The following is a 72,089-nucleotide window of genomic DNA, read 5'->3' on the forward strand; positions in this document are numbered from 1 at the left end:
GACAAAGTGCAACTTGAATTAGCCAGAATTAAGTTGAGGGAACTTGAAGTGCAAGCCAAAATGAGAGAAATAGAATTACAGGCTCAAATGAGACAAAAGGAAATGGATCACGAATTCAGATTGAAACATCCTGGTTTACCTAGAGCTGATAGTTCATCTGCCAAGGAATCTTTTTATGTTGCTAGGAACAATAAGCTAGTACCTCCCTTTAATGAGCAAAGATGTCACCAAGTATTTCCATATGTTTGAAAAGGTAGCAGGTCGTCTCTTGTGGCCAAAAGACTCTTGGACAGTACTGCTGCAGTGTTTTGAAAGGAAAGACTTAAGAGGCTTATATTTCTTTATCTGTTGATCAAAGTGCCAACTATGACTGTTTAAAAGATGCCATTCTCAAAGCATATGAACTCGTGCCAGAGGCATATAGGCTTAAATTTAGATCCACCTTTAAACAGAGAGATCAGACTCAAGTGGAATATGCTAGAGTACTCACAGACTTATTTGATCAATTGTTGCATTCTAAGAAAATTGATGATTTCTGTAAACTTAAAGAATTAATGATCTTGGAGAAATTCACTGATAAGATAGATAGGGATGTGGCTACATACCTAGTGGAAAAAGATTTAGATACCCTAGCTGAGGCTGCTGTTGTAGCAGATAACTACTGTATAGTATAATTCACAAGCATGAACGTAAGCCTCAGTTATTTGTTAAGGGTAGGAGAGTGAACCAACCAGTTTTTGTGAACCCTTCTACTGGTAGAGGAAAGTTAATGTCAAGTGACACTAGTGGGAACACTGCAACCCCAGAGCATGTTAGTTCTACGAAACTAAGTGAGGACAGTGTTGCCAGAGGGTCAAGAAAAAGTGTCAGGTTTTGCCAGTATTGCCAGAAAACGGTGCACTTGGAGGATTGGTGCTGGAAAAAACGAGGGAAAAGTCCCTTGGTGAAGCCTATTACATTGGTAAACTCTTGGGGATCTTTTGACACCATCAGAGAGCAGCCACCCACAGATATTGTTAGCGGAAGTCAGACACAACCCCAGCAGGTGCATATTGTTGATAAGGCCAGAGTGGAACTGTCAGTGGTGGATGGACAGACTCCTGTAAAGCCAGTGTTAGACACTAGTAAGACTGGGGCAGTAAAGCCATCAGGTTCAGGTGAGAGTGGTAATAAGACTCCATTGGAGTGTCCCCCCCCAGGCAGTACTCAAAGTGACTCCTTCCCAGGTCATTTATTTGCTAACCTTATTTCTAAGGGGTTAGTTTCAGTTGATGGAAAAGGTGGTAAGGAAGTCACTATACTTAGAGACACAGGAGCTTCACAGTCACTAATGTTGAAGGGGATTGTTGATGTAGCTGACCCTAATGAATGTGTCTTGCTACAGGGTATAGCTGAGTTTGTATCTGTTCCCCTAGTTGAGGTGAAACTCCAGTCAGAGTTAGTTATTGGTTCAGTGTGTGTGGGTGTTGTTGACCAGCTTCCTGTACAAGGGGTCACTTTCCTTTTAGGTAATGACCTGGCGGAAGGTCAGGTGAGCGCTGTTCCCTGCGTGTCAAAAACTCCCGTGAGTGAGAATAGGACTAAAGAGTTGGAAGATACATGTCCTAAATTGTTTCCTGCATGTGCTGTAACTAGAACTATGACGGCAAAAGCCAGCCATGAGAATGTTGACAGTAATGGCACTGGCAATGCCAATGATGATATTGGGCTTGGTCATACCTTTTCTGCCCAGTTAAATGACTCAGAGGTTGATGATTCTCCCTAGACTAATGAAAATGGAAAGTTAGCTGATATGCATCCCTGCCTGTCATACGAGGCGACTAAAAGGGTTGGTGGTAGGTTAGTGCCCCACCCCGTAAAAAGAACTAAGTAAAAAAGCGAATAAAGCGCCTCGGACCAGGACGGACCATACGTTGACGACTAAGGAACGGACAAAGGATATTCTGAGGGTGGGAACATGCAATGTGAGAGGAGTGAATGATGAAGTGAAAGAGAGAGAGATTGTTGAGGATGCAAGAGTGGATATATGTGGATTGAATGAAACTAAATGGAAACGTGAAAGGGTGAGAGAATGGGAATATGGTTTAGGTATATGTGCAGGAGTTAATGAGAATGAGAGGGCAAGAGAGGTAGTATGTCTGATGATAAGGAAGAAGTGGAAGAAGAATATAAGAGAATATGGAACACTGGGTGCCAGGATTGTATGGGTGAGGATGAAAGTAGGTATACAAGCGTGGGCGATTGTACAGTATGTGTGTATGCTCTGACAGAGGACCAAGAGGCAAGAGTGAAAGATGAGTTTTGGGCGAGAGTAGAAGCATGTATGGACAAATTTGAGAGGAGTGAGAGAGTGCTTTTGATTGGAGACATGAATGGCAAAGTTGGGAATGTACGAGTGGATGGAGTGGTTGGTCAGTGGGGTGTGCCAGCTGAAAGTAATCCCTCTAATATCCGAACGCCCAATATCCGAACATCCTCACTAGCCAGACATAATCTTCCCGGGATCCAATATTCCCAAAATGGTCCGAAAACTGCGAAAATATCGAAAAAAATATAAAAAAAATTTCCCGCCTCTCCAATCCTCCAGGACTCTACCTTCCTCTCAGGCCAATCTGCAAATCTTCCACATCCATTCTACTACCATCTCTCCCCAATGCTTCAGCATTTCACCACACACTCCATCAAATCCTGGGGCTTTCCCCAATTTTACTTTCTTCATTCCTTCCACAACTTCTATCCTACCGATTTCTTCCTGTCTTCTCAACTCCCTCCGTCTCCCAGCCATTCCCCAGCCACTTATACTCGCATTATTTCCATCCTCTATGTTCAACAATTCCTTAACCCGCCGGTGCCAGTGCCATTTTAAAACGGTCTGACTTAACTCCGCGTCCAGTGCCAGCGCCATTTTAAAACGGTCTAAAATAAAAACATTCACCGAGACCGCATTCTTCAAGATTCGCGGGTATAAATTGGCAGGCATGTAAGGTAACTGCTCCTCTACCATTCCCCAGGCTGTCAAGGCCATACACTCACTCGCTCCCCCCCTCACACTCGCTCTGCCTTACTCAGCCTATGTGCCTCACCCAGTGCTGTACATAGTGAAGGCATTTTGTAAATATTTTCATGTAAGTGTCACTTGCAAATATTTTCTTATAAGTATAAGGAATATATAATGAAGTCAAGTTGTAATTACATTCTTGTAAGTGCCAGGACTATACGTAATGAAGTCAGGTTGTACCTATCTTCAAGTAAGTGTAAGATAATGCATTCACAGTGAGAAAGACACGGAAATTGTGACATGCTGAAGTAATAAGTAAACCGAAAAGTGTACTGAACATTGCTATACCTTCTCAGCATAAATAACTGAGTATACCTTACATAGAAAATGGCTTTCACATACGTGGTTAGCGAGAGAGTGGCTATACCTGTATACGAGTATGCCAGACTGAATAAAACCCATTTCCAAGAGTTGGTGAGCATTTTAACGGCGAAATTCATTGTTTCCACATCAAAATCTATCATTTTAGACAAAAAAAAAAAAAAAAAAAAGGTGGGGGGTGCGGGGGGGTTCAAAAAATGGCCAGCATTGGGGTCACCCATAGGGCTAAAAATAGCCGGCACGTGGCAGGTTAAAGTGTTCTCTCCATCTGCTCACTTTTTCTCCCTTCTCCACTAGTAATCTACCATTTATATCTTCACTCCCCTGCTAACTTCACTGCCACCCTATCTTACTCTTTTCACCTCTTTCCAGAACATTTTCTTCCAGTCCCTCCACTATACACTCAAATTCCTTCCAAATTCCTCATCCACTCTCTTCTTACTCTCTCTTACTAATCTTTTCACTTCTCTCTTCCTTTCTACATATAACTCTCTTCCACCTCTCAACTTCTTCCATGCCCCTATTTCTCATCCATTCATTGTATGCTTTCTTCTTTTGTGCCACACCCTGTCTCACCTCTTCATTCCACCACACTGTTCATTGCACCCCCCTCTGTCTTCTCTTCACTCCACACACCACATAACATGCTGCACATATTTCTTCTATGGATATCCTGCACACACCTTCCACGTCCCCCATCTGCTCCAATTCATATTTACCCAATCATTATAAACATTTATTGTTATTAGTTATAATAACACACTACATATACATAATTAATTATAACTAGGCTTAAGTAGCCTAGGCTACCATAGAGTAGGCCTATCAGGCGAACTTTAAGTTGATGGCATCCATCATTATTACACTACTGTATTTCACTGTTGGTACTGTATGTTGGTCGGGGGACTCCCATGGCACGAGTACATGGCAGGGTAGTTTTGTGTGTGTGTGTGTGTGTGTGTGTGTGTGTGTGTGTTCTTACCTAATTGTATCTTTACAGGAATGAGTCAAGCTCGTACTGTCCCGTGTCTTAAACCGTATTTATCGTACATATCCTTAAATTTGTGAATTGTTTTGGCACACACTATTTCATTCGGTAGTGCATTCCATTGATCAATTGCTCTGTTTGGGAAACTGAATTTCCTTACGTCTTTATCACCTCTCTTCTTATGCAGTTTTTTGCAGTGTCCTCTTGCTGATGCTTCTCCATATGTTAAGTAATCATTTATGTCTATTTTCTCCTTTCCTGATATGCACTTATATAGCATTATCATGTCACCTCTTTTCCTTCTCTCCTGTAGTGTTGGTACATTCAGTTTATTTAGTCTTTCTTCTTAGCTTAGGTCCCTTAAGCTTGGTATCCATCTTGTAGCGGCCCTTTGAACTTTTTCAATCTTGTCTATATGCTTTTTGAGATGAGGACTCCAGACTACTGATGCATATTCCAGGGTTGGTCTAATGAATGATGTTATTATCCTTCTTAGCATGTCTTCATTTATATATGTGAATGCTATTCTCATATTTGCAAGCAGTATATACATGTTCCGTACCTTCTCGCTGATGTGGTCAGCCGGAGATAGTCTGTTATTGATAATCACACCAAGGTCTTTCTCTCTTTCTGATGTGTATAGGGTTTTATTTCCTAACTTATGATCCCAATCAGGTCTTCTTCCACTTTTACCAAACTTGATTACATGATACTTGTCCACATTGAATTCCATTTGCCATGTACTACTCCATTCATGAAGTTTATTTAATTCTTCTTGTAGCTCCCTACAGGAGTCTGTGCTAGTAATTCTCCTTTGTATTTTTGCATCATCTGCAAACATATTCAGATAGCTCTCATTTCCAGTGTTACTGTTTATATCATTTATATACACTAAAAAAACGATTGGTGCCAGCACCGAACCCTGTGGTACTCCACTAGTCACTTCTTTCCATGATGAGTAGTTTCCTCTTAGTACAGTCCTCATTTCTCTTTTTATGAGAAAGTCTTGCATCCAACAAAACAGTTTGCCTCGAATTCCTCCTTGATGGTACAGTTTCCATAGAAGTCTTTGGTGTGGTACTGTGTCAAAAGCTTTCTTGAAATCTAAATAGATACTGTCCACCCATCCTTCCCTTTCCTGTATTGTGTTTGTTACTCTGTCATAGTAGCTCAACAGATTAGTAACACATGATTTTCCTTTTCTGAAACCAAACTGTCTTTCTGTTATCATACTGTGTTCTTCTAGATGATTTACCCATGTTTTTCTTATAAGTTTTTCTAATACCTTCCTTACAACACTGGTCAGTGATACTGGTTGGTAGTTGAGAGGATTTTGTCTATTTCCTTTCTTGAAGAAGGGGACTATATTTGCTTTTTTCCAAATATCAGGTAGTTTCCCTTGACTCAAGGATTTCTTGAAAATTAAAAATAATAGTTTACTTAACTCCTTTGCACATTCTCGTAACACCCAACATGAAATTTCATCAGGACCACTTGATTTTCCTCTGTCTAATCTACTTAGCTCCTCCTGTATTACTTTTTCTGCTATTTGTATATCTGGTAGTATGTGTGGACATGCGTGTTCCACATAGTCCCTCTCAAAATTTTTTTCTTCTGTAAAAACTAATTGGAAATTCTTATTTAGTGCTTCACAAATACAGTAATCACTCCAATATCCGGATCAATAGAGCCATCGGTAGGTTCGGATATTGGTTTTGTCCGGATATTGGGCCCCAGCTTATGGACTTGTACTTACGGACCCTAACACAGAGAAACACCTATACAACTCCCTCCGGACATGCATAGCACCTATTTAACACCCAAATCACACCAATAAGGCACATAAATGACTGAAATAAATGCAATAGACACATAAAATGTGGGTTTAGAAGTATGTTCATACATTAATAAACATTCTGGTACTTATGGACTCTAACCGAACCTAACCTAACCGAACCTAACCGAACTCTGAAAAACACATTCCTACTGCACATGCATGAGGTAAGTTTAGTATGGAAAGAAGTACAGTATGACACTTTCTGGTAAGTATAGTATGGAAAAAATACAATATGAAACATTCTGGTAAATATAGTATGGAAAATAGTACAACATGAAACATTTTGGCTACTTACAGCAAGTCCCTGGCCACCTCGATGAATAACCGCCTCCTCTCGGACTCTGACAGTAAAAACGATTTCCTGAAGCACTTGCACTACACTCTTCCTGAAGTCTTGCACTGAACTTAGTCACTAACACACAGAAGTCCGTTCTTTTCACAGTGTTCACTTTAGTCCAAATAATGTTCCATTAAATTTAAGTGTTGCACATTAACTTTTCCCAAGTTTTTTTAAGTTTCCAAAGCCAAAACAAAGAAGGTTAGTTACGTTAAATTTCTTTTCTACTTAGTCTTTTCTCCCAACTTGAAAACCTTAACACAACACACCGTTTTTTTCACTGCACAACACTCAAAATTCCCGTGTGGTCTAGTGGAAAAGTTCTTGCTGTTTATTCACTGTCAGAGCCCGAGAGTATCACTGGCAGGCGTCCAAGGGGTGCATCGGTGGTAGTGGTGATGGCGTACCGACTACAGAAGACTCTGAAGACAGCCGCAAACTCACGTCGAGCGGTGACTCCACTGTAGCTGATGTGCTGGGCTGTGGCTCGGAGCATGAGGGCCTGTCTTGGGGAGGCAACGGAGTGGAACCAGGGCTTGGCACAGCGGGGGTCACGGGCCTGAAAACTGTCAATCGTTGACTGACGCAAGGACCGATGATTCTGGCGATTGATGATGCGCTGCCGGAAAGCACGCACTTCCTCCACGAGTCCCAAGGGCCCCATCTCCCTGTCGCAGTCCGGGTGTTCCAGGTAGTCTAGGACGAACTCTAGATGTTCCCGGAGTGCGCTCAGCTTGGGGATGGCTGGAGTAGTGTCCTGCTGGGCGGAGTCTGCATCATCATCGCCTTCGTCGTCGGAATCTTCAAGTTCGGGACTGACACCAGCAACCGAAGACGCGATTCCCGATATCAGACAACGTCTGATACCCAGGATCGCCCTCGTCGTCGTCCAACCACTCACGAACATCGTCCACATCAACATCGTCGCCGTGCGTACGCCAGCCGTGCATGGAAGTCATCCACGTCAAACCCTAGGAAATCGTACTCCACATCTGTTCCGAGAAGCAGACGAGACCAACCATTTTCAAGAGTTTTCACAGGGACTTCCTTCCATGCACTAGCCCAGTTGTACAGCGCAGACTTGATGTTGTAGCGGCGAAGGTTTTCCAAAGTCCGCTTGCCTCGAGTGTCACGTCCTTCCCTGCGCTCGTCCTCGTCCTCGAGAACCACCATCACCTCGTCCAGGAACTTCCGACGGTACAGGCGCTTTGTTGCCACGATCACTCCCTTGGTCCATTGGTTGAATGAGAGCAGTCGTATTAGGTGGCAGAAACATGCACCTAATACGGCCATTCTCAGCAACCAAGTCCTTGTCGCACGGGTGGGCAGGTGCATTGTCGAGGAGAAGGAGAGCCTTTACCTGGTCGCGAGGAATTCCCAGTGTCTTCGTCTGGTAATGTATGACCTCCTTGACGAAGTGATGGTGAAACCAGTCTTTTGAAAATCACAGCTGTGAACCATGCTTTCAAAGAATGGTACCATACGACAGGAAGGACATCCATCACCCCACGAAGGCACCGAGGCTGCTTTGCACGGCCAACAATAACGGGCTTAAGCCGGTGCATGCCGTTAGCATTGGCACAACACAAAGCAGATATCCATTCCTTAGAAAGCTTGCGGCCAGGTACACGCTTCTCCGTCTCATCGGCGAGAGTGTTCGTTGGCACCGAGCGATAGAATAGGCCAGTTTCGTCAGCGTTATAGACTTGACCGAGAGTGAGGCCCTCCCTGTCGATCAAGCCTTTCACCTTGTGCCGAAACTCGTCCACTCCATCCTCGTTAGCGTCCAATGCTTCGCCATGTGCTTTACGGTTAGTAAGGCCATGTCGCAACTTGAACGCGAAGAGCCAACCCTCGGATGCCTTGAAGTCTAGGGCGTCGTGAAGCCTTGCAAACTTCTCAGCAGCAGCCTTCAGCTCCGTTCCACGTACCATCACACCAGCTGCACGTTGCTGTCGATACCAAATCAACGTGGAGCGGTCGATCTCTGCATACTTGGGAGTAAACATAACCTTCCTCTCCACGTTGCGTTTGCTTCTCGACGAGAAGTCAGCCGTGTACTGCATGAGCTTGTCTCGGGAACGCTTGATATCAAACAAAGTCGACCGGGCCAGGTTGAACTCGCGGAGAATGCGAGAGGAAGACCAACCCGCATCAACCTTCTCCAATATCTCCGTTTCTTCTTCAGAGTCAACACCACTCTCTTCCTTTTCTCAGGAGGCGGGGCCATCATCACACACACTAAGAGTAGGGCAGAGAGCAGCAGGAGGCCTTGCAGCAAGTACGGCACCACCACAAAAGCGAGCACGTGGGCAGCCATTACGAAGAGCGCAGGTCCAGTCGCGGTGAGAGACAGGCGGGAAGTGGGGAGGATGCAGCGGCGCTCTATCGGACGTCGGAGGAATGACGAACCAAAACAATGCTCTCACGCGGCGCGCGCGGCAAGTTCAAATTACGGACGGCAAAAAATCGGTTTTTTTTCCAATTTTTTTGGATTTTCGGACCATTTTGGGAATGTTTGATCCCAGGACGATAAGGTTCGGTTAGTGGGGATGTTCGGTTATTGGGCGTCCGGATATTAGAGTGATTACTGTATCTTTCTCTTGTGTATAAGTGATTCCCTCGTCCGTAATAGATTGTATTATATCTTTTACTTTGGTTTTGCTTCTGATATAGCTGTAAAACAGCTTTGGTTGATCACTACTTTTATTTATTATATCCTCCTCAAACTGTTTTTGGGCTTCCCTCCTTATTCTTGTATAGTCGTTTCTTGCCTGTTTGTAATTATTATACGCCCTTTCACTATTGTGTCTTCTGTATCTATTCCACAACAAATCTCTTCTTTCTTTTGATTTTTTACATTCTGTATTGAACCATTTCTGTATTTTCTTATCTGCTTCTTTGTGCTGTGGGATGTACTTCTGGACCCCTATTTCATAAAATTCACAAAAATTTTTATATACAACATTGAAATCTTGTCCTCTAAGCTCATTTTCCCAATCAACTTCTAAGAAATACTTCTTTAGGTCTTGATAATTTCCCTTTTTATAGTTTAGGCTCTTTTTGTAACTGTCATTGCTGTTTACTATGTCATATGCTATCCTGAAGTTATAATTTAGTACTGCATGATCGCTTTTGCCGAGTGGAGGGTGATATATTAAACTGTCAATGTCATTTTCTTGCCTAGTAAATATTAGATCTAGAACTGAAGGTACATCAAGTCCTCTTTTTCTGGTGGTTTCCTTCACATGTTGCATTAAGAAAAACTCTTGTACGAGATCCAGGAGCTTTTGGTCCCAACAGCTTTCTTGGCTATTTATATCTAGAGTATTCCAATTTATATTTGTATTGAAGTCCCCAGTTAGTATAATTCTTTCCGATTTCTCTTCCATTTCATGTAGCAATGATCTTATACTCTGAACTGTACTCTCTGCCAGGTCCTCATATTCGTCTCTTTCCCATCTGTTTGATCTGGGTGGCATATATAAATTGGTTACAATTACTTTACCTTCAGATGTGTCGATCTCTACTGCAATCAGTTCTACTTGTGATGGTATATCTAGGTTTATTTCCTTGACCTTTAGATTTTTCTTAGTTAATATTATAATTCCTCCTCCTTTTTTTAAATTTGTCTCTTCTCCATATATTGTATTCCTCTAAGTTTAGTATGTCATTGGATATCCTTGGTGTTAATTTTGTCTCAGTTAGGCATATTATTTGTGGTTCATTTTCTCTGACATAATCATTCATCTCTAGTAATTTAGATACCATTCCATCCACATTTCAGTACATCAACTTTATCATCTTGTTTATATACTTGTCATGACATGGTTCTACTAACTTCCTCCTTTTTCTTCCATCCTGTTTGTGTACCACTTTCGTACCTGCAATCCTATTACTGTCCTTTGTAAAAAAAATTCTTCTTCTCCTCTTCTGATCTTCCCTCATTTTTTGTTTTTGCTTCCTCCCTTTTCTCTTTCAGTAATTCCAGTTCCTCTTGTGTTAGGCATCTTTTTATCCATACATTTTGAACTCCTCTTTTTCCATAAGATTCTTTGCATTTTTTAGTATCTCTTCCACAGTGTTTACACTCTGGAAAGTCACCTTTAGAGGTCTTGTCTTGCTTTTCTCGTATTTCCCTAACCTTTTGTGTTCCTCTATGTCTTTACTACAGATTTCCTCTGATACTTCTTTCAGTAAGCTCATTACATTTGTCATCTCCTTTTTGTCTCTAGTGATCTTGTTTTTAACCTCTTCCTCTTCTATACCAGTGATTACTATTGATTTATTTATCTCTACTGAATCTTTGACTAACTTTGGATTGTTTTGGATTATTCTTTTCACTTCCTTTTTAATCCTTTTTTCCTCCACCCTTGTTTCTAAGTCTTTCTTTACTTTCACCATTTCAGCATACGTGGTTCCTACATCATTTTTGTAACTTTGCACAGCTTCATTCACCTGTGTTATCTTCTCCTCAATATCACTGCTCTGGTCCATAAGACTGCTTGCTTGCCTAATTGTCTCTGTGTTATTTTTGAACTCTTCCATAACACTCTCGTGATTGACTACTGTACTTGCCATTTCACTCACTTTCTTCCTAAACGTACTCAATTCCACTGTTAGTTCACTGATGGTCGTGTCTTTCTTATTGGCCTCCCTTCCTAGTTTTTCTATCTCTTCCTTTTGCAAGTGCATTTGTTTCTTTATTTCATCAATTTCATTTTTGAAAGCCATTTCTAGTTTGTGTACACGTTCAACCAGTCTATTGTGAGTCTCCACTTCAACCAGTTCTTGGTAGAAATCATCATTTTGCTTTTTACTTTTATCCCTTTTCTTTTCCAAATTTGTTTTACTGAGGTATGTATCCATTTTGTAATACTAAATGAACAGCGTATGTACTTACAGAGTATGTACACTTTCCCCGTGTTGTTGTAGTCTAAACAAACCCAGCTGACTCAGCGCATCGTGGTTCTTTGTTCAGTTTGAACCAGTCTTATTTAAACTTATTATTTCTTTTCCTTTTAATAATGAAAAATCATTTAGTCTAACCTGGTACAGAGCTTGACTCATTCAAAGATACTAATTTAGATAATGCCACTGGCCGTGTTGGCCTGTTACCTAGTTGTGATTTACATGAAATGAGCTACGCTCGTGGGGTCCCGTCTCTGGTTCTCAGTAAAGCCAAATTTTTCTTTGAGCTTCTTTAATTTTTTAGATTGCAAGATCTCTTTGTCCAGACTATTCCACAGGTCTATGCATCTATAAGGAAAACTATATTTCTTGATATCCTTCAAGCAACTTGGCTTCAGTTTCATTCCGTGTCCTCTTATTACTCTCCTATCCCATACAAACAGATCTTTTCTGTCAATTGTATCTACTCCCTTCATGGCCTGAACACTGTAATCATGTCGCCCCTCTCTCTCCCTTCCTCTGAGGAAGGCAGATCCAGCATTTCAAACCTCTCTCTGTATGACAGATCTTCCAGGCTAGGGATCATCTTGGTTGCTGTTCTTTATATTCTCTTGATCTTGTTTACATCATCCTTTTTCTGTGGGGACCACACTACTGCTGCATATTCTAACCTGGGGCAGATCATGGCCACTATCAATTTTTTCATCATCTCCTCATCCATGTTATCCAATACTACTCTTATGTTAGTCAAGAGTTTATACATTTCACTAACTGTCTTGTTAATGTGTATTTCAGGTGACAAACTATCCTGGACCAGCACTCCCAAATCTTCCTCTTCTCTCACTTTTGTGATTGGTTCATTACCCATCAAATAATTCAGTGATGGCCTCTTCATACTTTTACCCATTTACAATACAGTCAATCTTCGTAAATCGAGGCAATTTGGGACTGGACCACTGCCATGATTTACGAATTCCGTGATTTATGAATAATAACTCATGTGAAAAATTAATTTGGGTCTGGACTTTCGCCAACCCACCCCCACAGCACCATACCTACACCTATCTAGGCACCATCAAACACAAACATACAAATTTAGGAATATTCAGTGCATGTATTAAATAGAAATAAGCAATGTTAAGGGATCTCAACTTAATCCTATGACGAAATTGCTTCGGGGAATGGAGTGGGATGGTGTTGGGAAGAACTTAGAACCTCTCAGCATGACGTGGAGGTGCTCCCTCATGCTGTTCACCCGTCTCCAGCTCCTCTGCCTCCCTCAGGAAGCCCTCAAAGTCTGCCTCAGAGATGACGGATGCTACGCCATCCACGTCCTCAGTGTGTGAAGGGCCAGGCTGTGGTTCAGGCTCAACTTCTGCCCTTACCCGGGCAAAATAGTGGGTGATGAATTCCTGATGTAGCTCATTAACTCTGCGACTATGCAAGCCCTTGTAAAAATGCACAGCTTTTTCTAGGTAACCAATACTCTCACTACACCTCTCCTCATCATGTTCAATGGTTTTCACAATCTCCCTGGCCAAGTCTACGTAAACAAGCAAATCACTGAGCTCCATCATAGAAGTCCCGCCCCATTCCTGCACATTCACTTCGCTCACTTCACGGTTGGTCTGCCTTTCCAAGTGCTTGTCATCTTCTATAACAGCACACCTGCCACCAGGGACGCACGGTGATTGGTTGTTGGGTAGTGATTTTCAGTTTGAATGCCGCGGTTTACGGTTCTCCTCGGAAAAGGCCCACTTGGGTGCCTAGGTCCGCAATTTTCGTGACGTAACAGTGATTTAAGGTTGCCAGCAGTCTGATGGCCACTTAGCTGCGATTTATGAATCTGTGCTTTATGAATGTGATTTAGGAGGACTGATTGTATTATACATTTTTTTGCGTCAAATTTCATTTCCCACATCCGGCTCCAATCATGTATCCTATCCAGGTCCTCCTGCAGCATTTTACAGTCTTCCTCAATTTCTACTTTCCTCAAGACCTTTCAATCAACAAACATACTTGCATAACTGTTCACTGCATCTACCATATCATTTACGTTAATCATGAACATTACTTGCGCTAACACCGAGCGCTGTGGGACTCCACTTGTTACTTTCTTCCGTCCAGACATCCTGTCCTTGATTACTGTCTTCATATGTCTGTCTCTCAAAAAGTTTCCCATCCACTCAAGGAGGTTTCCCTTCAGTCCTCATGTGTGCTCCAATTTCAACATTAGTCACTTATGGGGTACCTTGTTGAAGGCTTTCTCCAAATCTAAATACACACAATCCACCCAACTATCTCTTTCTTCCAGCACATCAATCACTCTTGAGTAAACACTCAACAAGTTGGAAATTCACGACTTTCCACTTCTGAATCCAAACTGACTTTAGCCAAAAAGTTCATCTCCTCCAAATATTTTATCCATCTATCTTTCAGGACTCTCTCACACAATTTGGCAACCATGCTGGTCAAGGACACTGGTCTATAATTCAGGGGTTCTTCTTTTGTTTCCTCCCATATAAACTGGTATCACATTTGTCCTCTTCCATTATCGAGGCACTTTCCCCTCTTCCAGAAAACACATAATTAAACTGTGAATTATCCGCCAGCTGTTCTCTGCATTCCTTCAGAACCCAATTAAAGATTCCATTTGGTCCTGGGGCTTTCCTTACATCTTGAGTTCCTAGCAATTTATACACTTCCTGCACTTCCACTTTTATATCTTTTATCACTACATTTCTAGTCACTCCCTCCTCCTCCACAAAATCCCTTTCTTTAATGAAAACCGAATGGAAAAATTTGTTCATTATTTCAGCTTGCATTGCCACATCTTTGTAAACCTCTCCTTCTACTTTCAGTTTGGTGATTCCTACCTTTTGCCTTTGACAAATCTATAAAACAATTTGGGTTCTTCCTTCCATTTGAAAATTATACCTTTTTCAAAGTTCCTTTCTTCCTCTCTATGTATTCTTGTATATTCTAGTTCTTTTATATTCTTCCGTTGTTCTGTTATTACCTCTCTTTCTCCAGCCGTTCCATGCCATGTCCCTCTCTTTTTTTATTATCATACACCTTCTGTTAAAGCACTCCTTTTTCCTGTTTTCTTACTCTTGGAATATATTTTTCCACTCCAGAATTATATAACGTTGGTCTAAAAAGATATCCCACTTCCTCTGTATCTCTCTTGTTTCTCTGAATTTTCTCCAATCTGCATTTTTGACAAATTTTCTCAATCCTGTAAAGTTTGCTTCCCCAATGTTGTATCTTCCCTGTCTATAAAGCTTGTCTCTTGGCACCACGTTCCACTTTATCTCACTGACCACATAATCATTTTTTTCCTATAGGACACATATATTTCAAAGATTCAATTACATTAGGTTCTTTGGTTAGAGTAAATCTAGTCTTGCTGGTGTGTCATCACCTCAGAATTGTGTCTCTTCTTTGACCCACTGGGTCATTACATTATTCATTGCTATATTTAACAATATAGTGCCCCACGAACCTCCACCGCCTCCTGAATCCCAATCCTCCCAGTTCACCTTTTTACAATTAAAATTACCCAATTGAATTATTTTGTTGTTTTTCTCAATAACTTTCTGTAGATAACTAACCATGCCTGACAACATCTCCTGGTATTCGTCGTCATTCCATGCTCGTCTTAGGGGGAACATATACTACCGCCATGTCTCTCTTGCCATTTTCTCCAACTTCTAATTACATATTTATCACTTCAGCCCTACCCTCTCCCATTTCCACAGTATCCGCATTTATGTTGTTCTTCACTGCTATCATCACTCCTCTTCCCATTTTTTCTTTTCCGTCTCATCTCCACAGTTTGTATTTACCATCTCCCATACGGACATCAATATCCTCTCTTATCTTAGTCTCTACAAAGCACACAAGATCTGATTCATGTACCCTCAGAAATCGATGATTTCTAACCTTGTTGATATTAAACCATCAACATTAGTGTATGCCACTTTCAAACTTTTTTCATTGTTTTTTTATTCCCTCTTCTCTCCCTAACATCGGTACCACTTCCTCAATTTCTGATCCATAACTCTCCAACAGAACACTGTCTTCTCTTTCTCCGTTCTCTTCGTTTTTTACCTTTGCTTCCTATACTAACTCCTTTATTTTAGCTCTCTCTTCCTCATTTGCATCTCTCCTTATCCAAACATTGTTGAACTCCTCTTTGTCTGATAATTTCCATATTCTGTTACTGATTTCATTTACCATTACCTGGGACTTAAACTTTACCTTAAGTGGCCTCGCCCCTCCTTCCTTGTACTTTCCTAACCTAAACACTTCTTCACTCTCTTCTTGACCTTTGTTGTTACCCTCCATAACTATTGATATTATCTCTTTAACCTTACTCAGTTCTTCTCTTTCCCTTTCTGATCTTACTATCATACGTTTTTTTTTTACTCCTGAAATTATCACGAATTTTTTCTTATCTGCTGCATCTCTGACTAAAGATACTGTACTTTTGAGTATCCTAACCACTTTCTTCTCCACCTTTTCCTTGCTTTGTTGTTCTATAATCTCTTTCAAATTTACATTTCCTTCCTCTTGAATTTTCTTCCACCCCTTGTGTTACTCCATGATTTCCTTAATCTGCTCATCTTGCATCAATGATTTTGAGTCACACTCATCTAGTTTACTTTTCATCCTGTCCCTTTCTTCTTCCAACCTCTTATTATCCCTCTTGAGCTGTTTTATTTCATTTGAAGCAGATTCGTTACTCACTTTTAATTCTGTAACTTCTCTTTCTTGATAAGCACTCCATGTGCATACTTTTTCCAAGTTATTCTGCAGTACTTTGATCTCTTTCTCTTGCTCTAAGGTCTGTTCCTGCAACTCTAATTACCAACCAAACCTTTTTTAACTCCTGGACATTCTTCTCTGCCATTTTCTCCACTCCTGTTACTCTTGTTTGGTTCAGCTTAGTACTTCCTTTACCTATATCTTCATCGGAGAAGCCCCCAAATTCCCCGCCACCAGATGTAAACAATGAACGATCCCTCTCCACCATGATGCACCCATATGGTAACTTCGTATTTTCACTGTGTCTTGTACTCTTTATGACCCAAACCTGTTTATTTTTTTTTTTATTATTATTATTTTTTTTTTTAAGACTGACGGGACCACCACTCACGCACTCATTCACACAATCACAATAGGCTGGTCTCCTTTTCAACGCTCATTGGGCGATTATTTCCCCACGATCCACAAGGAGCTCCACCTCTGTCGACAACCTGTATGTTTATTTACCTGTGTGTATGTATATACACTTGCTCCAAAAAGTATCGGTGCAGAATATGTGTTAAATATTATGAGACACGAACAAATGAAACTAAAAATTGTGGTTCTCTCCTTCCACACGCAGGCACCCCAGACGATAGATGACTGCCATATGAGATACCTCTTGTGTCCTTCATAATATGTAGAGAATGGCTGTAAATGTTATACTGTAATATATACAGGTATTACGGGCTCTCACTGCCACATGGTCGAACCATTCTGGATGGCATCAGACCCACAGTGCACTGATACTTTCTGGAGCGAGTGTACCTAGCTGATATACAGGAAATGAGCTAAGCTTATGTGGTGCCGTCTCTGTTTCTCAGTAAGTCAAATTTTGCTTTGAACTCGTTTAAGTTTTTAAACTGGACGATCTCTTTGTCCAGGCAATTCCACAGGCCTCTGCATCTATATGCAAAACTGTATTTCTGGATATCCTTCAAGCAACTTTGCTTTTCTAGTTTCATTCCACATGCTCTTGTTACTCTCCCACCCTATACAAACAGATCTTCTCTGTCAATTTTTTCTACTCCCACCATAACCCTGAACACTGAAATCATTTCACTCTGCTCTCTCTTCTTTCTTCTAAGGTAGGCAGATCTAGCTTTTCCGGCCTTTCCCTGTATGACAGATCTGCCAGGCTAGGGGCCATCTAGGTTGCTGTTCTTTGTATTCTCTCAAACTTGTTAATATCTTTCTTTTTATGTGGGGAACACACTACTGCCGCATATTCTAAGCTCAGGTGGATCATAGGCAGTAGCTCAATAGGTAGAGAGGTGGCCTGAGGTCCTACCGGACCCAGGTTCAAATCCCCGCTTGGACAGGGAACAGTTTAAGGATTTGAATTTCACGTAAAGCAGAGTTTACCGATCTACCAGAAGACCTCCTGACATGTCATACAAATCTATCTACCTATCTATTGCCAAACGCCTCAATCCCGTTCGGGGTGCCCAGAAACAAATTGCCTCCACGTCGCCATGTCCCTCCAAACCTCCATCCTTACTCATCACACTATCCAAGTACTTAAACGTACTCACATTTTCCAATTCCTCACCATCCAACCTCGCTGTACATTCACTGACTTCACCTCTCTCAGAGACCATCACTTTACTCTTCCCTACATTCACCTTTAGATTCCATTTCTTACACACTCTCTCAAACTCATTCACCAAGCCTTGCAGCTCTCCTTCGTCTTCACTCAACAACATAGTATCATCTGCAAACAACAGTACAGGGAGTTTCCAAACACTACCCTTTCTCATCAGGGCCACTCCAACATCCACTACCCTACCTTGTACCTCTTTTATTATCCCATCCATGTACAGATTGAACAACCATGGAGACATGATACATCCCTGTTTCAACCCAACGTTCAAAGAGAAAAATTCACTCAGTTCACCATCCACACGCACTGCGCCTTAGCACCATCATACATACTCTTCACAGCATTCAACAACTTCCCATCTACTCCATATGTTCTTAATATTTTCCACAATCCTTGTCTGTCCACCCTGTCATATGCTTTCTCCAAATCCATGAAAGCCGCATACAACTTTTTTCCCTTCCCTAGAAACTTTTCCACTAAAGATCTAAGAATGAATATCTGATCTACACAACCTCTTCCCTCCCTAAAGCCTCCCTGTTCTTCTCCAACTAATTCCTCTGTTCTTTCTCTAATTCTGTCAATAAGTATCCTACCATACACCTTTTCTATTATATTAAGAAGACAGATGCCCCTATGATTACCACACACTTCTTTTTCCCCTTTTCCTTTGTACAAGGGAATAATTATACCTGACTTCCATTCATCCGGGACTCTACCTTTCTCCCAGGCCAATCTGCAATTCTTCCACATCCATTCTACTACTATCTCTCCCCCATACTTCAGCATTTCACCACACACTCCATCAATTCCTGGGGCTTTCCCCAATTTAACTTTCTTCATTGCTTCCACAACTTCAATCCTACTGATTTCTTCCTGTCTTCTCACCTCCCTCCTTCTCCCAGCCATTCCCCAGCCACTTATACTCACATTACTTCCATCCTCTATGTTCAACAATTCCTAAAGTGTTCTCTCCATCTGCTCACTTTTTCTCCCTTCTCCACTAGTAATCTACCATTTTTATCTTTCACTCCCCTGCTAACTTCACTTCCACCCCGTCTTACTCTTTTCACCTCTTTCCAGAACATTTTCTTACAGTTCCTCCATTTTAAACTCAAGTTCCTTCCAAATTCCTCATCCGCTCTCTTCTACTCTCTCTTACTAATCTTTTCACCTCTCTATTTCTTTCTACCTATAACTCTCTCTTCTGCCTCTCAACTTCTTCCACACCCCTATTTCTCATCCATTCATTGTATGCTTTCTTCTTTTGTGCCACAGTTTGTCTCACCTCTTCATTCCACCACACTGTTCCTTGCACATCCCTCCGTCTTCTCTTCATCCCACACACCACATCACATGTTGCACATATTTCTTCTGTAAATATCCTGCACACACCTTCCACATCCTCCATCTGCTCCAATTCATATCTGCCTAATCGTTCCTCCACTTCTCTTTTATGCTCTGCCTTTTTCTCATCCTCATGTAACCTTTCCACTCTCCTTACAAATACTCCTTCTTCCTGTCCTTCCCTTCTTCTATTTCTCCATCCTAATTGGACCTTGATTCTGGCCACCACCAAGTAGTGGTCAGAAAGTCCACTCCCCCAACCTCTACAAGCTCTTGCATCCATTACACATTTTCACATCCTTTCATCCACACACACATAATCAACCATGCCTTCCTTTCATTCAGTTCATCACCCACCATTCTCATCACTCGCCATGTATACCTGTGGATCATTTTGTGCGTGAAGAGGGTATTGGCTATCACACGTAACATTTGCCGGTCAGTCTTCTAACAACAGAAACTTCACAAACGGCGTCCCCCAAGGATCTGTTTTGTTCCCTACACTCTTTAACCTATACATGCACAACGTACCCACTCTAGGGTGGATCGGGTGGATCGTTTTTACACTTTTTTAGAAATTCAAAATCCAATAGTGTTCAAAAGTTGTGTACTCATGAGAAAAAAATTACTGTGAAATATCAAGTTTCTACAACAATATCTTCTGCCTCCCCATGGTGCACAAACTTTGCAAAATTCAAGAAAATATATGATACATTTTGGACTTTTTAACTATACTAAGCAGGGCATAAATCATATAGCAATAGTTATAAACATTTTCTAGTTTGCTTCCTAAACATACAGAAAAAAAGTTGCTCTTTACTAAATAATATCTTCTGCCTCGCCAAAGCATCAGTTTATAAAGAAATTTTCCTGAAATAGCCATTTTTTCATAATATTTCTAAAAATCACAGTAGAGCCAAAAATGCTTCTAATAGTTGAAAATATACTATTGGGCAACATAAATGTCTGTATTTCAAGTCTCAGTGCTGTAGTCTAATATCTTCTGCCTCCCCAGATAGGCTTCATGTCACGACATGTCACTGCATGTTTCCTCTTCTCTCACTGTCAGTCAGTCTTTACTTGTCTGTTATTTTATGTATGTTTACTGGTCTGCTCCCTACAGAAAGATCTGATTTGATTCAAAGGATGGCCTGCCACAAAACAAGACTTGCAAGTATGTGTCCCATTTTTGGGACACCAGATGATTTAAATATGAACTCTCTCCCAACATATCATGATGTAATGAGATATTATTTGTATGTACGGCAAAATCAGAAGACTTCTAAAAAGGAGCCAACATTTTCTGAGATAAGTGTTGCTGTCATTTCAAAGGTGAAGTCCGTGTGGCAGTGAGCTTCAATTCCAACTGTGTCTGATGAACGAGTTAGGCAGATGTTGAAAAGCTATCACAACAAATACAAAATATTACAAAAGCCAGGAAAAGAAAGGAAGGACATTAAGACTTACCAAGAGAAAGTACAAGCTTTTCAAAAAGATGCTTTGGACAGATTATTTGATATTGCAGCTTGCAAATGTAAGGACTTCAAGACATGCAAGTGTGAGAAGGAGAAAAGAGTACAACAAATGGAGCAAGAATTTTTAGTGGACTAGAGAACAAAGAGAAAAATGGTTATTGGATCTTAAGATGCTACCACAACTAAAAGAAATGTAAAACGACTGAGTAGAAAACAAACAATACCGGGACCAAGTTCAAGCACTGACTCCTGTGAAATTGAATTGTATTGTAGTACAAGTTCAGCAAGTGAAGATGACGAAAATGATTTTGCTCAATATCTGCCTGTTTTGCTCTAGCATGCAGATGTTGAGCAATATCTTCATCATCTTCACTTGCTGAACTTGTACTACAATACAATTCAATTTCACAGGAGTCAGTGCTTGAACTTGGTCCCGGTATTCTTTGTTTTCTACTCAGTCGTTTTACATTTCTTTTAGTTGGGGTGGCATCTAAGGATCCAATAACCATTTTTCTCTTTGTTCTCTGGTCCACTAAAAATTCTTGCTCCATTTGTTGTACTCTTTTCTCCTTCTCACACTTGCATGTCTTGAAGTCCTAACATTTGCAAGCTGCAATATCAAATAATCTGTCCAAAGCATCTATTTGAAAAGCTTGTACTTTTTCTTGGTAAGTCTTAATGTCCTTCCTTTCTTTTCCTGGCTTTTGTAATATTTTGTATTTGTTGTGATAGCTTTTCAACATCTGCCTAACTCGTTCATCAGACACAGTTGGAATTGAAGCTCGCTGCCACACAGACTTCACCTTTGAAATGACAGCAACACTTATCTCAGAAAATGTTGGCTCCTTTTTAGAAGTCTTCTGATTTTGCCGTACATACAAATAATATCTCATTACATCATGATATGTGGGGAGAGAGTTCATATTTAAATCATCTGGTGTCCCAAAAATGGGACACAAACTTGCAATTCTTGTTTCGTGGCAGGCCATCCTTTGAATCAAATCAGACCTTTCTGTAGGAAGCAGACAAGTAAAGACATGTAAACATACATAAAATAACAGACAAGTAAACTCTGCCTGACAGTGAGAGAAGAGGAAACATGTAGTGACATGTCATGACATGAAGCCTATCTGGGGAGGCAGAAGACATTAGACTACAGCACTGAGACTTGAAATACATACATTTATGTTGCCCAATAGTATCTTTTCAACTATTAGAAGCGTTTTTAGCTCTATTGTGATTTTTAGAAATATTATGAAAAAATGGCTATGTCAGGAAAATTTCTTTATAAACTGATGCTTTGGCGAGGCAGAAGATATTATTTAGTAAAGAGCAACTTTTTTCTGTATGTTTAGGAAGCAAACTAGAAAATATTTATAACTATTGCTATATGATTTATGCCCTGCTAAGTATAGTTAAAAAGTCCAAAATGTATCATATATTTTCTTGAATTTTGCAAAGTTTGTGCACCTTGGGGAGGCAGAAGATATTGTTGTAGAACTTGATATTTCACAGTAATTTTTTTCTCATGGGTTCACAACTTTTGAACACTATTGGATTTTGAATTTCTAAAAAAGTGTAATAATGATCCACCCTAACCCACACCCCAAACACCACAGATACACATAGCTTCCTATGCAATTGATATAACACTTACATGTACACACCAAAACGTGAACACAGCTGCACACATCATTCAACCTTACCTCAACACACTACACGAATGGTTCATCACAAACAGGCTCAAAATAGCCCCAGCCAAATCTACAGTGACTCTTCTCACAAACTGGACAGCAGAACACAGTCACATCCCACATCTCACCATAAACAACACTCCCCTACCACACACACACACACACACACACACACACACACACACACACACACACAAAATCCTTGGTATAACATACAATACATCAATGTCATTTAAACAACACATCACAAACATTAAAAATAAAATAACACCAAGACTCAATGCTCTGAGGTGACTTGCCCATACAACATTTGGACACAACAAAGAAACCACCACCCCAGTATACAAACAATACATACATTCAGTAATGAATTATGCAAGCCCTGCCTGGGCTTCTAACCTCACCAAAACACACTACAACACTCTACAGACCATACAGAACAAGGCCCTAAAAATAATCACAGGTTGCACAGCTACCACACTCACAGACCACCTACATCAAGAAACCAAAGTCCTCAAAGTCAAGGATCACTTAGACATGAGAGGCACCCATTTTTTTGCTGCAGCCTCCACAAACCCACAACATCCACTACAGTACATGACAGCACATCCATCCACACCAAAGAACATCAAAACAACACCCACCACACGATACCATACACAAATACTGTCATCTCACCCACCTCAGATCAGCTTCCAGAAGCATATCCACACTCAGATCACTCGCCACTCCATTCAGTCACTTAAAGACAACACACAGCTGCATGCACAGCCTCCTGACATCCACCCTTCTGAATCCTATCTTCCTCATGAGGACAGGGACCACCTGGCCAGGCTGAGATGTGGCCACCATCCAGCCCTCTTAAGCTACCGGAAAAGACTGGATGACTCCGTCGCTGATGCCTGTCCAGGATGCAACACAGCACCCCATACTATTAAGCACATTATGGAAGACTGCACTGCACACAATCACCTACACCAACAACACAACATACACTCTTTGCGAGCTCTGTGGGATAGCCCAGTCTCGGCCATGGCCTTCCTAAGGGACTAGGGGCTGTTCGGCCAGAATGCCTAGGGAACAACTACTACTACTACTACTACTACCCCCCTACCCCCAGGGGGTAAAAATACCCCCGCTAATACCAATACACCAGTCCTGTATGAGACAGTCCTAGCATGTATTCAATATGGACAATGGGTGTTAGCGCCAAACTGGTGACATGTAGAGGTGTATGACATGCAGGAGGACTACTGGGCCTTGGGAGCAGGCTGTGAAGCCTATGTTCAGAGTCGAGCACCGTGAAGCCTATGTTCAGAGTCGAGCACAAAAAAATAAAACAATAAAAAACTATCCGTTTCTCATCATTTCCTCATCCATGTAATGAAATGCTACTCTTATGTTAGTCAAGAGATTATATGTCTCTCTAACCATATTGCTAATGTGTTTTGCAGGTGACAAATTATCCTGGACCAGCACTCCCAAGTCATTTTCTTCTTTCGTTTTTGTGGCTGGTTCATTACCCATCAAATGATTCAGTGATGGTCTCTTGGTACTTTAACTCATTTCCAATATTTTACATTTTTTTGTATTGAATATCATTTCCCAAATCCAGCTCCACTCATGAATCCTATCCAGGTCCTCCTGCAGCATTTTACAGTTTTCCTCAACTTCACTTTCCTCAAGATCTTTGCATCATCAGCAAACAGACTTGTATATCTGTTCATTCCATCTACCATATCATTTAAATAAAATCAGGAATATTACAGGTACTAACACCGAGCACTGTGGGACTCCACTTGTTACTTTCCTCCATCCAGATATCCTGTCCTATATTACTGTCTCCTTTGCCTGTCTCTCAAGAAGTCTCTCATCCACTGCAAGAGGTTCCCCTTCAGTCCTCCTATGTGTTCGTTTCCACATTAGTCACCTGTGGAGTACCTTATCAAAGGCTTTCACCATATCTAAATACCCAACTCTCTCTCTCTTGTAGCACATCAATCACACTTGAGTAGAAGCTCAACAAGTTGGAAACACACGACCTCCATTTCTGAATCCAAAATGTCTTTCTGCCAAAATGTCCATCTCCTCCAGATATTTTATCCATCTGTCTTTCAGGAATCTCTCGCACAATTTTATGACCAAGTTGGTCAGGGACACTGGTCTATAATTCAGTGGTTCTTCCTTGTTCCCTCCCTTATAAACTGACACCACATTGGCCCTCTTCAATTCCCGAGGCACTTTCCCTTCTTCCAAAGAATACATCATTAAACCATGAATCTCATCCACCAGTTGTTTTCTTCATTCCTTTAGTATCCATTTAGAGATCCTGTCTGGTCCAAGGGCCTTCCTCACATCTTGAGTTTCCAGTACAGGTAAGCCCTTATTTCAAGCGAACTTTTTTCACGCGATTTCGGTTATCCACGAATTTTTCGTACAATAATTAAAACATAAATTTATAGTATTCAAATAAATAATTTTAATATACAAGAGAAATAAATTAAATATAAAAATGCCTACCTGTTGCCCGTGTGCATACATATATGTATGTGTGTGTGTGTGTGTGGGGGGGGGAGGTCTATCAGTACCACGCACCACACAGTCAGTTTGAATTCGACGGTCGAACCATGCATAACTCGCAAATCATTATTTGTGGCTTATTTTTCTGCCTTCCAGTGATTGTTTGCCTTGTCTGCCAACATGGGGCCTAAGCACAGTGCTAGTGATGCATGTGGTAACACACCAAAACGGACTCGTAAAGTGATGTTGCTGACAGAGAAAGTTAAAGTGTTGGACAAACCTAAGGGAGGAATGTCGGCGACAATTCTCTGTCAGGACGATTCCCCGTCATTTATTTACATACCAGTTTATTTAGCAAGTACAGTACACTAGTTTTTTACTTGAGTTATAAAATCTCTCTGAAAATTAGTTATTAAAGTATTAATTAATCAATAATAAGTATAATTATAGAATGACAGGGAATTGTCCATGTTTTGATGGTGAATTGACTTCATGATGAATTGTCTCTGAACCGTGTGTTTGGGTTGAGTCAACTGTTCTTACAATAAAGAAGACAGAACGTAGCATACGGGAGTCAGTGAGGGCTAGTGCACCAGACTGTGCTAAAGTGTCTCCACCTACGCCTGTGAACTGGCTCGGAACCGTATGTTTGGGATGAATGAGTCAACTGTTTGGACAATAAAGAAGGCAGAATGTAGTATATAGGAGGCAGTGAGGGTTTGTGCACCAGATTGCTGAAGCGTCTCCACCAACGCTTGTGCTTGTCAGGTTACGGTGTAAAATTTCTTACATTTTGTTGTTTTTCATACTTTATACTAGTTTATAAGGTGTATGTGTCCCCCCCTGTGGCGGGGGGGACACAATCTGGCCGCACTATGGGGTGGTACTACTACTCTGTGGCCAGGCTGTGTTAGGAAGAATACTGCCACCGTATTCCCTGCGTGTCGTAAAAGGCGACTAAAAGGGGCGGGGTGAGGGGACTAGGGACCCCCTCCTCTGTTTTTTAGTTCCTAAAAAGAGACAGGCCAGAGAAAGGGATGGGGGATGGAGTTATCCCTGTACCTTGAAGACTGGGTCTATAAATGTGCGTGGATGTAGTACGATTAAGGCTAAAAGGGAGGAGATTGGGAGAATGTTTGTGAGAAGAAAGTTGGATGTGTTAGCTTTGAGTGAAACGAAGATGAAAGGGAAGGGTGAGTCTGTGTTTGGAAGTGTGAATGGAAGATTGTCAGGTGTTGATAGAGGAAGGGCAAGAGAAGGTGTGGCCTTGTCAGTGAGTCCGGAAGTACAGCAGTGTGTGATTGAATGGAAGGAGGTGTCATCGAGACTGATGTGGGTGAAAGCGAAATCTGAACGTGAGTTGTGGGTGTTTGTGAATGCATATGGGCCTGGTAGGGAAAGGGATGAAGAAGAGAGGAAGTCTTTCTGGAATGATGTTGATGAGTGTCTGCAGAGTTTTGGAGCGAATGTGAATGTGGTAATGATGGGAGATCTGAATGCTAGAGTGGGAAATGTAGCAGTTGAATGTGTAGTTGGTATGCATGGTGTGCCTGGAAGAAATGAAAATGGGGAGTGAATGATAGCGATGTGTGTTGAGCGAGAGATGGTGATTGGAAATATGCTGTTTGAGAAGAAAGATATTTATGAGTATACATGGGTGAGACAGGAGGGTGGAAGGGTTGTTGACAGAGCTTTGATGGACTATGTGGTTGTGTCTAGGAATGTAAAAGGAAGATTGTTGGATGTGAGAGTTCTGAGAGGGGAGGGTGGAGTTATGTCTGACCACTACCTGGTGGAGGGAAAGTTAAGAGTAGGAAAGAGATGGGTGAGAGCTAGGAGAGTTAGGTGTGGCAGGGAGGTTTTGAAAGTGGGTGAGTTGGATAAAAGAGAGAAAAAGATAGAGTATCAGGAGAAATTGAAATATGAGTGGAACGCAGTGAAAGATCGGGAAAATGGCAGTGTGGAGGAGGAATGGCAGTTATTTAAGAGGTCTGTGGTGGGGCATGCAGAAGAGGTGTGTGGTGTGAGACGTGTGGGTGGTGGTGTAAGAAAAGGAAGTGAATGGTGGTGCGAGGAAGTAAGTATGGCTGTGGCTGAGAAGAGACGTGCATATGAAGTGTGGCTGCAGAGGAAGGATGAGAAGTCATATGAGAGGTATAAGGAAAAGAGGAACAGGGCGAGAAGGGCTGTGCGTGATGCTAAAGTGGCAGCAGATGAGAGGTGGGGTAGGCGGCTGACAGAGAATTTTCAACAGAATAAGAAAATGTTTTGGAAGGAGGTGAAAAGGATGCGAAAGGGAGAGTCTGGGAAGGAAGAACGAGTAAAAGCAGAGGATGGAAGGATGTTAACTGAGATGGATGCAGTAAGGAAGAGATGGGCAGAGTATTTTGAAAGATTGTTAAATGGGGAGGAGGAAAGGGTGGCTGAGATTGTGGCGGATGGAAGGGTGCAAGGAATAAATGTGTTGGGAGAGTTGAATGATTCTTTAATCACGAAGGAGGAAGTGCAGAAGGCAGTAAAGGAGATGAAAACATGGAAAGCTGCAGGTATGGATGGGTGTGCTGTGGAATGCCTGAAGGGTGGTGGAGTGACTATTGTTGACTGGTTAGTAAGATTGTTGAATGTGTGCTTTGTGAAAGGTATGGTGCCAGTTGACTGGGCAAGTGCTTGTGTGGTCCCGTTGTATAAAGGCAAGGGCGATAAGTATGAATGTACTAGTTTTAGGGGTATAAGTCTGTTGAGTGTTGTAGGTAAGGTGTATGGTAGAGTGTTAATTATGAGAGTTAGAGAGGGTACAGAGGGAGTGATTGGTGACGAGCAGTGTGGCTTTAGGAGAGGGAGGGGATGTGTGGATCAGGTGTTTGCGGTGAGACAAGGGTGTGAAAAGTATTTAGCGAAAGGCAAGGATGTGTTTTGGGCATTTATGGATTTGGAGAAAGCGTATGATAGCATTGATAGGGAGGCTTTGTGGACTGTTTTAAGATTATATGGACTTGATGGTAGGTTATTAAAAGGGGTGAAAAGTTTTTATGTAAATAGTAGAGCATGTGTAAGAGTGGGAAATGCTGTGAGTGATTGGTTTCCTGTGAGAGTGGGGCTGCGACAGGGATGTGTGATGTCGCCTTGGTGGTTTAATATTTACATGGATGGTGTTGTAAGGGAGGTGAATGCAAGAGTTTTAGGTGGAGGTCTGAGTCTGGTGAATGTTGATGGTGGAGAGTGGAATCTGAAGCAGCTGCTGTTTGCAGATGATACTGCACTGGTGGCTGATTCAGAGGAGAGATTGAGACAGTTGGTAGAGGAGTTTGGAAGGGTGTGTGAAAGGAGGAAATTGAAAGTAAATGAGAATAAGAGTAAAGTGATGAAGTGTACGAGGTTGGTAGATGGTAGGGGGATGAATATCGTTTTGAATGACGAGTTGCTTGAGGAGGTAGAGTGTTTTAAATATCTAGGGTCACATGTTGCTGTGGATGGAAGAATAGATGCAGAAGTGAAGTTTAGAATAAATGAAGTAGGAAAGGTGCTGGGAGGAATGAAAAAAGTGTTTAGATGTCGTTCGCTTAGAATGGATGTAAACAGAAGGCTGTATGAGGGTGTTGTGGTACCGACTGCATTGTATGGGGCTGAAACATGGAATATGAGTGTAGCAGAGAGGAAAAGTTTGAATATAATAGAGATGAGGTGTCTGAGGAGTATGTGTGGAGTGACGCGTATGGATCGAGTGCGGAATGATGAAGTGCGAAGGAGAACTGGAGTTGTTCGGGAGATGGCTGGTAGAGTTGTGCAGAGGGTGTTGCGATGGTTTGGGCATATGGAGAGAATGGATAATGAGCGATTGGTGAAAAAGATAACTAGATCTGATGTGAGAGGTGTAAGGCTGAGAGGAAGACCACGAATAGGATGGATGGACAGTGTGAAGATAGCACTGGATGCGAGAGGGATGTCTGTTGAGCAAGGAAGAGTGGTTGTGCGTGACAGAAATGGGTGGAGAGAAATTGTGAATGAATAAGTGATGATGCAGCCCTGAGGGGATATTCTCCCGCAATTGGTCTGATCAGCTATTTCAGGTCAGGTGCGGGTAAGGGGATAAGTCTGTTATGATGTGGCAGGGGTAAACCAGCTCTGCTGTCGGGCCCTGCTGTGGATGTCACTGATTGCATTGCGCAGTTGACCCTTGTGCAGTGTGGTGCAGTGAGGATCTGTCCGTTCTCCCCTTTGGGGCTAAGATGCGAATGAATGTGTTTGAATGGATGAGTAAATGGGGAGTGTGTCGTCCTGTCTCGGCTACCTCCCTTTCCTTGGGGGAAGCAGCCTAGGTATATAGATAGATGTAGTGCATAAACAGTATTATTCAGATGTAATATACTTAGTAGACATGCGTAATCATGTGCACACAAGGGCAGAATGTATACGCGAATTTACCACATACGCGAAGGGTCTGGGAACGTAATCCTCGAGTGAATTAAGAGCTTACCTGTAATTTGTACACTTCTTGTACTTCAACTTCTACATCTTTTAACACTACATTTCTAGTCACTCCCTACTCCACAAAATCACATTCTGTAGTGAAGACTGATTGGAAGCATTTGTACATAATTTCAGCTTGCATAACCTCATCTTATAGACATTTCCTTCTACATTAACCTTATTGATTCGCTTCTTTTGTTTCAAGTTGCCATTAACAAACCTGTTAAACAATTTAGGGTCATCCTTACATTTGTCAACGTGCATGGATGCATGCTTCTGTGTGTGTGTGTGTGTGTGTGTGTGTGTGTGTGTGAGAAATGCAAACAGTTCAGAAGCACTTTTAACATGAAACATGTAAATAATGGGTGAATGAGTATATATATATATATATATAGCAGCCATGGCTCAGTGGGTTAAAGCGCTCCACTCTGACCGTAGGGTCGGAGGATCGAATCCACCCAAGGGTCATTGGTAGACATCAGGAAGGGCATCCGGTCATACTCGTAAAATGCTACACGCTCCAAACCAAAGTCCTCCATCCAGGGGCAACGCCTTAGCCCTTATCCAAAAAGGGGTACCTGGCGTAAAACTCACTTTATATATATATGTATACAGTATATTTATCATCTCATGAGATGAGATGATATACCTGTATATATATTTTTTATCCAGTTTTCACTGATGCAATAAATGCTGAAAATTTTCAGTGAACAATATCATTTCTCCAACAAAATTTTTTTGCACAATAGATCAAAATTTCACATGACCCTGTCAGGTCTGCATTCCTCTAAAACCTAGGCCCAACAGAGGCTGAATCCATGCAATAGCTTGGGAGCTATGAGCCTTTGAACAGGAATTATTGGCATCAAATCAGCGAAGTTACGCAACGTTGGGTCTGGTTAGTACTTGGATGGGTGACCGCCTGGGAACACCAGATGCTGTTGGCATCCGTACGTATCAAGTGGGGTTGGTGGAGGATTAGTGCCCCTCCCTGTAAAACAATTAACTCTAAGCCCTTGGCCACCCCGTGTGGGATACATGGCGTCTGGCAATGAATGAATGAATGAAAGGTGAAATTATCCCAATTTTCCCTATATTCACAGGGTAACTAATTTTTGTGTACAACTCTTACATACCTTAAAATCTGAGGTACTTTTTGACGATTATATTCCATCGAAGCTCATCACTTCCCACAACCACCACCCTACTCATCAATACTAAGTCCCCTGAACAGGAATTATTGGCATCAAGGTGAAATTATCCCATTCTACCCTATATTCACGGGGTAACTAATTTTTGTGTACAACTCTTACATACCTTAAAATCTGAGGTACTTTTTGACGATTATATTCCATCGAAGATCATCACTTCCCACAACCACCACCCTAATCATCAATACTAAGTGCCAAATGCCCATGCATGAGGATGGTTAAATATCAATATGAAAATCACATTAAGCAATACATATGTCAAAGTTAATACTGTATTTCATTGCATTACCTTAACATATATCCTTATGTAGGGTTAGTGTCCCTCCCCGGAAAACAACTAACTAAAAAGACAAACAATAAGCCTTGGACAAGGACTGACCAAAACATAACGACCAAGGACCGGACAACGAACATGGTAATTGGAACTTGGAATGTAAGGGGAGCGAATGATGAGGTGAAAGAAAGAGAGATTGTCTAGGTGCTTCAGGGTGCGAAAGTTGATATATGCGGAATAACTGAAACGAAATGGAGAGGTGAGAGTGTAAGAGAATGGGAGTATGGATGGGGTATATGTGCAGGAGTAGGTGAGAATGAGAAGGCAAAGGAAGGAGTATGTATAGTTGTGAGTAAAAGATGGAAGAAGAGCATAAGAGAGTATGGATCAGTCGCATCAAGCATTGTGTGGGTAAGATTGAAAGTTGGAATACAAATGTGGGTGATTGTGTGTATGTATGCGCCAATGCAAGATCGTGCAAGCCAAGTGAGAGAAGAGTTCTGGACAAATGTGGAAGTGTGCATGGAAAAGTTTGGAAGGAATGAGAGAGTGTTTTTGATAGGTGATATGAATGGTAAAGTAGGGAATGTGAAGGTGGATGGAATACTTGGTGAGTGGGGTGTGCCTGCTGAGTCAGATAAGAATGGCAGTGCGTTAGTGGACATTTGTGCTGGGAGGGGGTTGGTGATAGTCAATACCCTCTTCAGGCACAAAATGATCCACAGGTATACATGGCGAGTGATGAGAAGAGTGGGTGGTGAACTGAATGAAAGGAAGGCAATGACTGATTATGTGTGTGTGAATGAAAGGATGAAAGGATGCGAAAATGTGTAATGGATGCAAGAGCTTATAGAGGTTGGGGGAGTGGACTTTCTGACCACTACTTGGTGGTGGCCAGAATCAAGGTCCAATTTGGATGGAGAAATAGAAGAAGGGAAGGACAGGAAAAACAAGTATTTGTAAGGAGAGTGGAAAGGTTACAAGAGGATGAGAAAAAGGCAGAGTATAAGAGAGAAGTGGAGGAACGTTTGGGCAAATATGAATTGGAGAAGATGGGGGATGTGGAAGGTGTGTGCAGGATATTCACAGTAGAAATATGAGCAGCATGGGATGTGGTGTGTGGGATGAAGAGAAGACGGAGGGGTGTGCAAGGAACAGCGTGGTGGAATGAAGAGGTTAGACAAGCTGTGGCACAAAAGAAGAAAGCATACAACGAATGGATGAGAAACAGGGGCGAGGAAGAAGTTGAGAGGCGGAAGAGAGAGTTATATGTAGAAAGAAAGAGACAGATGAAAAGATTAGTAAGAGAGAGTAAGAAGAGAGCAAATGAGGAATTTGGAAGGAACTTGAGTGTAAAGTGGAGAGACTGTAAGAAAATGTTCTGGAAAGAGGTGAAAAGAGTAAGACGGGGTGGAAGTGAAGTTAGCAGCGGAGTGAAAGATAAAAATGGTAGATTACTAGTGGAGAAGGGAGCAGATGGAGAACACTTTAAGGAATTGTTGAACATAGAGGATGGAAGTAATGTGAGTATAAGTGGCTGGGGAATGGTTGGGAGGAGGAGGGAGGTGAGAAGACAGGAAAAAATCAGTATGATTGAAGTTGTGGAAGCAATGAAGAAACTTAAATTTGGGAAAGCCCTAGGAATTGATGGAGTGTGTGGTGAAATGCTGAAGTATGGGGGAGAGATAGTAGTAGAATGGATGTGGAAAATGTGCAGATTGGCCTGGGAGGAAGGTAGAGTCCTGGAAGATTGGAAGTCAGGTATAATTATTCCCTTGTATAAAGGAAAAGGGGAAAAAGAAGTGTGTGGTAATCATAGGGGCATCTGTCTTCTCAGTATAATAGGAAAGGTGTATGGTAGGATACTTATTGAAAGAGTTAGAGAAAGAACAGAGGAATTAGTTGGAGAAGAACAGGGAGGCTTTAGGGAGGGAAGAGGTTGTGTAGATCAGATATTCATTCTTAGATCTTTAGTGGAAAAGTTTCTAGAGAAGAGAAAGAAGTTGTATGCGGCTTTCATGGATTTGGAGAAAGCATATGACAGGGTGGACAGACAAGGATTGTGGAAAGTATTAAGAACATATGGAGTAGATGAGAAGTTGTTGAATGCTGTGAAGAGTATGTACGATGGTGCTAAGGCTGCAGTGCGTGTGGATGGTGAACTGAGTGAATTTTTCTCCTTGAACGTTGGGTTGAAACAGGGATGTGTCATGTCTCCATGGTTGTTCAATCTGTACATGGATGGGGTAATAAAAGAGGTACAAGGTAGGGTAGTTGATGTTGGAGTGGCCCTGGTGAGAAAGGGTAGTGACTGGAAACTCCCTGTACTGTTGTTTGCAGATGATACTGTGTTGTTGAGTGAAGACGAAGGAGAGCTGCAAGGCTTGGTGGATGAGTTTGGGAGAGTGTGTATGAAACGGAATCTAAAGGTGAGTGTAGGGAAGAGTAAATTGATGGTCTTTGAGAGAGGTGAAGTCAGTGAATGTACAGCGAGGTTGGATGGTGAGGAATTGGAAAATGTGAGTACGTTTAAGTACATGGGTAGTGTGATGAGTACGGATGGAGGTTTGAAGGGTGAAGTGCTTGAAAGGGTACAGCAGGGAAGAAAGGTTGCTGGTTCCTTGAAAGCAGTGATAAGAAGCAGGGAAGTGAGCATGGAAGTAAAAAAATTACTACATGACAGTATTGTGATACCAACTCTAACGCATGGAAGTGAAGCTTGGACGTTGCTGGAAGGACACAAGTCAAGAGTGAGAGCAGTGGAAATGAGTTATTTAAGAGAAGCCTGTGGAGTCACAGGGAGAGAAAGGCTGACAAATGAGGATATAAAGGAGCATTGTGGTGTGGATGTGGATGTGATAAAAAGCTTTAGGAGGAATACACTGAGGTGATTTGGCCATATGGAGAGGATGGAGGGTGAAAGACTGACAAAGAGAGTGTATGTGAGTGAGGTGGAGGGGGGCAGAGGGAGGGGGAGGCTGAGGATGAGATGGAGGGATGGAGTGAAGAGGTACAGGTAACTCGCATGGAACACATGGGTTTCGTTCCTACCGTGCCGTGTTAGGTGCGAAATCGCGTATATTTAAACTACTCCGTATTTTGCTCCCTAGACCCCCCAAATGTGTTGTTTTGCTGTTATCTGTCACTAGAAAGCACTTTAAGTGGTTAGAAGGTTTATTTAATGTTATAACTGACAAATACAGTACTCCTGACCAAACTTCAACACACAAATACTGTACGTCAACACAAGGAAACATTCCGACGCCGATCATAGGTAATCATATAAATTAGGTTAACTGGTACCAGTGCTTTAACTTACAAGTACATACCAGAACAGTACATATTTAACTTAGAAATGCAGTACTGTGATATCGAATGATTTCAGTACATAATCTGTTAGGAATGGCTGGAAAAAAAAAATGTTATGAATACATTTTCACCTTTTTGATATAAGTTTATAGTTACGAGTTATTTTTTACGTTATCGTTGTGCCCATGCTTGGAAAAGGGAGCGAAAGAGTTGAATTTTCAGTCCTAAATGAGAAAACTGCACGTCCTCCAAGGCTAGACTCTGCCACGGGAGAATAAAGTGGAGGGTCAGTCCGATTAGCAATAAGGAAGTTGTGTCACAACTTCCAGCTCCCACACCACGAGAATGGCTAAAAATAGAATCGTAATGCAGTTTCAGAGCTAACAATAAGTCTAATTATTACGAATACAGATACAAATCAGAAATAAATACATTTACAGACAGGGAAAACGTATTTCTTCCGTCATAACATGTTCATCTTTCTCTATCATTTTACGTTCATCTTTATCATTTTACCTTGTTATTTTCGCAATATATATTGCTGTCTCGTAAACAGGGTGGTTGTTTGTGTTTTGCAAGGGAGGAAAAAGGTTGTATTTTCTGTCTGGGTCGAGATAATGGGTGTAACTATGTGTGGTTAGGCATGGCCACGAGCGAAAAAATCGTACATCCACTCATCACGATAGCCGGTGGTGAACTGACAGATGATACATGAGAGGGTGAAGTCAAGGTCATGTCCCAGATTTTCGTTCACTTCCCGAAAGTTTTCACAGTTTTCTACAAGTTGCAAACCATTACAGCAAACCTGAGCAAATAGGTAAAGATACGAAGACAAAAATGTATTTTTCTCTTATTATAAGTCTTTAATGAACAAACAAAAAAAAGGCAATATTCCGACGCCGATCATGGGTAATCATTTAAATCAGGTTAACTGGTTACAAGGCTTTATTTAATGCTTTAATTGCTTACAAGTACATACCAGAACAGTAAATATTTAACTTACAAATACAGTACTGTAGAAAAGCAGTACAGTAAGAGTTTAACGAACAAACAAAAAAGGCAATACAGTATTCCAACGCCGATCATGGGTAATCATATAATTCGGGTTATCTGGTTACAAGGCTTTATTTAATAATTTAACTTTATTTAAGTGCTTACAAGTACAGTACATACGAGAGCAGTAAATATTTAACTTACAAATACTGTACAGTACAGGTAACTCGCACGGAACACGAGGGTTTCGTTCCTACCGTGCCGTGTTAGGTGCGAAATCGCGTATATTTAAACTACTCCGTATTTTGCTCCCTAGACCCCCCAAATGTGTTGTTTTGCTGTTATCTGTCACTAGAAAGCACTTTATGTGGTTAGAAGGTTTATTTAATGTTATAACTGACAAATACAGTACTCCAGAGCAAAACTTCAACACACAAATACTGTACGTAAACACAAGGAAACATTCCGACGCCGATCATAGGTAATCATATAAATTAGGTTAACTGGTACCAGTGCTTTAACTTACAAGTACATACCAGAACAGTACATATTTAACTTAGAAATGCAGTACTGTGATATCGAATGATTTCAGTACATTATCTGTTAGGAATGGCTGGAAAAAAAAAAATGTTATGAATACATTTTCACCTTTTTGATATATGTTTATGGTAGTTTCGAGTTATTTTTTACGTTATCGTTGTGCCCATGCTTGGAAAAGGGAGCGAAAGAGTTGAATTTTCAGTCCTAAATGAGAAAGCTGCACGTCCTCCAAGGCTAGACTCTGCCACGGGAGAATAAAGTGGAGGGTCAGTCCGATTACCAATAAGGAAGTTGTGTCACAACTTCCAGCTCCCACACCACGAGAATGGCTAAAAATAGAATCGTAATGCAGTTTCAGAACTAACAATAAGTCTAATTATTACGAATACAGATACAAAGCAGAAATAAATACGTTTACAGACAGGGAAAACGTATTTCTTCCGTCATAACATGTTCATCTTTCTCAATCATTTTACGTTCATCTTTATCATTTTACCTTGTTATTTTCGCAATATATATTGCTGTCTCGTAAACAGGGTGGTTGTTTGTGTTTTGCAAGGGAGGAAAAAGGTTGTATTTTCTGTCTCGGTCGAGATAATGGGTGTTACTATGTGTGGTTAGGCATGGCCACGAGCGAAAAAATCGGACATCCACTCATCACGATAGCCGGTGGTGAACTGACAGATGATACATGAGACGGTGAAGTCAAGGTCATGTCCCAGATTTTCGTTCACTTCCCGAAAGTTTTCACAGTTTTCTACAAGTTGCAAACCATTACAGCAAACCTGAGCAAATAGGTAAAGATACCAAGACAAAAATGTATTTTTCTCTTATTATAAGTCATTAAAGAACAAACAAAAAAAAAGGCAATATTCCAACGCCGATCATGGGTAATCATATAAATCAGGTTAACTGGTTACAAGGCTTTATTTAATGCTTTAATTGCTTACAAGTACATACCAGAACAGTAAATATTTAACTTACAAATACAGTACTGTAGAAAAGCAGTACAGTAAGAGTTTAACGAACAAACAAAAAAGGCAATATTCCGACGCCGATCATAGGTAATCATATAATTCGGGTTATCTGGTTACAAGGCTTTATTTAATGATCTAACTTTATTTAAGTGCTTACAAGTACAGTACATACGAGAACAGTAAATATTTAACTTACAAATACTGAACAGCACTGTGGAAAAAACGAACAAATAAAAAAGGCAATATTCTGACGCCTATCAGGTAAACTGGTTATAAGACTTTATTTCTTGCTTTAACGTTATTTAATAGTACTTTAAGTTGCACATAAACTTACCAGAACAGTACAATACTGTAAATATTTAACTTACAAATACTGTGCTACTGTACTCGGGAATGTCTCACTCACTGAATAATTTCCCGCCTAGATCGTCATGTAATCAAAACAAACCGCGCGCTGCGGTGACGTTCGAGGATTTGATCTTTCAACAGCCTCTCCTGCGTTAATTTGTAGTTTTCGTAATGGTTTTTTAATCTTACGTTGTCTTATATGTATCCCAGCCCTTACCGTGTATAATTGCGAGCGCGTTCCGTGAGATCGTGTTCCGTGCGAGTTACCTGTACTGTGGAAAAAAAAAACAAATAAAAAAGGCAATATTCTGACGCCTATCAGGTAAACTGGTTATAAGACTTTATTTCTTGCTTTAACGTTATTTAATAGTACTTTAAGTTGCACATAAACTTACCAGAACAGTACAGTACTGTAAATATTTAACTTACAAATACTGTGCTACTGTACTCGGGAATGTCTCACTCACTGAATAATTTCCCGCCTAGATCGTCACGTAATCAAAACAAACCGCGCGCTGCGGTGACGTTCGAGGATTTGATCTTTCAAAGGCCTCTCCTGCGTTAATTTGTAGTTTTCATAATGGTTTTTTAATCTTACATTGTCTTATATGTATCCCAGCCCTTACCGTGTATAATTGCGAGCGCGTTCCGTGAGATCGTGTTCCGTGCGAGTTACCTGTATATGAGAGAAGGAGATGTGAGTTGGGAGTGAGGCAGTGAAATGGCGGGGGACAGGGCGACATGGAGGCGATTTGTTTGTGGTCACCCCTAACGGGATTGAGGCGTCTGGCAATAGATATATAGAGATAGATAGTATTTTATGCCCAGTCCATACATCAAAGGCTTCCTTTATCTGTTAGTGTGTAAGGATTGATTTAAATTAATCCAAACGTTAATGTGCCTTACTTTCATACATTAAAGTTATCCAGCTTATCCGGCTGGGGACCAGATACAGTGAACCTCCTCTTTTCATGGGTTTGCATATTCATGGATTTTTCTGGGAAATTATTTGTAAAATTTACAGGAAGACTGTATGTGATTGAAATGTGTCCTTTGGTACATCTCTGTGGCTTGAAAAGTGGACTTTGAGGGCGCGGTGCCGCCCATGTGCTGTTTTTTCCATATGTTGTTCTCAGTGAATGAATTCACTTTGAACGAGCTCGTCTGCCGCCCATAAACTAGTTTACTGTGCAAGGGGATTGTATATACAGTATGTATAACGTAATATATATATATATATATATATATATATATAGATAGATAGATAGATAGATAGATAGACAGACATACATTTATATATATATATGTTCCGTATATATATATATATATATATATATATATATATATATATAAAGTATATATATATATATATATATATATATATATATATATATACACACATACAGTACATCCCCCTAGTACGCACCTATATGGACGGCAGAGGACGTCGCATACTAGGAATTCGCGTACTGTGAATACATAAACTTATGGGAAAAATTACATATGGGTGGCACCCCCCTTCATGGGCAACCCTTGAGACACCTATCAGACCTAAGTATTGTACTATACAGGGAAACTATCTAAGACATATTACCTAAGATAAAGTAAACCTACAAGATTATGGCTTTACTAGGTAAATCATTGGTGGCAGGTGGTGGTGACCCTCATCCACTCACCTGATGTAGTGCTCCCTACTTCTTCCTTAGCCTTTATCATTCTTTTTCTGTGCCTGCCCTCCTCTCTCCCTATATCTCTCATCTTTCCTGTCACTTCTTATTGCACTTCTTTCCTTTACAGGTGGCTTTACATTGAGTGACAAGCCAAATGGTTTCCAGTAAGCCAAGAAACCATTTACAATGCTGGGTGGTAACCATATAACCAACCCATACATGCTCCCTACATGTCAACAAGTGGGTTGGTGGAGGGTTAGTGCCCCTCCCTGTAAAACCAATAACTCAAAGTCAAATGGCCACCCCTTACAGGATTATGGCATCTGGCAATAGATAGACTGATAGACATTTCTTGTTTTTCCCACAGCATCAGCTGTTCCTAGTGGTTCATAAGTTATTTTTTTGCTACACTAGAGCTCGTCCTGCCGTGCAGTGCAGAATATATTCATCATTTATCATCTACTGCACGGCAAACTCTAATCGTCATCGCATAAGTGAGTACAGTGAATTGTACCCAGAAAGGCTAGTGTATCATCTTGTACTGTCTTTTGGGGAAGTATTAATATGACATAAAATGCATTTACAGGTCTCATTGTGTGTCTGTAGGTAATGGGAATAGTTAAAACAATAAAGCTAGTGATTTCTGCGAAGAGTACGGGTTATTCGCGGGTTTCACCCATTAGCAGGGGGATCCGGTATGTAATCCCCGCTAAAAGCAAGGGTCGACTGTAACTGCAATATCCAGCCCAAATATCCAGCTAGACAGCATAACCCATGCACCCTTACTGCTAACTGGATATCTCATTAGCATTTGTGTATCAATTATATGGTGGATACACCAAATAAAGTCCGTCAATTTCAAACATTTTGCCCTATAATTTCAAATTTACAGGACACCTTGTAAACTTGTTCTGAAATGAGATGTTTCTCCCTTCCTCCTCAATCACAAACCAGAAACATGTTGGAGTCAAGTGGTTTGAGAAATACACTTAGGTCCCAATTAGCAGGTGATCCAATAGCACGATTCCCAAATCCTGTAGTGCGAGCTGTCTCTTAATATCCAAAACGTCTGAATTTAGCAATGCTGGTGAAGCCACCACAGCAGCATCAATCGAGGATGCATTAAAGGAGGTGAAACAAGAAGAGGTTACACCGATGCCAGCAACACCAACAGAGCTCTCCATGATGCAGATCAGCCGAATCTTGGCTGCTGCAGATGCCTTAACCTGTTGGCTGAAGTGGTCATGACGACAACCTACTGAATGTGCTCAGTGCAGAGAAATAGGAGAAAAATGGTGTGCATTTAACTCACGTTTTTGTAAGACAAACTTCAATCTTTCTATTATCATTTGCAACACACTGTGTGTCCATAGACACTCCAAGCCCAGGGAAACAATTTGAGAGAATACAAGGTGTGTTTTGACCATCTGACACAGGAAGTAGCCCAGTGAGGTGGAAATTTCCACCAACCCACAAGATTTTTTTCCATACAAAATAGGGTTACTGCCATGTTACCTCATCACAATACTTACAATAACAATAAAAATAACAAAATTCTAGCCAGTCTCGTATGATTTTAATACGATGTTCCCGAGTGTTTATGCTAGACTTTAGCAAAACAGTAGCGATGTGAGGAACATCATTACAAACAATAAAACTCCATAACTTTTATTACACTTCCTTTTATAAAATTTCTTGACAAAATGTCCTGAGTCATTTCACAGAATAGCTGTGCAGTTTGCAACTGCAATAATGTTTGCTAGCTAATGCGCTTAGCATATGACTTCCCTGATTTTGGCAAAAATATCAGTAAATTACTTGTATTTTATCACAATAATTACCAATATACCATAATCAGCCACTCTTGTTTGATTTCAGTGCAATCTGGGTGCGTATTTCTTCGTATTCCTTACGTGAGAGAGAGAGAGAGAGAGAGAGAGAGAGGCAACAAACCAGTTTAAACCAGCTCATCGAGGGTATGTGTACACATGTGCATGTATGTACATATACTATTATTTGGTACTATGGTAATTATCACTGTTTAAAAGTTTAACCCCTAAAGTTGAGTCACTCAACCACCAAATGAAGTTTTCCCCATAAGTTATGTGTATCAATTAGTGCGATATCAAATAGCGTGCACTCGTGCAACCACCATACAGGAGCATTAATTGGGACCAAGGTGTATCTGTCTGAAAGGATGAAAGTTCCATCCTAAGCTGGGTCAGGAAGTTCATTTGAATTTTGTTGAACAGACTTTACTGATCTTCCACAACACCAATCAGTGTGTAATAAAAACACCCATTGCTATTAATACTATCACACCCATTCTGATTCAGTCCAAGCATGCAGTGATTATTATGAGTACTGTGTAAAAATGGTAACATGTGAATATGTATGGCACATACAATGCCAGGTGGGGTCTTGGGATTGAACTACCCAGCATAATCAGACATACGCACACACAAAAAATACGGAAATACAGGCAGCATTTTATCTACACACATCCTAAATCATCTCCCCTGTCATCCCAAACTGTTTTTCTCACCCAAAGATGTGGTGAGGTGGAGTCAAGAGAGCAAGAAAAGAGAAAAAGAAGAGTGGAGAACTTATCAGCAGCATGCACAATAAAATGGACCTACTGATTAATTCATCATACAAGTGCCCAGAATCCTGACTCCAACTCACTTTATATGAAAACTTTCTGTAACACCTACCTGATTTGGGAAGTAGCAGTATCTGGCCATCTGGTCCTTGGCAACGTATGTCTACATAGTCCGGCATTGCTTTCAAAACCTCAATGACATCAATAAACCCGAACTCTGCTGGCACCAGGGGTTTTCCACACTGTCTTAAATATGCATGGCTAAACTTTTCTATAGCAATTCCCTTAGCATTCATACATAAAACTTGCCTTACACGTTTTTTCACTTCATCCCAAGTTTCTTCAGTTACCATGCAAGCATCCTGGTCCCATTTCCTATCTAGTTGACACACACCGAAACTCTTTATGTTTCGATCACCCTTCCGCTTGCCCGTATCTTTCCAGCTTTCCAAACCTGAAGCAGCCATACTGTCATCTGTCTTGGTAGGGGTATTATTTTCAACACCCTTTACAGTATCTCTTAACTTTAAACTCTCTGGTACTCTGGGAATCTGTGGCTGTATACTGTTTATCTTTCTCATGTTGGCCTTTGCTCGACGCTTTCTATGCCTCTTAGACATGAGGTCTTATACCAATGGGTTTCCAAGTTCAGCCAGTATTTATCTGGAAATTAATGAAAGTGGTTATCACAACTACAGATCATCCTGAACCCTTGTGGGTCATTAACCCCTAAAAGATGGGTGTCCACATATGCTGTCCGAGGGTACTAGGGCCAAAAAGACGAGTGTCCACATGTACAGTCACGTCCCCTCATCCCTCCCATACCCACCCCACACTCCCCCTCCCCCTCCCACCAAACCCACACACCATCCCCACCCCCCTGCCATCCCCCAACACCCCCTAGCCCCAAACCCCAACCACCCCCAACACCTCCCACTGCCCCCAACCCCAGCTACTGCCCCTTACTATCTCTAACCCAAACCCTCTCACCACTGCCACCCTCCCCACCCCACTCCCCCTCCTTGAACCCCCATGCCCCACACAACTCCCCCACCCTGAACCCCCATGCCCCACACAACTCCCCAATTTCCCCAACCACCCCCACTCCCCCACCATCATACTGAACCCTTGTGGGTCATTAACCCCTAAAAGATGGGTGTCTGCATATACTGTCCAAGGGTACTAGGGCCAAAAAGACGAGTGTCCGCACATGTGGTTACATCCCCCCACTCCTCCCATACCCACCCCACCTACCCCCTCCCCCTCCAACCACACCCACACACCACCCCATCCCCCTGCCATCCTCCCACCACCCCCAAACCCCAACTACCCCCAATACCTCCCACTGCCCCCCAACCCCACCTACTGCCCCTTACCACCCCTAACCCAAACCCTCTCATCACTGCCACCCTCCCCACCTCAACCCCCCACCCCCATGCCCCCCACAACTCCCCATCCCCCCAACCACCCCCCACTATCCCCACCACCACCCCCCATCACTTATCCTGGACCCTCTACCACCCATCCCCTACTCCCACCATCCCCAACCTACTACCCCCTACCCTCCTCCACCACTCCCAACCCATTACCCCCTACCCTCCCCCACCCCCTCACACCCACACCCCCAAACCTCCCAAATCACCCCACCAGTCCAACCCCTGACCCCTCACTCCTACCTACCCCCTACCCCACTTCCCACCCCTCATTTCCCACCCCCACCCATCATCCCCACCCCCCATACCCACCCCCACCCCTCATACCCCCAACCATCCCACCACCCTCCCCAACCCCCACCACCATCACTGCCCACAAATCCCTCATTATATCACACCTGCCGATTATGCCTGTCCTGAGCATATGTCAAAACATTCCGATGCCCGTCTTTTAGGGGTTTAGCAGCTTTGTACATAAAAATATGTAAATATATTAGATTGAGTAAATAAATAAAAATCAAATTCTAAAAAATACAAGAAGGTGAAGGAATGGTATATAAGCTATTTGGCAATGATACAACAGTTACAGCCAATCCCATATAATCCCATCTGAGGTGTTGGGGTGTACAGCAAGGCTGCTACAATCCAACAGCTACATTAAAAGGAAGATAACTAGCCTACTTCCTCTGATGGCACTTCATGATTGAAAAATCACCTGTTACATCTTGGGGATCAAACCTACAGAAGTCTGTGACTCCAACCGGACCATTCTAAACACCAGATAACCAGCATCATTCTCTCCGACAAGAAGACTATCAAACCTACAGAAGTCTGTGACTCCAACCGGACCATTCTAACCACCAGATAACCAGCATCATTCTCTCCGACAAGAAGGCTATGTTTTCAACCATTTGTTTGTTTGTTCCACTGTTGGCAGGAGTATTCAAAATCTAAAAGAGAGATTAGGACCAAATTTGGTGGGTAAACAGCCCATGTCCTAAGGAACAATCAATTAACTTCTAGGATTGATCCAGATCAGATTACAGATTCTGGATCTGGAAAACATTTTTTGTGAAGCCCTAATCAATGATGATGATGATAAAACCTAACCCACAATGAAGAGTGGTCTGGAACTTACACTGCCCTTGTCAGAGAGATGCGCTCAACTGAGTGCCCCTCTACTGTAGTTTGAGTATTTGATTTTCACTAATTTCACATTTCTTCTGAATATTTCAAATACTGTCTCCTACAGTAATAACACTTATAACCAACCAACACATGTTCCCAACATGTCAACAAATGGGTTGGTAGAGAGTTAGTGCCCCTCACCAGAAAACAACTAACTAAAAATACAAACAAAAAGCCTCGGACCAGAACTGACCAACAAATGACGACTACACACCAAACAAATGACATGGTACGGACTGTGACATGGAATGTAAGGGGTGCAAATGATGACGGGAAAGAGAGAGATTGTCCAAGTGCTTGAGGGTGCAAAGGTGGATATATGTGGTGTAACTGACTCTAAATGGAAAGGTGAGAGTATGGATGGGGTATAAGCACAGGAGTAGATGGGAATCAGAGGGCAAAAGAAGGAGTGCGTATTTTTGTGTGCAAGAGATGGATGGAGAATATAAGACAGTATGGATCGGTTGGCTCAAGGACTGTGTGGGTAAGATTGACAGTAGGATTACAAATGAATGTGTGTGTGTGTGTGTGTGTGTGTGTGTGTGTATTTACCTATTTGTAGTATACAAGAATTGAGCAATGCTCGTGTTGTCCTGTCTCCAAATCCACATTTATCAAGTCTACATTTACACACATGAATGTTTTTCTTATGCACCACCTCTTCGTCTAAGTCGTTCCAAATATTTATGTATTTACCTAATATACCTAATTGTGATATACACGGAATGTGCTATGCTCGTGGGTTTCCGTCGCTGATTCTCAATAAGTCAAATTTAGCTTTAAACTCGTTTAAGTTTTTAGACTGGATGATCTCTTTGTCCAGGCTATTCCATAAGTCTATACTTCTGTAAGGAAAGCTATATTTCTTGATATCCTTCAAGCAGCTTGACTTTTTCAATTTCATTCCGTGTCCTCTTGTTGCTCTCCCATCCCATACAAACAGATCTTCTTTGTCAATTTTATCCACTCCCACCATGGTCCTGAACACAGCAATCATGTCTCCCCTCTTTCTCCTTTCCTCTAAGGAAGGCAAATTCAGCTTTTCCAGCCTCTCTCTGTATGGCAGGTCTGCCAGACTGGGGACCATCTTGGTTGCTGTTCTTTGTATTCTCTCAATCTTGTTAATATCTTTCTTTTTGTGTGGGGACCACACTACTGCTGCATATTCTAACCTGGGGCGGATCATGGCCACTATCAATTTTTTCATCACCTCCTCATCCATATAATGAAATGCTACTCTTATGTTAGTCAAGAGTTTATAAGTCTCTCCAACTATTTTGTTGATGTGCCTTTCTGGTGACAAACTATCTTGGACCAGCACTCCTAAGTCTTTCTCTTCTCTCATTTTTGTGATTAATTCATTACCCAACAAATAATTCTGTGATGGCCTCTTGGTACTTTTACCCATTTCCACTATTTTACATTTCTTTACATTAAATTTCATTTCCCACGTCCGGCTCCAATCGTGTATCCTATCCAAATCCTCCTGCAGCATTTTACAATCCTCCTCAACCTCTACCTTCCTCAAGATCTTTACATCATCAGCAAACAGCCTTGCATAACTGTTCACTCCATCTACCATATCATTTACATAAATCAGGAACATTACTGGCGCCAACACCGAGCCTTGAGGGACTCAATTCCCTCCATCCAGATATCCTATCCTTTATTACTGTCCTCATTTGTCTGTCTCTCAAAAAGTCTCTCATCCATTCCAGAAGTTTCCCCTTCAGTCCTCCTATATATTCAAGTTTCCACATTAGTCTCTTATGAGGTACCTTGTCAAAGGCCTTCTCTAAGTCTAAGTACACACAATCCACCCAACCATCTCTCTCCTGTACCACGTCAATTACTCTAGAGTAAAAGCTCAACAAGTTAGAAACACACGACCTTCCACTTCTGAATCCAAACTGACATTCAGCCAAAATATTAATCTCTTCTAGATATTTTATCCATCTGTCTTTCAGGATTCTCTCACACAATTTTGCGACCATGCTGGTTAGAGACACTGGTCTATAATTCAGGGGTTCTTCCCTGTTTCCTCCCTTATAAATTGGTACCACATTTGCCCTCTTCCATTCTTGTGGCACTTTCCCCGCTTCCAGAGAACACACGATTAAACTGTGAATTTTATCCGCCAGTTGTTCTCTGCATTCCTTCAGTACCCAATTAGAAATTCCATCAGGTCCTGGGGCTTTCCTTACATCTTGAGTTTCCAGTAATTTATACACTTCCTGTACCTCCACTTTTATATCTTTTATCACCGGTACATTTCAAATCACTCCCTCCCCTTCCACAAACTCTTTTTCATTAGTGAAAACCAATTGGAAACATTTGTTCATTATTTCAGCTTGCATTGCTGCATCTTTATAGACTTCTCCTTTTACTTTCAGTTTGGTCATTCCTTCCTTTTGTTTCAGTTTGCCATTAACAAATCTATAGAACAGTTTGGGTTCATCCTTGCATTTGTCTATTATACCTTTTTCAAAATTCCTTGCTTCTTCTCTACGTATTCTTGTGTATTCATTTCTAATTCTTTTATATTCTTCCTTTGTTCTGTTGTTGCCTTTCTTTCTCCAATTATTCCACGCCTTATCTCTCTTTTTTTGCCATCATACAGCTTCTAATAAACTACTACTTTTTCCTGTTTTCTTTCCCTCTTACTCTTGGTACAAATTTTTCCATTCCCAAATTATAGAGGTCTAGAAAGATATCCCACTTCCTCTGTATCTCTCTTGTTTCTCTGAATTTTCTCCAATCTGCATTTTCAAAAAAAGTTTCTCAATCCTGTAAAATTTGCTTTCCCAAAGTTGTATCTTCCCTGTCTATGAAGCTTGTCTCTTGGCTGGACGTTCCCTATTATCATCTGGAACTCAATGACCACATGATCACTTTTTCCAAAAGGACAGAGATATTTCAATGATTCTATTACATCGGGTTCTTTGGTAAACAGTAAATCTAACCTTGCTGGTGTGTCCTCGCCTCGAAACTGTGTCTCTTCTTTGACCCATTGCGTCACCACATTATTCATTATTATATTTAATAACATAGTGCCCCACGAATCCTCTCCGCCTCCCGAGTACCATTCCTCCCAGTTCACCTCTTTGCAGTTAAAGTCACCCACCAAAATTATATTATTACTTTTCTCAATTATTTTTTGTAAATAGCTAGCCATATCGGACAACATCTCCTGGTAATTGTCATCCTTCCATGCTCTCGTCTTAGGGGGAACATATACTACCGCCATATCTCTCTTAACATTCTCTCCAGTTTCTAATTTCATATATATCACTTCAGCCCTGCCTTCTCCCATTTCCACAGTATCTACATTTATGCTGTTCTTCACTGCTATCATCACTCCACCTCCGTTTCTTCTTTTCTGTCTTTTCTCCACAGTTTGTATTTACAATCTCCCAAATGAACATCAGTATCTTCTCTTAATTTGGTCTCTACAAAGCACATGACATCAGGTTCATGTTCCCTCAAGAAATCGTTAATTTCGAGCCTTGCCGATATTAAGCCATCAACATTAGTATATATCACCTTCAAATTATTGTTGATGTTTTTTATACCCTCTTCTCTCCTACTCTCCGTCGGTACCATTTCCTCAACTTCTGATCTTTCACAGCCATCCCCATTAGTTTCCTTCACTTCTATTTCCTTAAATACCACTTCCTTACTTTCATGTCCATTACTCTCCAAAAAAAAGTATTACATTCTTCCTCTGTCCTCCTATCATTTTTTTCCTTTACTTCTTCCTTCAATGATATTAAAACTTCTCTTTCTTCTTCATTTAAATCTTTTCATATTATAACATTTTCCATCCCTGCCTCTTTGCTTAATTTCCAGGTCACTTTGAGTATATCATCTACTACACTTTCTGCTGACAACTTGACTCTCATTGGTCTCGTTTCCCCTTTCTTATAAGGCCCTATTCTCCTTACTTCTTCAATTTCTTTTACCCACTTGTCTCCTTCGGGATCAATCTTTCCTAATATTCCTCTTACCAGGTTCGTGTCTTTCTCGAGTCTCACGGATCTAACTTTCTCCTCTTCCTCCCTGTTTCCAAATATTACCACGCATCTGTTCCTTTCTACAGTTTCTCTCATTATCTTCTCTTTTTTCTTCAGTATTTTCACTACATCTTCTTCCAATTTTACCTTGTTCATTTCTCTTTCTTCCTGGATGATTTCTCTTAAGCTGACCACTTCTTTCTGTTCTTCTTCTACGTGTGCCCACTTTGCCTTATGCTCTTCCAATTCACTACTCACCTTCTCCGTTTTATTAGTACTCTCTTCTAGTTTTCTCCTCAGTTCAATATTTTCACGCTTCAAATTTCTTATTTCTTCATTCGCCGTCTCATTAGACTGGATCAGACTCTGTATAGTAATCTCCGTATTCTCAGACACATCTTTTAAGACTAGATTCTCCACTTTCTTTTCAAGATCACTAATCCTCATAATCAATGTTTTAACCAGATCCATGACATTAGTATTGCTATCAAATCCTGGAAATTCGAGTCCTTCAGTATTTAAATTTTCAGCCATGATTGAGGTTCGTTACAACTTACAGTACCAAAACAGCTGTTACCGAAAATACTACAACATTCATGTACACTCTTGCCAGTAAATCTTTACATCTTTGGTAGTCTATATTAACTTACTGTGCATGCGTGCGTGCATGTGTGTGTGTACAACGCAAGACCGTGCATGCAGAGTTGAAGAAGTGTTCTAGGCAAATGTGGATGCAAAAAAGTCTGAAAGGAATGAGAGTATTTCTCATTAAAGATAAGAATGGAAAAGTAGGGAAAGTGAAGGTGGATGGAGTAGTTGGTGAATGAGGTGTGACTGCAGAAGTGGATGAGAATGGCAGTACTCTAGTGGACATTTGTGAGGGGAGGCGATTGGTGATAGCCAATACCCTATTTAGACACAAAATGATACACAGGTATACATGGCAAGTGATGAGAATGGTGAGTGGTGAACTGAATGAATGAAAGGCAATGACTGATTATGTATGTATGGATGAAAGAATGAGAAGGTGTGTAATGGATGCAAGAGCACAGAGAGACTGGGGGAGTGGACTCTCTGACCACCACTTGGTGGTAGTGAGTCAATGTTCAAATGCAATGGAAGAACAGAAGGAGGGAAGGACAGGGAGTAGTAGTCCATACAAGGAGGATAGAAAGGTTGCAAGAGGATGAAAAAAAAGGCAGAATATAAGAGGGAAGTGAAGGAGAGATTGGGTAAACAGGATTTCGAGCAGATGGGAGAGGTGGAAGGTGTGTGTAAGATATTCACAGAAGAAATCTGTGCAGCATGTGAGGTGGTGTGTGGGGTGAAGAAAAGACGAAAAGAGGTGCTTGGAACAGCATGGTGGAATGAAGAGGTGAGATAAGCTTTGGCACGAAAGAAGAAAGCATATAGTAAGTGGATGGAAAGTAGGGGCATGGAGGAAGTTCAGAGACAGAAGAAAGTCATATGCTGAGAAGACAGAGGTGAAAAGATCAGGAAGAAAGAGTAAGAAGAGAGTGGATGAGGAATTTGGAGGGAATTTGAGTGTAAAGTCGATGGAATGTACGAAAATGGTCTGGAAAGAATAAAAAGAGTTAGACAGGGTTATAAAGATGTTAGTCAGGGAGTGAAAGATAAAAATGGTAGATCACTAGTGGAGAGGGGAGATGGGAGTGCTTTGTGGTAGGTGGGGGCACTCACCATCCACTCACTAAAAAGTGCTGCTTTGGGTGTCTGCCCTTTCCTCTCTTTCTTCCTTCCTCTTCCTTCTGCCTACTGGTGACTTTAAACTCCCTCATCTGTCTTTCCTTCACTCCTCTTCCTTCTCCCTATGGGCGACTCTACAATGAGTGCCATGCCAAACAGTTCCCCGTAAACCAGGAAACCATTTACTACATTGGATGGTAACCATATAACCAAATTATGGCACCTGGTGGTTTACTGGGTAATTAAGGAGCTCCAATTGGATTGGCCTTTATAGGTTTATATCTATGGGGTGGTTGGGGTTTACTGCTCATGTAATGGCACCCAGGGATGAGTGAGGCTGCTCACTCTCATCTTAAATGTCAGGACCAACCTGCCTAACCCCAGGCCCCTATGCTCCTCATGGGACGGCATAGGATTGGATGATGGATGGATGGACGGAAAGAACACTTCAAGGGTGTGTTAAACACAAACACTGAAAGCAATGCATGTATAAGTGGCTGGGGAACGGCTGGAAGAAGGGAGAAGGTGAGAGGGGTGGAAGAGATCGGTAGGATGGAAGTAGTGCAAAGAATGAAGAAATTCAAAATGGGTAAAGCCCCAAGAATTCATGGAGTGTGTGAGGAAATGATGAAGCATGGGGGAGATAGTAGTAGAATGAATATGGATGATGTGTAGATTGGCCTGGGAGGAAGGTAGAATCCCAGAGGGTTGGAAGTCAAGTATAATTACTCCCCTGTACAAAGGAAAAGGTAAAAAAGAAACGTATGATAATCATGGGGGCATCCGTGTTCCGAGTGTAATAGGAAAAGTAAATGGTAGGATACTTATTGACAGAGTTAGGGAAATAAGAGAGGAATTAGTTAAGAACAAGGAGATTTTGGGAAGGGAAGAGGTTGTGTAGATCAGATATTCATTCTTAGTTCTTTAGTGGAAAAGTTTCTAGAGAAGGGAATGAAGTTGTATGCAGCTTTGATGGATTTGGAGAAAGCACATGACAGGGTAGACAGGCATGGAATGTGGAAAATTTTAATAATATATGGAGTAAATGGGCAGTTGTTGAATGCTGTGAAGAGTATGTATGAGGGTGCTAAGGCTGCAGTGCGTGCGGACAGTGAACTGCGTGAATTTTTAAATCTGAATGTTGGATTGAAACACGGATGTGTCATGTCTCCATGGTTGTTCAATCTGTATATAGATGAATTATAAGAGGGATACAAGGTAGGGAAATGGATGTTGATGTGGCCCTTATGTGAGATGGCAGCATTTGGAAACTTCCTGTACTATTGTTTGCAGATGATACTGTACTGTAAAGTGAAGACGAAGGGAAACTGCAAGGCTTGGTGAATGAGTTTGGGAGAATGTGTAGGAAAAGGAGTCTAAAGGTGAATGTAGGGAAAAGTAAAGTTAAGGTCTTCGAGAGAAATGAAGTCACTGAATGTACAGCGAGGTTGGATGATGTGGAAATGGAAAATGTGAGTGCATTTAAGTACTGTACTTGGGTAGTATGATAAGTAAGCAAGGAAGTTTGGAGGGTGAAGTACTTGAAAGGGTACAACAAGGAAGAAATGTTGCTGGTTCTTTGAAAGCAGTGATCAGAAATAGGGAAGTGAGCATGGAAATAAAAAAGGCATCGCATGATAGTATTGTGATACCAATTCTAACATATGGAAGTAAAGCTTGGACCTTGTTGGACAGACACAAGCCAAGAGTGAAAGCAGTGGAAATGAGTTATTTAAGAAGAGCATGTGGAGTTACACGAAGACAGAGACTAACAAATAAGTGATGAAGTGTTGTGGTGTGAATGTGAATGTGACAGAAAGCGTTAGGAGAAACACAATGAAGTGGTTTGGCCATGTGGAGAGGATGGAGAGGGAGAGACTAATGAAGAGGGAGTATGTGAATGAGGTGGAGAGGGGAACATGAAGGGGGAGGCTGAAGATGAGATGGAGGGATGGAGCTGACGGGTATATGAGAGAGGAGGGTGTGAGCTGAGAGCAAGGAAGTGAAATGGCAGGGCACGGGGCACCATGGAGGCAATTTGTTTGTGGCCACCCTTTGCGGGATTGGGGTGTCTCGCAATACTGTAGATGGATGGACAAACAGTTTTCTTGATGGCAATCTTTTTTTGGGGGGTGGGGGGGAAATGCTGTTCTCATATATTAGACACTCACCTCACTAACTCAAAATGAAAGCTTTTGCCTATATAAGTAATGCCAGTATGCTATGATTTAAAAAAAAAAAAAAAAAAGTCAAAATTTTACAAGTGATCTTGCTTTATATTGCAAACCATGCTTTACCAATGTTTAAAAATTATTTCATTAATTCTGACCTTCAATGCAATCAAAAATCAGTACTTTTGATGGTATGGCCTCTTCCTCAACAACCTTAATTCCTTTTCTCTGATGACATATTTTCTATTCTATTCTTCCTTTCCAGATGAATACCAAAGATTTTTCAAACTGCCTTTATTTACTTCTTCACCACAAGAGGTCAGTCTTCTGTTGGGTAAAATTATTTGATGGCAGCAAGAATAAAATATAAAAATACATTATCGGATTGACTGAGTCAGTAGCTCGGAGAAGAGTACAGGTCTGAAGATGAGGGAATAATTGAAGTTTAAGCACAAAGTAACAATAAATAAATAAATAACCAGAATGGCACTCAGTAGAGAGCATACCACTGCCAATGCTCTGAAATGAAAAAAAAATCCTGGGTCCACATCTTTATCCAGGTCTGCACCAAAATTTAATGGAATGTATTCTGGGCCAAGGCCCATTCTTCTACCAAGATTTGTGGAAATCCGTCCAGTAGTTTTTATGTAATCTTGCTCAGAAACCACCAACCAACAAACAGACAGGGGTGAAAACATAACCTCCTTGGCAGAGGTAAAAATGTAAGAATACCTCAAACTGATCATCCAGAACTGAATATCCAATCCAAGCTGTGGCAAAACTACATCCCACAAATGTGGATTCCATATCTTAAGAATATCAGTTAACCTCATGTGGTACTCATGGTGGTCACACATTTAAGTATACAGCCACAAGGTTAGTAGGTTTTAACCTGACCAGTCCAAGACAGTCACACCTTTCAGGGCCAACCTGGGGATTCTTCAGTCCTGGCCTTGGTACAATACAGATACTCACCACACTATAATGTCAGAATTGTTCCAGATTATCACTCTTCTGCTGCTTTATATAATACCTGCAGAACACGCAAATCACCTGCAAAGACAGCAGTGGAACTATCAGTGGCAATATTTTAGTAATTACAGTAAAAGTCCAATTCTTCGGCATCCAATTCCCCGGCAAATCTGATATTTCGGCAATTTTGAGAAATAGTCCCATTTACGAAAATCTCTGATCGTTCGGCAGATTTTCCGATTTTTTTCGTCCCCTCTACTGCTGGGGACTTCTTCCACCAGTTGCAGACTCCAATCAACCCCTTCTATTGTACATATGTAAATAAGGAACCTACTATAAGTTTAGGTAAGTGCATGTGAACTTGTAGGCCTACTGTATTATTACATTTATATACAGTATGTTCACTAATTTCTTTATTTTTCATATTCATGTATAGTACTGTATTCATTACAGTATTGTGCAGTATCAAACAGTATACAGTACTCTCTCCAAACACATTTGTAATGATATGAGTAGTGATGATAATGTTCACCGAAACATATAAAGTACTGAGTGGGTAGGGTTTTTGATAATTCGGCAATTTTGATATTTCGGCACTTGCCTGGTCCCATAGATGCCGAAAAATAGGACTTCTACTGTACTGAGATAATTGTAGCAAAAAATAAAGGTGGCATACATACACAGGATTTGCTGTACTATTCAAAGGGTCATTATGGGTATTAAACTTAGATAGGTAATGTTTCTGACTTAACATATTTAGGTAATGTGGGGTCTAACAGACCCCAACATGGAAAAAAAAAAAAAAAAAAAAATCCATTTTTCACTATATTTTTAAATCTATCTATCTATCTATCTATTCCCAGACACCATAATCCCGTAAGGGGTGGCCATTTGACTGAGTTATTGGTTTTACGGGGAGGGGCACTAACCCTCCACCAACCCACTTGCTGACACGTAGGGAGCACGTATGGTTTGGTTATATGGTTACCATCCAGTATTGTAAATGATTTGTTGGCTTACAAGAAACCATTTGGCTTGTCACTCAATGTAAAGCCACCTGTAAAGGAAAGAAAAGCAATAAGAAGTGACAGGAAAGATGGGAGAAATAGGAAGAGATGAGGGCAGGCACAGAAAAAGAATGATAAAGGCTAAGAAGCAGGCAACACTACTCAAGTGAGTGGATGATGGTCGCCACCATCTACCGATTTAACTTAATTTTAAATCAAAACTTCCACTTTTTTCTACACTTTTTTTCTTTTAACTGCCCTATGAAAACTGAAAGGTTTCTTCTTCCAACAGTGGGTGGTCCACACATCAACAATGGTGGGAACTCCTTCTGAGAAATGGAGGAAAAATGCAAGTGAATATTTCACTGGAAATTGAGAAAGTGCAAATCACATACAAATTTTTACGTACTATTGGTTACTTTCTATTATCACTTTCTCATATTCATATTTTTTTACGTCCAGGGCACCATTTTTAGTCTGTATATACTGAAAAACATCTGTTAACAGGACAATCCATGAAAAAAAAACAATAATCCTGCACTAGTATCTAACTGCACACATCGGGTGCTGACAGTGGAGGTAGCAGGAGCACTCCATTCCCATCTGAAATGACTGCAGTTAGATACTAGTGCAGGTAAAAGTTTTTTCATGGATTGTAATGTTAACATATGTCTCCAGTATATACACACTAAAAATAGAGCCCTGGATGTAAAAAAAAAAAAAAAAAAAAAAATGCATCACATGAAAGGTAATCTGGGGTCTCTCAGACCTGAACAAGTTACATGTTAGGTAATCTGGGGTCTGAAAAACCCCAATGGCCATACAGGGCCAAATTAGAGCCAGATACAGATATGACCCTACTATTCCCATGAAGGTCATCAAGAGTCAGGAGGGAGCTGGGAAGGACAAGTTATTTTTAATTAAAAAAAAACAAAAAAATACACACCACATGGGGGTATGGGGTAGGTTTTTTTTTTTCAAGAATACTCCCCCAGTATCCCTACTTGTCGTAAAAGGCGACTAAAAGGGTTGGTGGAGGGTTAGTGCCCCTCCCTGGAAAACAACTAACTAAAAAAACAAACAACAAGCCTCGGACAAGGACTGACCAAAACATGACGACCAAGGACCGGACAAAGGACTTGGTAATGGCTACGTGGAATGTAAGAGGAGCAAATGATGAGGTGAAAGAGAGAGAGATTGTCCAGGTGCTTGACGGCGCAAAAGTGGATGTATGTGGAATGACTGAAACAAAATGGAGAGGAGAAAGTGTGAGAGAATGGGAGTATGGATGGGGGATATGTGCAGGAGTAGGTGAGAATGAGAGGGCAAAGGAAGGAGTATGTATAGTTGTGAGTAAAAGATGGAAGAAGAGCATAAGACAGTATGGATCAGTTGGGTCAAGGATTGTGTGGGTAAGATTGAAAGTTGGAATACAAATGTGGGCGATTGTGTGTGTATGCGCCAATGCAAGATTGTGCTAGCAGAGTGAGAGAAGAGTTCTGGACAAATGTAGAAGTGTGCATGGAAAAGTTTGGAAGGAATGAGAGAGTGTTTTTGATCGGTGATATGAATGGTAAAGTAGGGAATGTGAAGGTGGATCGAATAGTTGGTGAGTGGGGTATGCCTGCTGCGACAGATGAGAATGGCAGTGCGTTAGTGGACATTTGTGCTGGGAGGGGGTTCGTGATAGCCAATACCCTCTTCAGGCATAAAATGATCCACAGGTATACATAGCGAGTGATGAGAAGGGTGGGTGGTGAACTGAATGAAAGGAAGGCAATGACTGATTATGTGTGTGTGGATGAAAGGATGCGAAAATGTGTAATGGATGCAAGAGCTTATAGAGGTTGGGGGAGTGGACTTTCTGAAAGCTACTTGGTGGTGGCCAGAATTAGGATACAAGAAAGATGGAGGAATAGAAGAAGGGAAAGACGAGAGGAAGGAGTAGTTGCAAGGAGAGTGGAAAGGTTAAAACAGGATGAGAAAAAGGCAGAGTATAAGAGAGAAGTGGAGGAACGATTGGGCAAATATGAATTGGAGCAGATGGGGGACGTGGAAGGTGTGTGCAGGATATTTACAGAAGAAATATGTGCAGCTTGTGATGTGGTGTGTGGGAGGAAGAGAAGACAGAGGTGGGTGCATGGAACAGCGTGGTGGACTGAAGAGGTGAGACAGGCTGTGGCACAAAAGAAGAAAGCATACAATGAATGGATGAGAAATAGGGGCGTGGAAGAAGTTGAGAGGCGGAAGAGAGAGTTATATGTAGCAAGAAATAGAGAAGTGAAAAGATTAGTAAGAGTAGGAAGAGAGTAGATGAGGAATTTGGAAGGAATTTGAGTGTAAAGTGCAGGGACTGTAAGAAGATGCTCTGGAAAGAGGTGAAGAGAGTAAGACAGGATGGAAGTGAGGTTAGCAGGGGAGTGAAAGATAAAAATCGTAGATTACTAGTGCAGAAGGGAAAAAAAGTGAGCAGATGGAGAGAACACTTTAAGGAATTGTTGAACATACAGGATGCAAGTAATGCCAGTATAAGTGGCTGGGGAATGGCTGGGAGAAGGAGGGAGGTGAGAAGACAGGAAGAAATCAGTAAGACAGAAGTTGTGGAAGTAATGAAGAAAGTTAAATTGGGGAATGGTGAAATGCTGAAGCATGGGGGAGAGATAGTAGTAGAATGGATGTGGAAGATGTGCAGATTGGCCTGGGAGGAAGGTAGAGTTCCGGAGGATTGGAAGTCAGGTATAATTATTCCCTTGTACAAAGGAAGGATTGGGAAGGTATGAGCTAGAGCAGATGGATGGGGTGGAAGACGTATGTAAGATATTCACGGAAGAGATAGGCGCAGCATGTGAATCGGTTTGTGGAGTGAGGAGGAGATGCAAGGGTGTGCAAGGGACAGCATGGTGGAATGATGAGGTGAAACGAGCTGTGGATTAAAGAAGAAGGCATATGGTGAATGGTTGGCAAGTAGAGGCAGGGGAGAAGATGAGAGAGAGAAGAGAGAGGTATATGTGAGCAGGAGAAGGGAGGTTAAGAGACTGGTGAAGGAGAGTAAGAAGAAAGTGGATGAAGAGTTTGGGAGGAATCTGAGTGTGAAATGGAGGGAGAGTAAGAAATTGTTTAGGAAGGAGGTAAAGAAAGTAGGGCAGTGTGAAAGGGGAAATAGTAGGGGAGTGAAAGATAGGAATAATAGATTGTTGGTGGAGAGGAGAGAGAAATTGAGGAGATGGAAGGAGCACTTTGAGGATTTGTTGAATGTAGAGAGTGAGAGCAGTGTCAGTATAAGTGGTTGGGGAATGACTGGGAGAAGAAGAGATGAGAGGAGGGAGGAGGAGCACTTTGAGGATTTGTTGAATGTAGAGAGTGAGAGCAGTGTCAGTATAAGTGGTTGGGGAATGACTGGGAGAAGAAGAGATGAGAGGAGGGAGGAAGAGATCAGTAGGGCGGAAGTAGTGGAAGCGATGAAGAAGATTAAGCTGGGAAAGGCCCCAGGAATTGATGGAGTGTGTGGTGAAATGCTTAGGTATGGGGGTGAGATTGTTGTGGAGTGGATATGGAAGTTGTGTAAATTGGCTTGGGAAGAGGGAAGGGTCCCAGAGGACTGGAAATCAGGTATAATTGTTCCTCTGTACAAAGGAAAAGGGGAGAGAGAAGTATGTTCTAACCATAGGGGTATTTGCCTTCTTAGTGTGACTGGTAAAATATATGGTAGAATACTCATTGATAGGGTTAGGCATATGACAGAGGAGCTAGTTGGAGAAGAACAAGGGGGATTTAGGAAGGGAAAAGGGTGTGTAGATCAGATGTTTGTTCTAAGATGTTTAGTGGAGAAGTATCTAGAGAAGGGAAGGAAAGTGTATGCTGCCTTCAAGGACTTGGAGAAAGCTTATGACAGAATAGATAGGCAAGGTATGTGGAAGGTATTAAGAATATATGGAGTGGAGGGGAAATTGTTGAGTGCTGTGAAGAGTATGTACAAGGGAGCTAGGGCTACGGTGCGAGTGGATGGTGAGCTGAGTGAGTTCTTTGACCTAAATGTGGGACTGAAACAGGGGTGTGTGATGTCTCCATGGCTGTTTAATATATATATGGATGGGGTTGTAAAGGAGGTGCAAGGTCGGGCAGTGGATGTGGGGCTGGCCCTAATGAATGAGGGTGAGATTTGGAAGCTTCCGGTGTTGCTGTTTGCTGATGATACAGTATTGTTGAGTGAAGATGAATGGGAGTTGCAAGGTTTGGTGAATGAATTTGGGACAGTGTGTAGGAGGAGGAAACTGAAAGCTAATGTAAACAAAAGTAAAGTTATGGTGTTTGAGAGGAATGAAGTCACAGAGTGTGCAGTGAGGTTGGATGGTGAGGATATGGAGAATGTGAGTGCATTCAAGTACTTGGGTAGTGTGACGAGTAAGGATGGAACTTTGGGGGATGAAGTATGTGAAAGGGTACAGCAGGGAAGGAAGATTGTTGGTACACTGAAAGCAGTGATGAGAAATAGGGAGGTGAGTATGGAAGTTAAGAAGTCACTGCATGATGGTATCGTGATCCCTACCCTGACGTATGGAAGCGAGGCGTGGACCTTGCAAGAGGGGAACAAGTCAAGAGTGAGAGCAGTGGAAATGAGTTACTTGAGAGGAGCATGTGGTGACATGGAGGGACAGGTTGACGAATGAAGTAGTGAAGGAACGTTGTGGGGTAGACGTGGATGCGGTTGAGAAGATTAGGAGAAATACACTGAGGTGGTTTGGACATGTGGAGAGAATGGAGAATGAAAGACTGACTAAGAGGGTGTATGTAGGTGAGGTGGAGGGTGGGAGAGGGAGGGGTAGACCAAGGATGAGGTGGAGGGATGGAGTTGAGAGGTATATGAGGGAGGGGGGGTGAGTTGGGGGGAGGGTAGTCAAATGGTAAGTGACAGAGTGACTTGGAGGCGTTTTGTCTGCAGCCACCCTTTGCGGGATTAGGGCGTTGGGCTATAGATAGATAGATAGATAGATAGACAAAAGAAAAGGAGAAAAAGAAGTGTGTGGTAATCATAGGGGCATTTGTCTTCGTAGTATAATAGGAAAAGTGTATGGTAGGATACTTATTGACAGAGTTAGAGAAAGAACAGAGAAATTAGTTGGAGAAGAACAGGGAAGCTTTAGGAAGGGAATAGGTTGTGTAGATCAGATATTCATTCTTAGATCTTTAGTGGAAAAGTTTCTACAGATGGGAAAAAAGTTGTATGCGGCTTTCATGGATTTGGAGAAAGCATATGACAGGGTGGATAGACAAGGATTGTGGAATGTATTAAGAATATATGGAGTAGATGGAAAGTTGTTGAATGCTGTGAAGAGTATGTATGATGATGCTAAGGCTGCAGTGCGTATGGATGGTGAACTAAGTCAATTTTTCTCTTTGGAGGTTGGGTTGAAACAGGGATGTGTCATGTCTCCATGGTTGTTCAATCTGTTCATGGATGGGGTAATAAAAGAGGTACATGGTAGGGTAGTGGATGTTGGAGTGGCCCTGGTGAGAGAGGATAGAGTTTGGAAACTCCCTGTACTGTTGTTTGCAGATGATACTGTGTTGTTGAGTGAAGACGAAGGGAAGCTGCAAGGCTTGGTGGATGAGTTTGGAAGTGTGTGCAAGAAATGGAATCTAAAGGTGAATGTTGGGAAGAGTAAAGTGATGGTCTTTGAGAGAGGTGAAGTCAGTGAATGTACAGCGAAGTTGGATGGTGAGGAATTGGAAAATGTGAGTACGTTTAAGTACTTGGGTAGTGTGATGAGTAAGGATGGAGGTTTGGAGGGTGAAGTGCTTGAAAGGGTACAGCAGGGAAGAAAGGTTGCTGGTTCTTTGAAAGCAGTGATAAGAAACAGGGAAGTGAGCATGGAAGTGAAAAAGTTACTACACGACAGTACAGTATTGTGATACCAACTCTAACGTATGGAAGTGAAGCTTGGACGTTGTTGGAAGGACACAAGTCAAGAGTGAGAGCAGTGGAAATGAGTTATTTAAGAGGAGCCTATGGAGTCACATGGAGAGACAGGCTGACGAATGAGGATATAAAGGAGCGTTGTGGTGTGGATGTGATAGGAAGTGTTATGAGGAACACACTGAGGTGGTTTGGCCACATGGAGAGGATCGAGGGTGAAAGACTGACGAAGAGAGTGTATGTGAGTGAGGTGGAGGGGGGAAGAGGGAGGGGGAGGCCAAGGATGAGATGGAGGGATGGGGTGGAGAGGTATATGAGAGAGGGGGGTGTGAGTTGGGAGTAGGGCAGTGAAATGGCGGGGGACAGGACGATGTGGAGGCGATTTGTTTGTGGCCACCCCAAACGGGATTGAGGCGTCTGGCAATAGATAGATAGACAGATAAATAAAACTCTGGGGTCTGTCAGACCCCACATTACCTATCTAGGGTTAAATAAGCCAAGCTTAATGGGACCTAACCTAACCTAGGAAACAACAGCCTTCAGTCCTAACCTTGGCTTTCTTCAATCCCAACCCTGGCATTCTTGAGGTTCTAACTTGAGCATTCTTCAGTTTTAACATTAGTATTGTCTGAAGGGTTGTGTATGGGCTTCACACCAACCTAATCTAAGTGGAATTTGGTTATCCATGAGAGCAACAGCCTTCAATCCTAACCCTGGCATTCGTTAGTCCTAATGTTGGCATTCTCCAGTCCTAACCTTGGCATTCTTCTATCTTAACCCTACCATTGTTTGGTCCTAACCTGGGCATTCATGAGTCCTAATCTGGGCATTTTCTGGTCCTTATCTTGATACATCTAATGACCTACAATTCAACCTGAATCTGTAACTCCAATTCTGAATGTTTGCTTGACTTTCCAAATGTAGTTTCATTCATATCATCTCCCTTAAAATAAATCTAAAGCTAAAGGAAATGTCATACACATGTGAACTGTAATACTTTTTTTTTTTTTATGCAAGGAAGAAGGAACCACAGGCCATGAGCCTGCAATAAGAGTTCCCTCCAAGAGAAAAAAAAAATACGAGAGAGCCAAATTCAAGATCCATTCATTTCGAGATGCCTGGACACACTGCGTTTGAAAGACTGGAGATCATAGGCAGCAGGAAATACAGACAGAGGGAGACAGTTCCAGAGTTGACCTGCTGCATAAATGAAGGACTGGGAGTAATGGTTAACTCTTGCATTAGAGAGTTGGACAGAGAAGGGATGAGAGTTTGCTGCTAGATGGGTGTTACTGGCTCGTCGTAGAGGTGGAGGAATGCATTCCGACAGTTCAGAGAAGCAGTGACCATTAAAGTAGCGATAGAAAAAGAGATAAAGATGCAACAGTGCGGCGAAGAGACAGAGGTTGATGGGAGTCAGTAAGAGGAGGAGAGTTAATCAGACAAAAAGCCTTTGACTCCACCCTATTGAGAAGAGCTGTATGTATTTTACAATGATATTATAATGATTCAATTTCTGTATGTCTGTTGGTCTGGTACAGTAACACAGCAAAAAAAGTGCAATGTACAGTAATTTTTGTTAGAGCAAGGCACCATTAAAATGCTCTAACTTGAAGAATAAAACAATATCCAGCCCTATTGGGCCAATGGTTTCTGACTTATGACTCATTTCCGGCCTTTGACATCTAGCAGAGGCCACCGAAGGCAGGTCAATGTCTTTGTGGGCATTGAAGTTAATGTAACACAGCAAAAACGGCACAATGTAGTGCAATTTTTGCTATCTCATGATATCATTAAAATGCTCTAACTTGAAGAATAAAACAATTTCCAGTCCAATCAGGCCACAGGTTCCCAAGTTATGACTCATTTCTGGCTTTTAACCCTTAAACGGAGGGCTACTTTCCAATTTTACATCCCTGTGGGATGGACTATTTTGGAAAAAATAAAATGTTATGAAATCAGGAAAAACATGCGTAAATGGATCAGAATTGTTGAAAAAACAAAGAATTTGATGATACAGTACTCACTTCAAATTGCACGCAGGCTGGGTGGTGGTGCATCAAGGTCATTCTCAGTGGCACGCGACTGAGGGCAGGCAGGCAGTCTTGTTTTCTGCTCTTATTTGTAACTGCAGCCTAAAATATATTATTTTTACATTATGTAATGTTGTGGAGTGGGTGTGGATGTGATAGGAAGCATTAGGAGGAACACACTGACGTGGTTTGGCCATGTGGAGAGGATGGAGAGTTAAGAGACTGACGAGGAGAGTGCATGTGAGTGAGGTGGAAGGGGGAGAAGGAGGGGAAGGCCAAGGATGAGATGGAGCGATGGAGTGGACAGGTATATGAGGGGGTGTGTGAGCTGGGAGCAGGGCGGTGAAATGACGGGGTACAGGGGTACACGGAGGCGATTTGTTTGTGGCCACCCCTTATGGGATTAAGGCGTCTGGCAATAAATAGACATCATGTACACTGTGTCTTCATGGTGCATTTTGAACGCTACATACTATATTATTTCTTATGTCGCTACAGTAATAATCTTACGTATATAAATATAATGTACAATTGTACTGGATGGACAGTGTGAAGAAAGCGTTGGATGCGAGAGGGATGTCTGTTGAGCAGGGAAGAGTGGCTGTGCGTGACAAAAATAAATAGAGAGAAATTGTGAATGAATAAGTGATGACGCAGCCCTGGGGGAATATTCTCCCGCATTTGGTCTGATCAGCTAGTTAGGTCAGGTGCGGGTAAGGGGATGGGTCTGTTATGATGTGGCAAGGGTAAACCAGTTCTGCTGTCGGGCCCTGCTGCGGATGTTACTGATTGCATTGCACAGTTGACCCTTGTGCGGTGTGGTGCGGTGAGGATCTATCCGTTCTCCCCTTTGGGGCTAAGATGCGAATGAATGTGTTTGAATGGATGAGTAAATGGGGAGTGTGTCGTCCTGTCTCGGCTACCTCCCTTTCCTTGGGGGAAGCAGACTAGGTATATAGATAGATAGATAGAGAACTGTACATTACAACTGTTCACACTAACATGTCTTTAGTGTGCGGTATTCTGTAACGCAATGGACGGAGACTCACACCACACTCAGGGTATCACGTAGTCACATCTCTGCGTTTACCTGGGCGTCTCGCTGAACTCTTGCACACAGCACACCACCTCTGTTGTTTAAGGTCACTTGCATCAACTGGAAGTGATTGAAGGTGGTGTCGTGAGATGTATTCACATCCTAACAGGCACTTGCCATATCTCCCGTCTGTTTAACATATCAGACCCACAGAATAGAAATGCATTCCAGAACGTCAAGTGTCCTTTCCTTAGCAGACGTTCAGGAACGTTGACTGTCCTTTAGGGGTTATGCGAGTGGAAGAAAAATTTTGATTGAGGGTTCTGGGAATCTACAGGGAATCAATGCCCTAATATTGTACCAAAATACAGTAATCCCTCCAATATCCAACGTAACAGGACCATAGGCAGGTCCAGATAGTGGTCCTGTCCGGATATTGGGCCCCAGCTTATGGACTTGTACTTATGGACCCTAACTCAGAGAAACACCTATACAACTCCCTCTGGACATGCATAGCACCTATTTAAGACCCAAATCACACCAATAAGGGACATAAAAGTCTGAAATAAATGCAAAAGAACCATAAAATGAGGTTTTAGAGGTAGGATTATACAATATTAAACATTCTGGGTACTTACAAGTCCTGGCTCCTGGACTGGTTTGAACTGCCAGTTTGCAGTCCACAGTTAATCCTCTGCACTCTAAATTCTAATTTCTTAACACTGCACAACACTGTAAATTCCTGTGCGTTCTAGTGGTGAGGTATTGCAGTTTATTCACTGTTTATTCACAAAAAACAAGCACCTGTGGCTTGCACTGCTATGACCATCTGCTCTCGATCGGAGTTAAGCTGTGACTGTTTATGATGGCGGGGTAACAGAGTTGCCAGATCGCAATGGCCACATTACCAATCTTCTCAACTTTCATCACCAAATTCATAAAGCTAGCATTTATTCTTCACTAATTATATATACAAGTGGAAATACATATAATCACTCTCCTTATAATTAACACCATGTTGATTATTTTCACACTATGTAGGGTAGCAGATTAATCAGAGAGAGCAAACAATCCACCATCTCCATCCTGTGTATCCTCATACATGTGAAAAATCCATTTGGTAATGCATTATTCTGATTCATTACCAAACGAATTTTTCATTACCAAATTGGCCCACACTTGGTAATGAAAAATACCAAATGGCAACCCTGACAGGGGAGGGAGGAGGGGGGAGGAAAGAAGGGGTGAAGGGACCATGGTGTAACAGCTGTTCGGCGCCAGGCGGCAATTTCAAATTACACGTGGGAAAAAAGTCAGATTTTTTTCGAATTTTTTGCGGTTTTTGGCCCATTTTGGGAATATTGGATCCCAGGATGATTATGTCCGGTTAGTGGGGATGTTCGGATATTGGGCGTTCGGATATTAGAGGGATTACTGTACAACAAAACCCACAATACTATGAATCATTCTTATGGTGATCCTAAATTTACCATGTTTTGGCTTTAACCCATCAAAGCCGGGCTATTTATGGCGTCGCTGTTCACTCACCAAAGGTATTTTCCCGAAAATAGCCTGTTTTCAAACTCTACTATCTCGGAAACTAAAGCAGCTAGGGAAACAAATAAAAGACCATATTACTCATCAACTCTTCTTCTTGTGAAAGAAACTATCATCAGGTCTGTAAATCACTGCATCAATGGGTAATGATGTGAGGAAGAGGACTAATTTTTGCCGCGAGAACAGGATGTGTTCATCCATCCGCCTGCAGCCCCAACTATGGCTTCATTCTCGTGATAACTTCTTCATTACTAGATAAACTTGACACAGTGGTGTCCAAGGCATGCCCTATGGCACTATCACTGAGCCTTTTCCTAGTACCCTTGGAAAGAGACTTGGCAGGGGTGGATAAGGCAAAAGTCCACATAAGCCGGGAATGGAATCAGATGACAAGGGTTAAGAAAAGATCCTCTAACACCTAGTAATGTCACTGAGATGAAAGAGATATGGTTGACACGGCTGGTGGGAGTCCCTCCCTGGCTTTTGGTGATGAGATAAAGTGGCAACCACTTCAAATTGTGGCGCAAAAACAAGTGCAGTTCTGACTGACACCCGCCGCCGCCCAGCCATTGATTTCTTGACAGTTCTGACTGACACCCAGCGGTTAGGGGTTAATGAACGTGATTCAATCAAGAATTATCCTCATATACAGTACTGAACAAGTCTGGTACACAGGAAATAAACAGATGCAATCAAATCACAGACAAACCAAGTAACAATGGGTTATTGTTGTAGGTCAACCCTGGACTGTCTGGTGTGCAGACCCATCAACCACAGGGAAGCACCTGCTCCTGCAGAGCTGTCCTACCCAGCAAACCTATGTTCACTTGCAACTGACAACATCTGGCTGTCGTGAGGTAAAGTATGAGGGTTTGGTTCCTGGATGGATGCCACATTCGTGTCTCTCCACTCAGTTAATTGCAGCACCATAGCAGGCTCCACTTTACCATGTTATCTGGTTATACAATAATTACAGCAAACTCATTCGAACCTTATTAAATCAAATTTTAACTACAGTATATCAACCTCTTTCAGCAGACCTACTAACCTTCAAATATATCAAACAAAGGATCAATTATGACCGAAGAGTCACAATATCGTGAATATCAATGAGGATAGAGAAACCCATACTGGCAGACAAAGAGATATGTTCCAAATAGTTTTAGCAACTACTGCCACCCTCTTCAGCAGAAATACAAACCATGACTGGAATAACACATGACAGACAAGCAGCTTGTATACCTGATGGCTACATCTCACATTTCCCCCAAGTGCACCTGGCCTAACTACCTAACACTACCTGGGTGAGGAATTTTACTAACTGGCAAGGACTAACCACTAATCTCTTCATTACTGGGTCTAATTTACACATATCTTCACTAAGATTAAAATTGTTATAGATACACACAACCTCTACTAACCTCCGATCTCTTTTTTTTCTTTTTTTTTTTTAATTATAACATTTGCATGGTCTTTTGCTGGAATTCCAACTAACTGAATGGTTGCTTTCAGAGAATAGCACATACTCTGCATTAATTGTGTTGCCTGTCTTATATGGGCACTAGTGTTCCTTAATACAATATCTAAATCTCTTCCCATTTCATACCATTCAGTACTGCACGGTAATCTCTCAATTATCCAGATGGCCATTACCCAAACAATCCATTACCCGGATGCTGTGATCAGGCTGTTCGAAACCATTATTCATACATTTTTTTCATAATATCCTGGAAAAATGTTTGCGTCCAGGCAAAAATTATGGTCGCATGAAAAATTTCCTCCTGGACGGACAGGAATAGCCCGCTGGCGCTGCCATGTCTGGCCAGTTAGTTTACCCAGCATCTGCCACAGACTCCCCCTCACGTGGTCTCAGTTCCCGCATGGCAATTGTTTAGTATACAGCTCCTCTTGAATAGTTGTTATGGTGGTGCATGTGGTAGCTTTTGTGGTTGTTTCTTACCTGCTTCAGGCCTTGCTATTCCTGGCATGCCTCTTCCCCTTCACCACGGAAAAGGAAGAAGGTAGTGTTGACTGGAGAAGCAGGAGATCCTGGGTAAAGTTGATGCAGGATGGTCAAACTATGAGTGCTGACGTTGATTTCGTTCTAGCTTACTGTGCTGTACCATGATTTTATTCTATTTTACCATGATTTTATTCCATTTTACCATTATGTTTTGTGTGTCCACTGCATTTTTCTTGTGTAGCCAGTTTTTTCATGTTTTCATGAGACTGTTGGGTATGGCCCTGCAGTGTTAACTGCTTGTCAGTGGTTGATTGGTCTTCTTGACCATGGTAACTGCTTGGCTGTCGTTTATAGGTCTGCTTGACCAGATGGAATAGTGTTAAACAACATGAACAAGTGTTGTATGATGTACTGTAGTGGCCATTTACACTGGCATTCAAAGTTAGGTTATGTAAAAAAGGGGGGCCAGGGGAGAAGTCCATTATCTGGACAGAGCCATTACCCGGACATGCCTTTGGCTCTATTACCATAGATAATCAAATGATTACTGTAGTTTCGCAGCAATCTGGGTCTGGACCACTGCCGTGATTTATGAATAATAACTCTTATGTGAAAAATTAACCCTCTCGCGCACGATAAGTTTCAGTAAGTTTTCCGGCGCACGACTTTATCTGCGAAGCCATCCAGCCCGGCTGCCCGCGCGTGGCAAATAACACGTATTCTCTCCTTATTTTCGCCACCCAAACATCAATATACTGCCATGAAACCTATGTCACCTTATTCGTCGATGTTTGTGCTAGCTGATAAGCACCACAAAAAAACAGGAAAACACGAATAAAACAACATTAGGCGGCCGTGAATAAAATTTCGCTACGTCACGTTCACTTCCCAACATCACCATTCCAGTGTTTTCCATCATACAGGAAAATGTTATTAGAAGTTTTGATAGGGAATTTCATCAGCTTTCTAAAGAGACAAATCCGGTGTTGATACGAATTGTAGTTTTCGAGAAAATAGCCAAAAACTGAAAGCCATTTTTGAAAAAAAAAATCAAGGAGCTCTAATATGGAAATTTTCTCGCAGATGTTTTTATTGCATAATAATATGCAGAATTTCACCAGCTTTCTAATGAGCACCTCTTGGTTTCCATACGCCTCATAGTTCTCGAGTAAATCGCCAAAAACGACTGGGAACTCACGTCCGTACGTCACTTTCGTGATGTGTGCACAGCACATGCAATATTCCCGCCTACATAACAACGAAATCTTATCATAGATATTACATTGTTATGTCGTGTACATATGTAGAATTTACTGCTCTTTATCATGGTTCTTATAGGAAATCGATACGTCCAATAGTTTTCGAGTAATTGGCCAACAAAGTGAGATTACTCCTCCGAGCGCTTTCGACTTTACCGAAAGTCTGTTCCCCCAACTTTTCCAACAGAAAATGCTCCCAGAGGCTTATATTCTGCAAATGAACATACGTAGAATTTACTGCTCTTTATCATGGTTCTTACGGAAAATCGATACGTCCAATAGTTTTGGAGCAATTGGACGACAAACGAAGAATACTCTTCCCCACCCGCACGCGAGATAAAAAACACTTTCGCTACCTCACCCACGGCTACATATTTTTGCTCATTACGTTTTATTATTTTCTTTTTTTACTCAAAGTATACACGTAAAATATCATAAGGTTTTTGATAGTGCTGTCAGAAACTCGACATGACCACTAGTCTTTTTGCCAGGTTCTAACAAAGAAGCTGAACTTTCTTCCATCTCATGTGTGTGTATGTAAAAATTACTTAGTTGTGTAATAGGTCAATATACAGATCAACAAAATACGGATAACTCACTTCCTTCAAAGGTGTTGAGATGCTGGCAGTAGCTTGAAGATGAGGAGTTATGTAGTGTGTGAGCGTGTGCATCTGTGGGTGAGCGTGTGCGTGTGTGGGTGAGCGTGTGCGTGTGTGGGTGAGCATGTGCGTGTGGGTCAGAGTGTGCATGTGGGTGAGCGTATGCATGTATGTGAGCGTGTGGGTGTGGGTGAGTGTGTGTGCGTGTGTGTGTATGTGTCTGTGGCTGCAGCGTATTTTCTTCTCTCCTTGCGATACATTTGCCTAAAACAAATGCGATCCACACAATAGATTTCTCCATGAACATTCGCTGCACAACATACGTGTGTATATGTGGCTATGGCATATTTCTTGTCTCTGACACTTGCACTTTGTTTTAGCAGTCAGTGAATGCATGAAATATTTCTCTGTGAATACTCACTGCGACTCTATTGTATTGGCACACACCACACTCCTTCACGAACACACGCAGCATGTTTGACGTATATTTCACACAATTCCATAAGCATTTTCACTATCAAAATCACAATAATTCCATCACTAAACACCTGTAATTCTTCCTTCCCGACTATAAAAACTGTACGTGATGCCTGCCCCATTCCACATTGTGGTACCGTAATTTCACCAAGCCAGCTACAATATTCATTCATTTTTCATTCATTGCCAGATGCCATGTATCCCACACGAGGTGGCCAGGGGCTTAGAGTTATTTGTTTTACAGGGAGGGACACTAATCCTCCACCAACCCCACTTAAAACGTAGGGATGCCAACAGCATCTGGTGTTCCCAGGCGGTCACCCATCCAAGTACTAACCAGACCACTCTTGGCATTGGCTTCATTATATACGTATTTGTAATCACGCCATGGGCCTTGGGGAGGGCGAGAGGCGAAACCCCGCAACAGTGAACACGCACATCGGCTCGTAGGCCTAAAGATTCATAACAGACACAATTCCTTTTCGTGACATATATCTATGTTCCATCGACAATATCACATACAAATATGCTCATAAATATTGCATTATCACACTGAGTCCATAGGGGCTTCGGCTCAGGAAGGAGGGGGAGAATTAGTAGGAGTTTAAAGGGACTGAAGAAACAACGCAACCCACCGCCTAGCTGCTTGGAAGAGACTGAGGTATACTGCTAGGTGCTGGGCCCAATGAGGCAGCTCAGTGTTGCCAATGCCTTACCACTGGAAAGCGCTATACTCGCTACAATTCGTAAAAATTTGACACGATTTCGCCAGAAACTTAATTTTTGGCTAATTTTCTTGTGCTTAGGAACGCGATTCGAGTGACTGAACAAATTGAGAAAATCCACGTCACGCGAATCGCGTGACTGTGCCTGAGAGGGTTAATTTGGATCTGGACTTTGGCCAACTCGCCCCCACAGCACCCTACCTACACCTATCTAGGCACCATGAAACACAATCATACAAATTTAGGAATATTCAGTGCATGTATTAAGGGATCTCACCTTAATCCTATGACGAAATTGCTTACGTGAATGGAGTGGAGTGGTGTTGGGAAGAACTTAGAACCTCTCAGCACTTGTTCTTCCCAAACTCTTTCACCAGCTTTGAACACTTCTCTCCCCTCTCAACACGACAAATGAGCTCCAAATGTTGAGTGTACGACAACTGCGGCAGCTTCTTGACGCCATACTGCTTACAGCGCTTCACTGGGGGGTCAGGAGGGGCCATGGCAGGTAGGAGGCGGGGGGAAGTTGCACAAAAAAGGCATGTAACTCTCGTACCCCACGGCGACTGTCTGTAGTGTGCGGACTGGCGGGAGAAGAACAACAACAACATGGCTGCATTAGTATGCACATATGCCACCAGGGACACGCGGTAATTTGTTGTTGGGTCGCGATTTTCAGTTTGAATGCTGCGGTTTACGGTTCTCCTCAGAAAAGGCCAACTTGGGTGCCTAGATCTGCGATTTTCGTGACTTAACAGTGATTTAACATTGTCGGTAGTCTGACGGCCACCTAGCCATGATTTACGAATCCGTGATTTATGAACACGCGATTTACGAGGATTGAGTGTACCTCGATTGACTAGGTATCAGTTTAATAAACACTATGGTGCCACCGAACTTCCGCTGGCTATAACAATGTCTGTTACATGGGATGCAGTGGGTCGTAATGCGTATGTGTGTTTCATGAAGAAGTGCAACGATAAGGCTGTGAAGTAAACTGCAGACGGGCGAAAAAATATGGGCCAAATTAGTGTCAAATGGGTATAGTTTTCATTTAACAACATGAACATGCCTTTGAATTCACATATTTTCACACATGCTTGAAATCTCAGCTTGGGGAGGGAGGGAGGACCACTGGAAATAATAGATTATCAGCTTCATCAGATCAGGCTTCCCATAATTAATCCGTTATAGGGAGGGCCTACTGTATAAACTATTAAACTAACTCGTAATTTTTACATGGAAATCTGTACCCACCTGCAGTTTCATTACAACTGGGTTGGTTCCTTGCTAACATGGTCCTTATAGTAGAGTACAGTCAATCTTTGAGTACCGCAGACGATCTAGACTGGACAGGGACCATGGTACTAAAACCCGCAACACTCAAACAATATTATGTTTGCATGTATCACTATAGAATGTAGTCTGCCCACTTTCCAAAACTCACTTTTACCCCTTCTTACCATCCTACCTCACATAAATTATCCCCTACCTATACTCACCATCAGGTAAAACACTGAATGAGATATAACTGTATTATAATTATGAACATGAATGGTATTAAAATAGCATTAACAATAAACAAAAGGGTAAATAAAAATAAAGTGATCCAGCAATTTTCGATAAAAAAAAATTATTGGAGAACAAACAAAATATATCTACTTAGCTATAGACAGAAAGCCACCCGAACGTTCCCAATAGCGTGGTTATTGCCGATATCACTGACTGGACATGACGTCAACACACCAAACTCAAATGTACAGTATCCTGTACAATTTAAAACCATAAATAGTCGTGGAAGCCAAACCGTAGTCATTGAATGCTAACTGGGGGACTTCACCCCCAAGACCCTCCACTGATTATAACCTATCTCATAGTGTGCAAACTAAAGTGTGCATTAGGTAAAACTTGTGCCAAAACTGTATTGTGCATTAAGAGCATTTGTTAATAATGGTGCATTCGGCAATCATCACACAACCATGCATATAGCAAATCTTTTTATACATCACAGAGGCGATCTATCTATCTATCTATTGCCAGACGCCTCAATCCCGTTTGGGGTGGCCACAAACAAATCGCCTCCAAGTCGCCCTGTCCCCCGCCATTTCACTGCCCTGCTCCCAACTCACACCCCCCTCTCTCATATACCTCTCCACCCCATCCCTCCATCTCATCCTTGGCCTCCCCCTCCCTCTTCCCCCCTCCACCTCACTCACATACACTCTCTTCGTCAGTCTTTCACCCTCCATCCTCTCCACATGGCCAAACCACCTCAGTGTGTTCCTCATAACGCTTCCTCTCACATCCACATCCACACCACAACGCTCCTTTATATCTTCATTCGTCAGCCTGTCTCTCCACGTGACTCCACAGGCTCCTCTTAAATAACTCATTTCCACTGCTCTCACTCTTGACTTGTGTCCTTCCAACAATGTCCAAGCTTCACTTCCGTACGTTAGAGTTGGTATCACAATACTGTCATGTAGTAACTTTTTCACTTCCATGCTCACTTCCCTGTTTCTTTTCACTGCTTTCAAAGAACCAGCAACCTTTCTTCCCTGCTGTACCCTTTCAAGCACTTCACCCTCCAAACCTCCATCCTTACTCATCACACTACCCAAGTACTTAAACGTACTCACATTTTCCAATTCCTCACCATCCAACCTTGCTGTACATTCACTAACCTCACCTCTCTCAAAGACCATCACTTTACTCTTCCCTACATTCACCTTTAGATTCCGTTTGTT

Source organism: Coenobita brevimanus, chromosome 69 (assembly GCF_032717465.1).
Source record: "Coenobita brevimanus isolate Jiangsu-jjx chromosome 69, ASM3271746v2, whole genome shotgun sequence".
NCBI lineage: Eukaryota > Metazoa > Arthropoda > Malacostraca > Decapoda > Coenobitidae > Coenobita > Coenobita brevimanus.